At 43.9% G+C, this 71,567-nt stretch overlaps 3 protein-coding genes across 7 annotated transcripts in view; 2 read left to right on the top strand and 1 right to left on the bottom strand.

Moving 5' to 3' along the window:
* Window positions 1–12,234, bottom strand: part of LOC117733930 (fibulin-2-like) — a 21,850-nt gene extending 9,616 nt beyond the window's left edge. The window contains exons 1-6 of the mRNA XM_034537880.1: window positions 10,884–12,234; window positions 4,157–4,271; window positions 3,627–3,756; window positions 2,013–2,208; window positions 918–1,147; window positions 3–102 (exon numbers count right to left, since the gene is read on the bottom strand). Of these exons, the coding sequence (XP_034393771.1) occupies window positions 3–102; window positions 918–1,147; window positions 2,013–2,208; window positions 3,627–3,756; window positions 4,157–4,271; window positions 10,884–12,234 (2,122 nt within the window). The remainder of the gene's footprint in view (window positions 1–2; window positions 103–917; window positions 1,148–2,012; window positions 2,209–3,626; window positions 3,757–4,156; window positions 4,272–10,883) is intronic.
* Window positions 12,235–19,661: 7,427 nt separating this feature from the next.
* Window positions 19,662–44,066, top strand: nup210 (nucleoporin 210). Its single transcript, XM_034537868.1, has 40 exons — window positions 19,662–20,304; window positions 20,691–20,830; window positions 21,885–22,016; window positions 22,687–22,783; window positions 22,922–23,072; window positions 23,455–23,587; window positions 23,719–23,877; window positions 24,170–24,238; window positions 24,341–24,447; window positions 24,841–24,981; window positions 25,108–25,245; window positions 25,436–25,591; window positions 26,634–26,832; window positions 27,697–27,842; window positions 28,744–28,962; window positions 29,633–29,806; window positions 30,485–30,677; window positions 30,907–31,013; window positions 31,311–31,415; window positions 31,948–32,049; window positions 32,488–32,616; window positions 32,777–32,904; window positions 32,987–33,122; window positions 33,226–33,288; window positions 33,759–33,938; window positions 34,049–34,129; window positions 34,222–34,353; window positions 34,653–34,811; window positions 35,171–35,262; window positions 35,387–35,561; window positions 36,156–36,331; window positions 37,421–37,641; window positions 37,913–38,049; window positions 38,719–38,833; window positions 39,529–39,675; window positions 40,423–40,673; window positions 40,771–40,975; window positions 41,501–41,608; window positions 41,959–42,036; window positions 42,933–44,066. The coding sequence occupies exons 1-40, from the start codon at window positions 20,141–20,143 to the stop codon at window positions 43,034–43,036; spliced, it is 5,649 nt and encodes a 1,882-aa protein (XP_034393759.1). The 5' UTR covers window positions 19,662–20,140; the 3' UTR covers window positions 43,037–44,066.
* Window positions 44,067–51,530: 7,464 nt separating this feature from the next.
* The window catches only part of LOC117733928 (IQ motif and SEC7 domain-containing protein 1-like), a 71,071-nt gene continuing 51,034 nt past the window's right edge, over window positions 51,531–71,567 (top strand). The window contains exons 1-2 of one of the 5 annotated variants that reach the window (XM_034537878.1): window positions 51,531–51,821; window positions 68,685–68,798. In XM_034537878.1, coding sequence (XP_034393769.1) covers window positions 51,562–51,821; window positions 68,685–68,798 — 374 coding nt within the window. In that variant the 5' untranslated portion in view covers window positions 51,531–51,561. Of the gene's footprint in view, window positions 51,822–68,684; window positions 68,804–71,567 lie in introns of all 5 variants that reach the window. The other 4 variants (XM_034537872.1, XM_034537877.1, XM_034537871.1 and 1 more) reach the window with 4 other exon arrangements.

Raw genomic sequence — 71,567 nt, 5'->3', positions numbered from 1 at the left:
ACCTTCACAGGGGTTGGGCGGGACGGCGGGCTGGGTGGGTGGCGGGAGCAGCGAGGTGGGCTCCACCGCCGCTCTGTCGTCCTCCCTCAGTCTGTCGTCCTCCTCCCTCAGTCTGTCGTCCTCCCTCAGTCTGTCGTCCTCCCTCAGTCTGTCGTCCTCCCTCAGTCTGTTGTCCTCCTCCACCGTCTCTGCGGAAGAAGAAGAAAGAATAATCCTGTCACTCACGATTTGAGAAGTGCGACTCTCAGTCGTCTGCCGGTCTTAGTTAGAGGGCCTGAGCCGACGGTGTGTGTGTGTGTGTGTGTGTGTGTGTGTGTGTGTGTGTGAGGCCCAGTGGCTACAGATGAGAGATGTAATATCAGAGAAGGCGAGACGGGAAAAACAAATTGCCTGCAGACAAACATTTGCTTTTTTATTAGTGAGCCCCCATCCCTCACTGTAATCTTGCTGAGAGCTCTGGCATTAGTGTCCTGTTGAGACAGGCTGTTGATTAAAGTGTGGTACACAACATTACCTGAAAAAACGCCTTAAAGCGTACACCTGAGCTGACCTTCGGTGTGTGCAAAAGAGTGATTTTTTTGCCCACCACCCTTTTAGCTGAAAATGCTTTTTTTTTTTTTTTTTTTAAGCAACAACAGCAGCGATGTGATCGGTCCAGGAAAGGGATGTTAGTGTGTGATTAAAATAACTACTATTAGGCAGTATCAGGGCTGGCAGACAGGAAGGAACTCGGAGAGACCCCGGAAAATAATACACGGTGAATGTGCAGACAAATTACGACAAATGGGGCTTCCTGACAGGAACGCCTGGGCACCCGTAAATCATATTCGGAGGAAGCAAATGGCACATAGAGAGAGTACCGCTTTCCCTAACGGTCCCTAGAAAATGTCTGCCAGCGCCATATACGAGCGGCCGGCGTTCACTTTACCTCGCGCGCAAGTGAAAGCGTCCTCTTGCAGCGCGTATCCGGGGAGGCACTCGCACCGGTAAGAGCCCGGCGTGTTGACACATCTGTGGAGGCAGAGTCTGCCCTCGTACACCAGGCACTCATCCACGTCCTCCGCCTCATTAGGGACCTCCACTGCGTTCTCCCCATCCCGCTCCTCACCGATGGAGAAGGCCTCTTTCGGGTACGGGCTGTCGGATACTACGGCACACACACAGAGAGAGAGAGAGAGTGGCAATGAAACTTTATGATATGAATAAATGCATAATGCGGTTTAACATAGTTTTATAACTTTCCCGAAAAAGGATAACACCACAACAATGGAGGTGGATTTATTTTTTCTTGTTTGCTGCAAACACACACGGAGCATCAACCACATTACCACATTACTCATATCATAAATGAGTTTGCGACGCCCTTTCTTGGACGTGCTCCTAAAAAAAAAAATACAAAATGCAGCGCGGCAATATGCACAAAACAAGTAACAATGAGATGCACAATGTTCTGATTAACAACCTATAACGGAGGATGTCTTGCTGCATTTGTCATCTTTTCATCGGCAGCTGTTTCGAATCCCAAATGGGCCAGGCAAAAAATGTTTGTCGTGAGGTGGAAAAAGAAACATAAAAGAGAAGGAAAAAGAAACATCCTAATGAAAAGCAGCCGATCACAAGGCAAAAAAGTTTTCCCACCTTGTAGTCCTCAAAACAAATCAATACAGCACTACTAACACCAACATGGTGGCTTACTGAAAAGGGATTAAATGCAATGCCAGGCAGACAGGCATTAGGTCTCTGGGGATTAAAGCACAGGGGTGAACTGGGCTACTATACTTTGTTCAGGGAGGCCAATGAGGCGCAGCCTTTTTCACCAGGGTTGGGGGATCGCACTACAAAAGCTTCCTTTCAACCAAAAAATGGATTGTCTCCATTAAAATCTGTGCTTTTTCCTGGCCGTGCACTGATGTGTATCACATTCCCTTCACCCAACAACATCCCCTCCCTTGGCATGGTGCAATGCAATGTGTGTGTGTGTGTGCGTGTCTGTGCAGATGACAGTAGCCTACTTTTCTTTGGTAGCGGAGTGGACTCGAGAGCGGGCCTCTCTCTGACGGAGTGCCAGCCGTCTTGGTTGGTGCTCTCCTCCTTCCCGCAGCACGTTAGAAAGACGTGTCTGCAGTGGAAGCCCAGGTGCTGGTGGGCTTCACAGCGATGCCCCTCGCGGAGGAACTGCAGCCCCAGAGAGCAGCAGTCGCAGCACTCCTGCGGGGTCACAGAGTCACTCTTTTCACACGTATTTCGTGCATCACGTATACTGTTTGCAAGGTTTGGTTTTTAGCGTCAGGTCCCTTAACCTTGCTGAACGTTTAAGCCACAGAGCGTTCTGCAATAATCCAAAACCCAATGAAAAAATATGATTTGCTTTATTTGACAGAACCCATGCGATGCTAACTTCGGGGGGTCGGCCGACAAATACGCCCCTGCATCGCTATATTAGCAAATGGTAGCATGCTAACACGCTAAACTAAGACGGTGAACGTGCTCAGCATTGCTTGAATCTGCATGTTAGCATTGGCATTGTGGGCCTGTTAGCATGCTGACGTTAGCATTTAGCTCACTGTGTCTAAAAGGCCTCACGGAGCAGCCGGGGGTTGGCCGACAAATACGTCACTGCATCGCTCTATTAGCAAATAGTAGCATGCTAACATGCTAAACGAAGACAGTGAACGTGCTCAACATTGCTTGAATCTGTGTGTTAGCATGCTGACGTTAGCATTTAGCTCACTGTGTCTAAATAGGCCTCACGGAGCAGCCAGCGTGGTTTCAGACTCCTAATCCTTTGAAAAGTTACAAGCAAGAATTTGGAGCGACTCTCTTCTTGCTCACAGTCTCTCACTCTGTTTTCCTGTAGCTCTCAGCAATATTGCCTCTTAAAAGTGCATGGGGGGGCATAGTGAAACATAAAATGTCGGTAATGGCCGCTGTGATGTACTGTGGTTGTAGATGGCCTGATATTACCTAATCTACAGAGGTCCCACAAAAAGGCGATGAAAACCAATATTTAACAGCCGCACTGCAGGACAGAGTCGATAATGGCCCCGTGCTGCGCGAGGGCCTCCGAGCAGGTGAGTGAGTGTCCCTCAACAAACAGGTCACATGGCAAATAAGTGGCTCTGGGAGTCTGGGCGACCACAATAAAGTTACATAGTCTTTTGTGACTTCATGCTCACTGTCCGCCACAATAGACTTGCTGCTGTTCGACAAGATTAAATTATCAGTCCACGTTTCCACAATTTTGGAAAGGCCAAACAATTGACATCTGACATTTCCAATTGCGGAGGTCTGCTTTGAAGCTAGTGAAGCTTTAGGACTTTCAATTGTAATTGGACCTAAATTATCTTACCTAAATTAAATAAGGTAATCGAATAACAGGGAATTGGCACAGCAGCAGCAATGCTCAGGCACCTTGAATAAAGTTGCTCAAACAGAGAGACTCTCACTGTCTGGCTACACTACCATCTACATGGGGTTTTCAATTCTCCAGTGACTAACGCATTCATCAATCGCTAAGTCATCCTCTATTAGGCTTCAATTTAAAATGAAAACATCATTGTGTTTGACAGAGAACCCAGTGAACTGCGTTTGCCCTCCGCGGGGGGCATCTGATCACAGATGCTTGCCTCGTAGGAATCAATCCCACATTTGTCGCTGGCATCCTCTCGACACATAGTTCCGGCTCTGGCTGCGTTCATTCCAGCCAAACACCGGCCTTCTCCGAGGGAACCGCGGCAGCACTGTTGTTGGGCAGTCCTGGCAGAGAGAGAAAAACACAAAAGGAGGAAGGACCGCCTGAGTGTTTGGACTGCAACAGAAACAGTGACTCGGTTAGCTGCTACAGAGCTGACTTGTGCATTAAAATCAGAAGAAATTAAAATCAAAATGGTGATAATTTACCAGTCAAAAGCTCCGAGGACCAAAGAGAAATGTACTTAAATGTGACTGATCTTGTAATAATAACAAAAGAAAAATATTTCATTGCACATTTTAGTTATGTCACTTTACTAAATCAATATTGTTAATGAGTCAAATTAAGTGGAATAAAAAAAGTCTTTCCACAGAGGACTATTTAAGATGATTTACGCTGTGCTGTATTTAATTATAAGAATTAAAGCTGAAAAGATCTGAGTGGGCATTTTAATAAGGGCCTTACCAGCAGATGGAGTGCCTATCTTTTGTGGGTGGCTCCATGTTGTTGCAGTGACCATTAGCTGAAGCCCACTTCTCCCCTGTCTCGCAGCAGGTCTTCAACAGCTCCTTGGCAGGAACTATAATGAAACGCAAACGCTGAGTTACAGCTTTATCCCACTTAGTGCAGCCATGTGTTTCAGAGGAATGGCACAAAAATAATGGTAACAGTGTGAGTTCAGCTGGAAGAGGAGGGTTTAACATTTCCCATGGTAGATTCCCATCATCGAGATGCTGTAAAATGTGGTTAGTGTGAATGCATTTCATCTTTGGTGTCTAAGACTTAAGACTTGGAGCGGATTTTGGTGTCGCTACACGCCGAGAATAGCACGTACAGTGTGTGTTATTCTTTTCAGACTCCCCGACTCGGCTCTCACTTACGTTGGCAGGTAAAAAAAAAATCGTGGAACCCAAAAAACTCAAATAAATCCACGTTGAAAGTTTAAATTGTCCTCTTTTTTCTTTTTTTTGTTGTTACATCCTGAAAGAGTGACACATTAGCACTTCATGTCAAACTGCATATCGGGGGGGGGGGGGGGGGGGGGGGAAGAGACGAAAGAAAGAAAAAAGAAAACACATTATCCAGGTCACAGGAAAAATGTATGCGTGTCCCTTCAATAACAGGGCAACGCATTCCAGCGTTGATTTGTGGCTCCTGCGCTACCGTATAGAAGACGCAACTCATCGTTGACGTGCGTGTCTTAAAAAAACAAAAACGTGGGTTTGTCCTCACTGGGTCACCGTGGAAACACGGCAAGAGGGACCCCCTCCGTATGTTAGATAAAAAAACGGCTCATTCTCAGGCAAGGAAAACACGACGATTATTATTTTCAGGTGATCATACACTAAATAAGACATACATAAGGGTATTGTCACAAGGGTGCTTTAACTTTTAAAATAACAATCAGAAGTAGACTTAACCCTCTTAAACGAATGGATCTGATGTTCACGGTTATTCAACATCATGTGTGATGTGGATAAAATGTGAAAACAGTAACAGAGAACCGTTCAGGCTAATGGGAATGCCATTAGTTTTGGGGTCGGTCTGGATGATGCGATCACATTTCACCCTGTGGAGAACATAAATGTGTCGACCGATTGGACGTCAATGCATCCAGTGTGTTTGTTCAAGGTCGTGGAATCACACAAGTCGGTATAGGGTTCATCCTACGGGGACCATGAATACACGACAATCCATCATATTACTTGCTGGGATAGTTTCAGTCTGGACCCGAAGCTGTAATTGGTCTCTCTCAGCAGGGTATGTGTGTGTGTGTGTGTGTGTGTGTGTGTGTGTGTGTGTGTGTGTGTGTAGGGGGGGGGGGGGGGGGGGGGGGGGGGGGGGGGTCACTCAGAGGACAGCCAAGTCCTCTCATTGCAATTAATACATGAAAATATATCGTGGACATCTGCAAAGTGCCTAAGGTCATTCTAACATTTCAACTTCCGCATCCACTTTATTTTTTTTTGTTGAAATAACTCTCTTTGATTATTACCTATACACTACAAGACCATGGCAATTACTCAGAGTCGAGCAAAGTGTGCGTAATTTATAGCTTTAGACAGGAGAAATTCTAAACCTTGAAAGGCACGACGACTCTTTGATACATAACTACAGTTTCTGTGCCAACCCGAGCAGTTAAACGAGCCCCTTTGAACCCGAGTGAATGTACATTAAAAGACAGAGGACGTAATTACTCATTCTCCTCCTCCTTTCGCCTCCTATTCATTTTCTCCAGGTGGAATCAGTTCCCCCCCGAACACGGCACATATATGTGTCCATTCAGAATGTGGGATGTATAAGATGCATGCAGTTTGTCGCCATGTTCACGAAGGAGTTAGTGGACGAAATGGTTTTGAGTTTGGCATTTTTAGGCCGTCGCCATCTTTGTTTTTGGTCCGTCTGCGCTCTTGGCTTTTCGCAATCGGAAGTGACACGAGAGGGTGGCGCTAAAAAAAATAAAGTTACGAATCATTTTCAATGAACTGAAGAAAAAAAAACATATCGTGAAAGATTTAAAGTTGTGAGACTCCCAGACACCGTGGTGGAGACCTGTCAATCACAGGGTAGCCCCGCCCTATAAAGCATACCCTGAGTTATGGTCTATTGTACTCTAAATGGGAGCATCATAAATGAAGATCATGCTCCTCATAGAGCCTTCTTTGTACAACAAGAGGAGTCGTTGAAGCCAACCTTCTCATTGTTTTCACTTCTCAGAACCGAAAGTTGCCGCCTGGATAAACTATTTTGAGTCTCTCTTCCTGTCTCTTTGACGGACCTTCCAATTAAGACTTTATCGCAACTTGTTCCATTCAGATCAACTTGATTTATCGCGCTCGCACAATGAGCATCTAAAACATACACTTGAAGGGTGGCTGAAGAGCATCTCTCTGTCATTACACATTTCCACTTGACTATACCGTCAACGCCAGATGCTTCGCTCTCGTCTGAATCCAAGAACTGGTGACATCTCACCCTTTGAAAATATGGAAGCCAGAATAACAACTCCCCCCCCCCCCTCCCCTGAAAAAAAAGGGGGCAACTCCAGACATGTCTGGGAGGTGTCGTAAAAGCAGCGCGCGGCCACTAATCAGCGCTCGTGTGTGTGTGTGTGTGTGTGTGTGTGTCTCTTTTCTTTTGTGGCCTTGGCAGCGATGTGTAATACAGGTGGGCCTGAAGAGAACACGACCAACAACGTGAATAACAGGTCCGTGACACACAAACCCACGTGGTTGAACATGTCGGATGATTGATGCCGAAAGCCTTTAAAGCATTTGCGCGATAATAGCCTCCGTGTGTGTGTGTGTGTGTGTGTGTGTCTGCAGTCCCGTCTTAAGCTCAGGTGGGAGTTGCACGATATCCTCCCCACCTTCAACGTGAGAGATATTGTGTCTTTTGAAACACATAATCACTGTCGAAGAACAGCTGGATATGACCTAACAGGGAGGGCTCTCCTATCATCGTGACTTCATCTCTGAAAAAGGCCAATTCAGGTTTCAATTATTGACACTTTATGCCTTAAGCTCCCCGAGATTAAGAGCCAACGTTTTGCGCGATCCGTCTTTTTGTAGTCTTAATCGCGGTTAAGGTCAGTCGACGTTTCAGCCTTTGATGGTTTCATCCACAATCCTCCAATCCAATTACACCTCCTTGTGGTAAGAAAACCCCTGAATGAAACACTCACACACACACACACTGTCAGGAGGACTTATCACTAATGGTGCATTGAATTACTGTGATTTGTAGCTCGCATTTCCTTAGGATGCCACACATGTCTTGGACACATCGGGACACGCACACCCACCCACCCAACCACCCACCCACCCAACCCTCCAACCACCCACCCGTGGCGTTTTTTCTGATGCTGCCGAGTTCCTGCTCGGCAACATCAGCGTCGGAGATTCTTTTTGCATGTTAAATTGGTTAAGTATATTCCGCCGCACGCCTCTGGACAAATATCCCCCCCCCACGGTAATCTTGTAATCTCAATGGGCCTCCCCCCATTGCGTTGTATATCTAAAGGTGTGTTCACAAACCAGAACACAGGAAATCTGCTCGTTTCTTGCACAAAAAGGAAATCCTGACTTTGGAGCCGATGGACGAAAATAACACAGCAGGATAATATAATTTACAACTGGTTGCTTTCTCAAGCCCCATTTATGAGCAACTATTTCCTGCATTGGAAATAATATTACCAAACGAAGCATGGATGTGAATGTTAGATGTTTTCAACAGGTGTGACTGCATTGTGAGATCTAAAAAAGCATCTGTATACGGCTGCACTTTGCCTGCATGTTAATGACAGATCTGGTATTGTGCTAATTCATCCCCCAATCGCTCTCTACTTATACATGTTGGTCTTTTTTTATGAGTGGCTTTCTGCATCTGGCGCAGATGTTTTTTTTTATTTTTATTTATAAGCAACGGTGACATGTGGGTATGGCGGGTTTTTTCAGCAAGGACATAAAAATTCCTGGAAACGACCTGGAAAGTCACGCTAGATTAACCAGAGCTCGCTATCTTCTTCAAACTAATCTACTCAGTCGTGGTTTAGCAGGAATGAACTCTCACACGGGGAAGTCCACCCTCCTTTTAATCCTATAAAGAAAATTACACATCGGCTCACTTTCACCAATTTATCCACGTCTAAGATTCTCCTAGGTTTAATGTTATAGTCGGTGCTGGTTGGGGGGGGGGATGTGTGCTTCAGATGAGATGATTACTGGGAAGATTGGGAAACCAGCAGCCTCACGAGAGACGGGGTAATCACACAAGGCTCTTGAGGGAGCAGTGAGTAGTGTCTGGCAATCAAGCCCCACAACAGTGGTCTCATTCATCACACGGGCATTATGCCGCTCACAGGTACAACCCCCCCCCCCCCCAAAAGAAATCCTATACCAGGTCCAGCCCAGCATCAAAAAGCCTGAACAAACCCCATCCCCCTCTTTTCTGAGCACACACACTGGTTGGAAAAGAGCGATAATAGGGCCACTACAAAGGCGGTCCCAGAAAAAGGGGGGGTTGCGATCTAGTTATTAATGCGTTCTCTGTTCCTCTCCGAAATGACTTTGGCATGTTCTGATAATGACGTTGATAACATGAATTAATTAGCCGAGGCCCTTATCGGGCTGTGTTTTTCCCGTCTCTGTTTTAACATGTCGCCACTCTGGAAAGTCTCCAATTGTCCAACGACCTTCCCCCGGTGAACCAGCGCCGTGTCATTCCATCCGACAAGTTCAAACTCCTTATCCCAGGAGGAACAACACAACATCCCCCGACTTTCAACTCCAAACTCTCCTCCAGGAAAGCGATAATTCCCAAAGGAATGGCTTGGACTTTATCCTCATCGCAGTTGTGGACGTTGTGTGTCAAACTTGAGTTCCTATAAAATCGGCTCACACAGAGTTTCACTATTTTACCCAGACTTGACCTCCTCGACAAAATGTGTCAAACGGCAACAAACAAGCCAATTTATAACCTGTGTTCTCCCGACGTGTGTGCTTGGTAAACGAACTTGACAAGCAACCTCTGGAGTTCACACAGAAACACCTCACCCATGCATTCAGCATACACCAGACATACCTATGGAGGCCCGGTGCTGAAAGGAAAGAAACGGCCCGACAGGTCCCAACAGAAATCACAGTGTTGTAAAGAAGGGTTAACGACGCACCTCCAGATTTTGTTTTTTCTGGACAAAACACCAATAGTGATACACTCTTTCATAATGTAGATATACTCACTTCATAAGGGAGTGTGTTAATATAGAGAGATATTAAAGCTAAAGCAATTATTATATGGCATTATGACATTTTTAGATCTATTGTATATAAGTAACTTTTTCTACTATTTTACGGTGCAGTGCAACTCATCTTCTAGACATCCTAGTCTGCAGTAGGTTGTCCCGATCTGTTGGAGAACATGCTGGTGATCACATGAGGGATACTGGATGGAGCTCTCACCAGAGCAAAGTGGGGGAGAGAACATGCAATTTCAGCTGCTCTTAAAGGATTTATCAGATATATTAGAAGCGCACTAACGTAAAAATAGCACAGGTCTTAGTATTATTTGCTTCTTACAAACCTCGAGAGAAATATAACATCCTCTCAAGTTGAGTGCATGAAAGTGAGCATGTGTCTAGTATTGTTATTTTCTCTTCAGAGTAAGGAAGATAAATGCTATGCAGGGGAAAACAGACTTTCCACGAACAATTGTTTTTTCCTGCGCCTTGAAGATAGTGATTATGAATTCCCTCTTCAAAAGACGAGAGAAAGAAAGGGAAGATGAAATAGTAACAGCCTAACCTCGTCATTACGAGGCTGTAAATCCTCACACTGGGATGTATTTCGGTGTCGGCGTTGAACGCATCAAAACATGTCGCGTTTCAGATTTTCCTTTTTTTTCGATTCTGCTGTTTTGAACTTTTATTCAAAACACTTTATTCAAGAAGAGACGTTAGGATCTTTAGACCATCCTAGACCTAGAAGAGGAGCGGAACTCACATTGAACTGTGATCGTTTGACGAGTGCAAAAGAAAATGACGATTATTGTTAGTTGTCATGGTGACAATACACGTCCGTTGAGATGTAAAGTGTTGTTGCAGACTGGCTAGTTGGCTAGGTAGCTAGGTAGCTTGTCCTTCTCTGCCAGTGTAGATTGAAAGCATGGTGGAATTAGCACGCTAACTAGCCAGCTGTTCGCTTGTTAGCTTGCTAAGTCCACCATGGTTTAATGCTACACTGGTGTCACTCATCTGGCGTTAGCAATGTGCTTTCCTGCGCAGTGACGAGAGTGTGTGGATGAAGCATTAAGTTGGTCAATGTTACTCATTTACTTCGGCTCTCTGCGCTTTTTAACGATACTAAACCTTAAGGGAGCGCAAGACCTTTTGTAAGACAAATACGGAGGCCGACGCGACGCGTAAAAACGTGAATTTAGAGCCAGCGTTTGGTTTGTCGGTCCTGTGCTACTGTAGTAACATGGCGGCTGGCTCGGGGAGGAGGACCCGCTCCGTAAATCGATATCAACTCATTCTAAAGAAACAAAAACACAACTAATCATATTTTCAAGTGATTATACGCTAAAGAAAACATACATATTTATATTATATTCCATTTCTGCCAATGGGTATCCATAAATGCTACCCACTGTTCTTTTGAAACTCTTTAAAATATAATGTTGTGCAGTAACGTACCTTCGGTTTCTCCCAGCACGTCTTGGGAGTCGTAGTTGAAGAGGCTTTGGGGTTGTCTTTGAGGCTGCTCTCTATCCTCCCTCATCCTGACTGGAGCTCTGCTGGTGGGACTGAACTGTATCGTGGGGTTCAAGGTCTGCTCTTCTTTACCAAGTGGCGGCCTGTACTCCGCTGACACTCTTTCTTCTTCTTTATGGCTGCTGTAATGGGAGCCGCCATGACTCCCGGTGCGACCGCCTTGACCGTGTTTATGATGGCCAGAGGGCCTGTTCCCCTCGTTTGCACGGGCGGCTTGTGCCGCTTCTTTTAAAGCGTCCTGTGCCACTCTGTTTCTGCCGCTGTCGGGTCTAATAGTCCTTTCCCCGAGTTCCTGTTGCGGCCCGCGGTGCTCCGCGGTCACTCTCTGTGTCGGCGTCGACGTTTCGCTCCGATCCCCCGTCGTGGTTGGATCCACGTTCTGTGTGACCTCGGCCTCGCTGCTGGTCTCTGGATCAGAACTCCCTTGTGTCTCCCTGAGCTCTTGTCTCCGGTCATCGAGGGAGATGCTGATGGAAGTGGAGCTTGCCTCGGGGTAAGTCGGTGATGCTGTAGTAGATTCCAGTGGCGGGGCCAGGTTTTTGACAGTGGAAGACGTTGGCCCCTCCAGTGCGTAGTCGTAACGCCCTGTGCCAAGACTGGGTGGGTCCTGCTTATACAGCGGTAAAGCGTTTCCCAGTGCCAGCTTGGGAAACGGTTCTCCGGGACTCGTTTGTTGGCTGTGGCGACGGCTGCTAATGTCTGTCAAAGGGTGGTTGTTCTCAGTGGTCGCAACCCACACGGGGTTATTAGAACTACGAAGGTCACAGCCGGGGATAGGTGAACACATTAAGCGCCCACCGTCATTTGGACAGTGGCAAACGTGACAGCGGTCCTTTTGGAAGGAGTGTCCCGCATCGTACTTCTTGTTGCCTTGGGTGCAGCCAATTTTCCCACATTGTGGACATCCGTCTGCAGGCTGTAAAATATCAACGCAGTTGGGGGGAATTTCAGGGCACGGGATGAAATGACAGCTTATCTTCCCGCCGCCCAGAGGACAGGTGCATTCAGTGCTTCCGAAATCCACAAAGTAAGCTTCCCCCTCTGGGACTTTCCCTTTCCGGAAGCCCGCTTGGATGCAGTCATAGTACTGGTAGCCCTCACAGGTGCAGCCCCTTTGAGTACAGGTGGGACAGCAGGCGGCCTTCTCCAACACCGTTTCGATGCAGCTCTGCAGACTGGGACAATCAACACCTGTGCAGTCTTTCTGGCTTAGGCAGGTGTCCAAGCACAGGATCAGCCAACTTAAAAACAATTTTGCCCACTGAATGTTCATTTTGCATCAAAAAAAGTATTTTTTTTTTTTTTTTTAAAGAAAGAAAAGTAGGCGTCTCTTTAGGCTAGATTTTTATTCCAGATGAGAAAGAATTTGTTGTCTTTTAGCCTGCGAAAGTAAACAGTGGTTAATATATTTACAGTACAAACGTTCCCTGGCATTCTCCTTGATAACAATCCTATTATTTTTGGTTTGTTTTCAAAGTCGCTATCAAAAACACACTGTTTAACTAAATAATCGGTCTGCTTTCATTTGGCCTCCTGCCAAATGCAAAATTGTTGTTTCCATGCCCACTCCTTTGGCATCACAGCAGGGGATGAAAGCTGTGGTTTATATTTGATTGCACAAGAACATTTGGCCAAAGGTAAGACTGACTGAGAGAAATATGTACAACCCCCCCCCCCACCCCCCCAAAAAGAAACAAGGCTGAAACTACAAAACTTCCCTTCTATGACAATGTTATAGTTTATATACAAAAACAATGTGCTCCAACTGCTTATCTGAGTTATCTGTTTGCACCATATGTTAGTGTATTACAATAAAATGTTTTGCTTCCCAGGAATATGGTGGGGACGTTGTGCAAAATACAGTCATTTGAGTCCATTTCTGCCTGAGGAGCTTTGGCAAGGACAACACGACTAGAGAACTGTTGTAAGAAAAACGGCATATTGTACTTAATAAAGTCCTGTAAAGTATAGAAATGTATGGATTTGATGAGTTTTCTGGAGCTTCTTCGTTGAGCGTCGAGCTGCACAGGGACGGACTATTGAGAACTCCGATGTCTTTCTAATTTCATTTTCTTGTTTTTCCTTCGCTGTAAAAAGTGTGACATTTACTGCTATAAAAAAAAAAAGAGGTCTGGTTGAAAATGAGAGATTAACTCAAAATCGTTCTGCATGACAAACTTGTCTCAAGACATTTTGCTCCTGAAATGTTTCTCCCCCGATTTCAGCCGAGCTCACACATTCTCCGTTCACATTTGTCCTTGGAATAGATTCCCACCAAAAGAGGAGCAGCAAGAGAAATAAACAAAACAAAAAGGATAAGAGGTGTTTACAGATTACTTGTTCCTTTTTTTTCTTCTATCCGACTGAAGCAGCCTATATACACTCTTTGAAGTCCTGAGCTTCCGATGCGAGTACACGACTTATAAACTCCTGATCTTTTCAGAATATAAGACATGTGGGAACCTGGTGGTTCTTTCATTCACCTGACACACTGCACTGATACTGAGGGATCAAACATCTGTATACCCCCCCCCCCCCCCCCCCCCCCCCCCCCCCCCACACCTGAATACCAAGTGCACTGCAGCTCTGTTTGGAGCATCAATGACCGCCTTTGTGTTGTGCAGGTATAACATCTTTTTACCAGATCTTGAGGTCTTTAACAGGCACATGGCCCACTGCCATGCAGAGTGGAGCTCCACTGAGTGGAGCTGTGCATAGAGGGTGAAAAAAAAGCTCCAAAGAATGAAAGCCATCTTCCTCTAAACACCGGGGTGGGTCTGTGTTGTGAATGGGAAGCAGTGTGTTGGGTTGTTTGTTCAGCCATCAGCGCTCAGCTCAGGCAACGTCCCACATGAGCCTGTCAAACAAAGCGTGTATATCCCCCCCCCCAAAAAATGACCTTTTTTTTTTTTTTTTTTTTTGTGCTCGCTGTGACAATCGCGCGCACACGCACGTGCAAACACTGTTTTTGTTGTTGTTGTGAGAGGACAATATTATATAATATATATTATAGTGAAGTTTAATCAATAACAAACTTTCTTTTCTTCTTTTTTTTTTTTATAATGACTCGCGTGTTTGAAAGTGCACGAGCTCGCGGTCGAATCGGATCCTCTCCAGCACCGTTTGAGGTGATCAAACCATCTGTTTCCCATCGCCTTCTACATTCGGACTTCAACAGTCGTAAATAAGGCGCACAATAAATAAAAGCGTGTATTAAATCTGTCGGGTTATAATATTAAACCAGGACCATCACGTTGGCCACAAGAAAGTATACCTCTTAAGTAAATATCAAACAAAATAGCACCGTATTGATCACATATCTAAATATTCGTCTCCTTACGTGCACATGTTGTCCAGTGGAATATACATAAAATCATGCATTAATATCGATTGCCTACCTCGCGTCTCTGCAGCGCTTCTGGGCTCCTAAAGGAAACTTGTGCCTAAAGTTTATGTCTTGACTCCCACTCTGGAGGCTGGAAGCGCCCTTTTGGGGGGGGGGGGGGGGGGGGGGGCGGGACAAACCTTCCATATAATTATTTCCAACTCTCTTTTTTTTTTCCTGCATCAACACTCATCCGAAATACGATAAATGACTTAACGCGGAGGGACTTCAGTGGAAATTTGTGTCATCACTGCATGTGTTCCACCCCCCCCCAAAAAAGTTAATAAGCCTGATCAGAAGAAATAATGGAGCCTCTCTGGTGACATAATCATTTGAGAATTGTCCCTTTTTATGTGCATTTGTGTTCACAACTATTGTTGTTTAACCTGAGCATATTTACAGCTGCATATCTTCCACATTAAGTGCCCCATTATTGACTGATATATGCAGTTTACTGCACACTGATAAATGAATCAAGCAGCTTCAGACATCACATGATGTTTCTGTTCTTTGTCAGCAGAGCTTTTTGGATCGGCAAATTGTATTGAATTACTGGAATGTAATAAACTGCAAGGGTCTGTCCCAAACAGACCGCAGTGATTGTTTTTTTTTTTGGGGGGTGATTTTCTCATCCAGTTCTCTCTTAATCTGATCTTCAGGATCATTGAATCACCAGTGAGAATAAATACAGACAAAAGCATGCCTCGGGAATTGACTGATCGGGCACACGAGGTACTGGGGGGTACTGGGGCCATTGATCGCTTTGTTTCAGGGGTAATCAGAGACAGAGATGAGTCAGTGGCCCTATTATTACTCCAAGTCTATGTTATGTAATGTTTTACATGCTCAATCATAACCTGGACACATGAGCTGCAGTGTCCTTGAGCTGGCTCAACCCTCAGAATAGTATAGGCTAAATACGGCATCATAAACCTAATTTTACTTTATTCCACAGATGTCGTACGAGGTTACATAAAACGTGGCCCGCGGGGCCACCTGCGGTGACGCGTCGCAATGCACTGTGTGGTTTTCTGCCAAATACAGGCTTCAGAAGTCAATTATCCCGCGTGCCATTTCAACACACACACGATCGTAACTGGACACTTTCAACAGTTAACGACACGAAAATAAATGAACGGGAACGACTCCCTAAATGCGATTGTGTCTTTTATATATATATATATATATATATATATATATATATATATATATATATATACATGAGGCCCTCCCCTCCCCCTGGACTCCAGAGAGATGTCCTCATGTCGCAGCCAGGGACCAAATGACCTGTTCCTCCCACAGTAGTTTGACCTCTCCTCACTCTCCTGGGGGCCCGGAAAGCCTCCGTCCAGTAATGTCATCTGACACCCCACTGGTTCGGGAGAGGTAATTGCACCCCACACCGTTGTAATTTCTCATTCATGCATGTTTGAATGGTGACTTATGCCACTACTAATTGCCAAAGGCCCACTGACTTGCAACCCTGCCTCGTAATGATGTAGCCTAATGGGCACTTTTACCCTTTCACACCAATATTGAATTAAAGCCGAACATTTTTGAATACGCCGTGTTTATTATTTGTTCTCCGAGGAGAGTGAGGTCACAGTTCTTCTGACGATGTAGCTTTAATATTCTTCGGGGGTTTTCATTGAAGCCGATGCCCAGTGACGGTGACATCATCGTCTACTGGGGGGGGGGGGGGGGGGGGGCGTTAATGTTATCTGTCCATTGTGTGAGACATTGTCCTGATCTTCTGCTTTTGTTTAAACAGGTGGGTAGAGCCTCGTAGTGTTTGTCCTAACCTTTGTCAGGCCAGAGAGCTTTTTAGTGTGTGGTGGTGAGCCGAATTGATGGATCATAGTGTTGCAGAATCAGGTAGGATTTAATGCAAGAATTAGGAGCTAAATGCAATGTGGCCGAAAGTGCCTCCCCACCTGTGTCTTGTAAAGACTTTTGCAGGCTGCAGTTAAATGGCATGTCCGCAGACCACATGCATCCAACCGCGCGTGGCTCAGCTCCGTTTTATCCCTTCTTCATTGAACATTTAACACATTTAAAACGTGCTGCGATATCAACGGCGTGCATGTGAAGAGGAAGTTCATAAACTAGTCCCGCATGGGCTATTTCCTAATATAATTTGGCTTGATGTCAATTTAAATGAGAAATAAATCTATTCAGGTTGTGAATGAAAAAAAGTATGTAGTTTGTGCATTAAAATGTGGGGCACGTGGAAGCACTTGGGGCCATTGTCCCTGATCATGAATGCATAAAGAGCTGCAAATGCAAACCCACTCGGCTGTAGCTTTGCAGCTATCCCCCTACAGCATACACCGATGGGAATTTACAGCACGCAGTAAAGACTGGGTAAACTGGGATTTTGACACTAAAAGCACAGCTCTGTAGAACTGTTCTAGACCCGGAGGATCTGAACGTGAAAAAGGTGTTAATATGTATTATTTCCTTTATAATTGAAAACACACAGACTTGTACGGTGGTTATCATTTGAGCTAGTCCCGCTCCCAGAGGCAAAAGCTGATTTCACTGGATAGCAACACCTTATATTATGCCTCCCCCGCAGGCTGTTTTTTACATGCACCTACAGACCTACAGTTGGAGAAGCTGTGCACCCCACCCCACAACCACCCACCCACAGCCAAGTACATTTCAGGGGCCACCATGCTGAGAACACCAGCTTTGAGTACGAGTTAAACAAAGTGCCATTGCCTCTCTGCACCCACTTGTTTGGACCGAGCGAAGCACGGTGGCCGAGGAAGAGTTCCCGACTTCAACACCAGGACGGATGTGACCACTGATGCATGCCAGATGACGACACACCTGAGCGAACATTTTATTAAAGCAGCTGCAGCCATTTGTGACAGAGGAAAACATATTTTTAGAGGTGAAAAGGCTTTGATGGTTTCAGGTGTGGTGTATTGTGCAGCAGCCTTGCCCAATATAAAAGTGGGTGGCCAAGCATTGGAAACTATCGGTAAGCTTTAAAGCCTTTTGACTGTTGAACTCACCGAAACACATTCGGACAATTTAAAGGTAATTATTTCCAGCCATTTGAGAACTTACCCAGATATAGTTAACGATCGCTGAACTCTTAAGACAGTCAGATTTAGAATTTGGAAATCACATTAAAATACCATCCAAGGCCCAGAAAAAGCCCTCTCTCCATTACAAAGACTCTTTTCTTTGAATGAGCTCAGGCTGCATGCTGCACTTTGTGTCGTCTAGACATGGGCCGGAGACTCACAGAGCGTGACGTTCAGGTATTGTTTTCCATGTTCTCAGACATTACATCATTCACTCCTGACATCAATTGTCCGCGCGCGCTGGATCGAGTGCTAAAGATGAAACTGAACGGAGGACCGAAGCCCTCACGAAAAGCGGCTCTGCCAAAATCAATGAAAGTTGCGCCTTCTTCTCAGGTTTCATTTTCAACATGCCATCATTGTACTGAGGAAAGAGACGTCATTTTTCTTCTTTTTTTTTTTACTTCAACCCAAAATAGACCAAGAAAGTCGAAGCAGCTGTCCCTTTTAGACCATGCTTTCTTACAGTTTGAACATACAGTTCGGTATATCATATGTTTAAGGTTGCCGTGGTTGCAAAGATGCGGTTGCCATTAAAAGACAATTGGAACAAAGCACCAGTTAGTGACGGGCTTGCACGGCTAACGCACTCTGACTCAAACAATATGTCATCTTTGGCACGGCGCAGCATTTCCACGTTTTGCTCCTCAAGCCGTGCATCTCTCCGTCTTAAGGAGGGGAACTGCTGCAGTAGCTTCAAAAGCCGATGAGAGGACGCATCAGAAATAATGCGGCCGATTGAACTCAGAATGTATAATTAAGATTAACAATTCATGTTCCATCAGAGGACCAACTTCAACGCCAGAAAATGATCTCACACACACAAAACAGACGAAAGGGGGATTTTGGTTTTTAGATGTTCTTTGGCTCTTGAGCACACTGTTGCGCAACTAAATGTTGTTTTAAGGACACTAATGGTATTTCCCTTTTTCACCCACATCTCACATAATAAACTGTTGTCCCCTACTCATTGCTGTCATCCATGCCCGGTAGAAATACATATACTAGTATAGCTGTCAGTGACACCTAGAGGTGAAAAGGTGCACATTGCATGTTCTTGACTGAATGCTGAAGACCCAAACAGCCAAACAGTGTCTGAAGAATGCAATGCAAGAATGACTGGCAGCCAGACGTCCATGATGGTCTGCTTTGTCTGCTTATTCAGATTGACAAATAGTTTAATATAAAGCGACACGAAAATCAATTGCGCAAAAACTATTCAAATACTTTTACGACACTTCTAAATGACATGCTTATTATTCATTCACCTTGCAGAGCAGACGTTTCTTGTGTAGAAGGGCAGGCTAATGTTTGATTTCCTAATGGCTTTCATTTATCTTACGTGGGGTCGATGGACAGGCGGCTCTATTGGCTGAGGTTTGCCAAACAGTTAAAGTTATTACTTTTAAAAACGTTTGTCTTACACTGTGTCAGTGAAGTGCTAGTCCAACTCTTTGGCCATCTGTCAATCATTGATGCCAGTGTCATATTTGATTGCATTATAGTGTTAAAAATCCACCACTCCGGGCAATAAATGAAAGGAACAAAATAGTAGCAATAACTCTTAATATACAACACGACAACAAGAAACTTAAACTTTACATTAAAAATTAACGCATATCTCTTTGACATAGAGTCAATAAAGACTTCACATTAAGCTGATTGGATGAATTTAAAAAGAGCTTTTGGGTTGGATTGGATTAACTGGCATTGCTTCGACGAGGCTGTAATGTAATTTAAAGTTGTTCATGTAAGTGGTGGCCTCGGGGTTTCCCAGGAGGAGCTAGAAAACGTTGCAGGAGAGAAAGACGTCTGGAATATCCTGCTAACAAAATAATGGATGAATAAATCGATGATCTTGGTTGGTGTGGCAACAGATGCTGCTGGACAGTATACGGTATCCATAATCACGTCATGTAGGCATGCATATCTTGTCACCGTCATGTAAACGAAAGCCCAAACATTGATTTAAATAATGAAAAATATCAATTTAATGTTGTAAATGTTGTAGTTTTATTTACAAAAAGACAAACACATGTGCAATGAATTACATCCACTACAAACCAAACACACTCCAAGTTTTGCAGTATGGGGTGCTTCCATTAATTTAATTTTAAATTTCCATTCAATTCAATTCAATTGTTGAAAAAAAAAACAAAAAAAAAAAACACTGTACCTTTAAGAAAGAGCGTCATCCTTCAGCGTTGCCCACTCGTGTCTATGACGTAGGCTCGCTCACTCCCGGCATGCACGCTGAAAAGTCCAATTATTGTTAATGGCGGGTATTTGTATGTATCACCGTATTAAGTTATTGTTGAGCTAACAGTTTACAGTAATATTAAACCGGGGACTTTGTTTTAAAGTTAAAAGATAAAAAAAAAATAAAAAAAAATAAGCGAAGGAGCCGAACCGGAGGAGTCATTTTTAACATTAGCTTAACCGTTACCGACATGTGCCCGTTATCAACTGACTCAAACTGAAAGCGGGGCGCGTGAGGAGGGTGTTTTTGTTTTTTACGGCTCTTCAGGGGCCGATGTCGGCTCACTCAAACGTCGGTCTCGGAGCCCCCCCGCGACCCCCGCACAGCCTCCGCGCACACATAGCGTTAGCTCAATGGGACGGAGGGGAAGAAGTTTAGCTAGTCGGGACAGAAACTTAGCGTCCATTCATTCTTCTTCACGTCTCCTGAAACGGAAATGATTTCCCCGAAGCTCTGCGCGTCGGCTTTGCTGTTATTTATAACCGCCGTCGGTCAAGTTAACGGCTCCCCGAAACTAAACATCCCCAAAGTGTTGCTGCCGCTCACCAAGAATACGAGAATTAACTACACGTTGGAAGCTACGGAAGGTTGCTACAGATGGTGAGTGGAAGGGAAACCGGGGAGTCTCTGCCCCCGGTAGACCCGGGGTGTGTAGGGGGGGGGGGGGGGGTGAGCTCAGGGCACGCTTTGCGCGTGAGGGTCAGATTGCATTGAAGCCACATGGCCGGCTTAGTAGTTAAAGTGTGTGCGTGTGTGTGTGTGTGAGAGAGATCCTTTTTGAAGTGAACATTTCTAAATATCCGTCCCAAGTTTACGGTAAAGCTGCAAACTCCCCCCAAAAAAGTATAAACATGTTATATTCAACCTCAAATCTGTTAGTGATGAATATACGGTCAATGTTGTTGTTTTTTGGGATTAATAAATGGCTACTCCACTTGTGAACATTACCTATTTATTTTGTATTTGTTATGGTCATATTCATGTAGGTCTTCCACCAGACCGGAAGTAGCTCGCATCCAGGCTGTTGATGAAGAGGGCGGCAGAAGCTGCTCCCGGAGAGCTGTTCTCCAGGCTCTCTCCACCCATCCCTCCAGACTGACCAGCATCATCCTGGCCGAAGATGTTGGTAAATACATGGTTGCTTTAAAAAATTTTTTAAAGCAACAGGAACAGCAGGAACTACCAGTACTTTTATGTGTCTTTAGACAGATTTTGTCATTACATTTGATTTAGCTGACACTTTTATCCAAAGCGACTTACAATCATGTTACATTCCTACACCGTAGACACAGCTACAGGGAACAATTCAGGGTTAATTGTCTTGCTCAACGACACATTGACTAGGGCGGGGATTGAACCGGACCTGCTAATTAGAGTCACAACCGTGTAGTCGTGATGAAAGTGAAGGCCATGAGGGAAGCATGCTTAGCAGCATCATCTTTTTGAGAAAACATAGTAGTACTAGTAGATGAAGCCAACGGACACGGTACAGTATGCCGGTTATAGTATGTATGCCGTGCTCTATTCCCTTCAGAGTAGCACATCTAATGGTCATTCAGTTGCACAACACTTTGTTTTTTGTTCATGTTTCCTTCCTGTCTATTGTGTAATGCTGAATGTCATCGGTTGGCCAGTCATCGATGATTGGCGGTTGTGAGCATTTGCTTTTGTAATCAGGAAAATCAGACACATCGGCCACAGATATACCTGTTAAACGTCTATTTATTAACAACAAAAAACTAAACAAAGTCAGACTTGTCTGTTCAGACCACAACCTCTGACTTTGAATGTGGTCTGACTCGCTCCGCCCGTTTACCAACAATTTATTTGATATGATCTATCGCTCATTGCAACAGCCCAGTCAGCAGACCAGAAAAGCCACAACATTAGACTTTGACTTTGTGCGTGAAGCACAGGATGCTTTAAATCTCTCCGCTGAGTATGTGTTTTAGTTAGGAGGTACATTTTTATGCTTTGTGCCTCAACAATAATATAGATATTTTATATCTTTATTTATTTATTTATTATTATTATTATTATAGATATTTTTTTGAACCAAGACATTTTGGCGGATTTCTCGGTTTGGTTAAAGTGCAATATTGTAGTACAGTATATGCTCTGTATATGATGCTTTGTGTGCGTGTGTCCCCCCACCCCCCCCCCCCTGCATTCATTTGCAGTTACAGGACATGTACTGCGGTGTGATGCCATTGTCGACATCATCAGTGATATCCAGATCGTGTCGACCACCAGAGAGCTACATCTTGAAGACTCACCACTGGCACTCAAAATTCATGCACTGGACTCTGAAGGTGACACGTACTGACTCATCACAGGACGAAGTGATTGTCATTATCTTCTGCTGGTGTTATTGATAGATATCACCTTAAGGCTATTAAGAATAATGTACATCAATACCTGCTATATTACTCAATTTTCCTATTGTAACAAGTTCATGCCGTATTGTTTATTTTCTGCGTTCAAGACTTCTCAGAGACGGAGACTGATTTGTCTCTAGGCTGCTTTTTTTCCTCAGGCTGCTACTGTGAGGTGGCTGCGTTTGTTCTGTTCGACTGGTTCCATTTAAGGCAGACACACTTAGTTTAATGAGCTGCAGCCACAGCCTGATTCTTTCTGATGATGGCTCCGGGGGCCTGGGGTTTTTGTTTGCTTTGGCCCAAAAGTGCATTTGGGATTCTTCAGATGAAGTAGATTGTAGAAGGACGGCTAGTATCCTGTAATGAAATGCCTCTTGGTTTTGTAGCAACTAATTCGACTGCCGGGAACTCTCAGACTATTGTGCTCTCGATCCATTATACATTCAAGTACGGTGACCTCGGTCGTATAACACAAGTGGAAAGGTCTAGGCAAATACCTTCTGCTCCTCACCCAAAAACTCGCATAGCCATGTGTTTTGGATTAAAAGTTGTGAATTAAAGAAATGGAGCATCTGACTCGTAACCTTTTTATTTTATATTGCAGGAAACACCTTCAGCACTCTCGCTGGTCTGGTGTTCGACTGGACCTTAGTGAAGGATGTCGATGTGACTGGATTCTCTGACTCTTATAAATCATTACGGTAGGCTCCCCATTCAAAATCTGATAGTAAACCAAAGTGTGATGATACATTAAATAATTTTTTTACGTCAGATGCTTGGCGATGCACGAAGTTGAGTCTCAAACATATTTTCTGACGTGTCTCTTTTCTCTACTCAAGGGTACTTAAATTCTCAGAGTCCACCTACAAACCCCCTGGATACATATCTGAAATGGAGCGTGTCGGGAAGCAAGGTGATATTATCTTGGTATCGGGACAGAAAACGGGACATGCTAAATTGAAGGCCAAAATAGAAGAGTCGTTGTATAAGGTAAGCAAAAGATACATGTCTTGACTGTTGATGCGATGGTTAAGTAATCCACTTTATGTTCAGTCTCAGACGATCTCATAAGAGAAGAATAGGTTAGCTTGAGTCCTTCCTGCCCCTAATGTATGATGTCACGGCAGTAGGTACGGTCATCAAGCTAACCTTTTAGCTAACATAAGTAATTATCAGTGATAATATATAGAATATCAAAAACATAACCAAGAGCCACTTGCCATTTTATTTTATTTTTTAAATGTATAGGTTTGATTTGTATATACTGTATATACACATACATTTGAACACTGCAACCAGTGTGATCTGGTTTTTGTTTAGGGGGGGGAAGCTGAAGCTGTGGTGTTCTGTAACTATGGTAACTGTGCCACAGGATGTGGGTGCTGCAGAAGTCAGACTCTTGATTTTAGAGAACATCCTGCTGAGTCCTGCGTACGACGTCTACTTGCTGGCGGGAACTTCCATCCGATACAAAGTCCTGAAGATACGACAGGGCACCATGACAGGTCTGACTCTGGTTCACTGAGGAGTTAAAACCTTTTTTTTTTTTTTTTTTTTTGTGTGTGTGTGTCAAAAAAAGTGTGTCGCGTTCAAGCGTCAAGTTTAATTCCTGTGTTAATTCTTGTGTTCGTTCCAGAGCTCTCGATGCCTTGTGATCAGTATGAGCTGCACGTTCAGAACAGTGCGGTTGGCACGAACGGAAACCCAGATGCTGCCGTGGCCAGACTGGATCAAAGCATCTCCACCATTACAGCCGTTCAACTGGGACACATCAACGTGGTGCTGGATCACAAGAGTATCCTTCTGACGAGTCGTTCTCTGCGGCTGTTGTTGTAACGGTGTTCACCTTGTTCTTGTTCTTGTTCTGAACCAGGAGGCTTGCCCATTGCGTCATTTTGTAATTTGGTTAATTAGTTTATCCAATTAACGCCTATTTGGAAACGTACACCGATGTCCTGTACTTTGCCTTCACAGCTTCAGCTGATGATATTGAATCTTGAGTATTCTGCGTTTGGCAAACATCAAGAAGTTTCGAGCCGTCATTGTCGATGTTCCTATGTCACCTTTCCTTAACGGCGTCTACTTAGGCCTTCGAATGCAAGGAGTGTCTCGCCTGCCCAACAGCACGCTGCATGTGGTTGAACCAGGCTACCTAGGTCTGTTCCTTTCTCTCACTATTGAGATTTTTTTAAAAAGTATCTTTAGAGCATATATAAAAAAAAGATATGCCTAACCTTTTTGATTTTAATTTGTTTTAGGTTTTAAAATTCACCCAGGAGACAGCTGGGTTCTGGAGACGGGCAGAGTTTATGATGTCCTCATCGAAGTCTTTGATAAATCCGGCAACAAAATATACCTCTCTGATGTAAGTGTGCTTCAGTTAAGTCACTGTCTCTGTTGCAACTGTTCTTCTTGCTTGTTTTTATCAGTGGTACGGCTAACGGACCGGAGTCTTTTTATTTATTAGGATTTTCTTAGTTCCTCCCGGAGAAAACCAAAAAAAGGTCATCTTTTGAAACCCAAACGCATCTGATAGACATTAGCAAAAGAGATATTCGCTGCCCTTTGAGCCTTCCTCCCAACGCATGAGTTTTATGAGCTAATATTTCACACCAGTGATGAGAGAACTGTCACCATGGAAGTATTAAAAAATAACTCCCTGAGTCTGTAAAAGGTTTTAAAACCCTGCTACGTGGAGTCGTACAAAGGCAGTTTAAAAAAAAAATCTGCGTGTGGTGGAATTTTTTTTATTTTGCAGAACGTGCGTATCGACACCGGTTTCCCCTCCGAGTACCTGGAGCTCCTGCAGTCTTCTCTGAATGGATCGTATCATCGTGTCAAAGCGCTCAGAGAAGGCCTAACTCTGATTGATGCAACCCTCAAAGCTGTCGTGGATGAAGTGAGTTCACCCGTCTGAATTAGCCGGAGCGCCATATTTGCATTTATCTCCTGGCATCTATCTTTTTTTTGTTCTACTTCAGTAGACGAGCTCGATCATTTCCTCTTGGCCTCTGTTCTGTTTCAGACTGGAAGGATCCATGAACTCGCCAACCCAGTCCACAATGAACAGGACGTAGAAATCTATAACCCTATAGTTCTTAGTCCCAGTATTCTGACGTTTCCATGGCAACCCAAGGTCGGAGCTTACCAGTACACAATACAGGTAATTATTCCTTTTGCAGAATGAAAAACTTGACCATTTCGCACCTTTTTTTTTATTTTGTAATGTTTTTTTTAATCTGTTCTTATTTATACTTTGCCATAAAGCTCTAAATTAATGTTGTTGTTGTTGTTGTTAAAGAGGTTTAATTCTGGCGCACGTGATGACCTCTATTTCCCGTTGCTTGTGGCAGGCGACAGGAGGGAGTGGAAACTTCAGCTGGTCTTCCTCCAACACGGCTGTGGCCACTGTGACCGTGAAGGGAGTCATGACGACCGCTCACGACGTCGGCGTCGGCGTCGTTTACGCCCACGACCTGCGCAACTCGCTGCACTTTGGCCAGATGAAGGTGAGTTGACCTGGAAAAACACACGTTCTGTAAACGACACACCCGTTACAAATGTATACAGCAGTTATGGCACATTGAGTATCATCCTGATTATGGTTTTATCAGTTTAATGGTTAACTTTCAGGAAACAAAAAATACTTCAGCACCTTAACGTGCAGCATTTCTTACTTTCTTTGAGTTGTTTACGTCAAAAGTAGAAGCAGATGATGTCATATTTTCACGGGATTTAAGGAGATTACGTCTAGGTTATTTGTTTTGCTATTGACGTGCATATTGTGGCAACTTAAGCTTCTGTCGGATGTTGTTTTTTTTTTCATTTAAAATCAATTTCCTTAATCATTTTCTCACTATAAACACTATTTTTCACATAAGATATTTTGTCTGCGGCGTTGTGTATGTGCTCTTCTAGCTGGTTTAATGCGGACGGGAAGAAGTTGGAAAAGATGGCTGACAACCGGCAATATTTGAAAACGGGATGATGTTTATATGATAAGTCATGTTGCCAGGTTAATCAAATCTGATCCAACAACACCACCTAGACAATCTTTCTTTTATTTGTTTTGAGTGTTGCACTTGGGAGATATGGGACTACGCCTCCACTCTAGATGCACATTTTACACAGCATCTACTTACATGTTTTGCATGTCAAAGCAACAATTTTAATGTTAAAATTCAGGAAAGCCTGAACAACTATACACCTTTTTGGACTTTTTTTTTTTTTTCTCTTCCCAAAGCTGATTGCTTCCTTCTTCCATCGTTAATTTTTATTAAAGGCTGTGATTTGTCATATCTAATGTAAGTCATTCAAGCAAATTTAAATCACAGTGTATAATACATTATCTCTGGAGTGCATTATTATTATAATTATTAATCATTTAAACATAAAAATGTGACAAGTAATTATCTAACTTAATTGTGCCGCCATAAAGGTACACCACACACAGTCTGAGAGCTTGAATCACTTCTTACGATGATTCCCAGCCCTGAATCTAGAACTCTTTTATACCTTCTCGCCCCCCCCCCCCCTACTTTTCTCCCTCAGGTCTATGTGGTTGAGCCCGTGGCCATGGACTTCGCTCCTTGCCCAGTAGAGGCCAGGGTGGGCCTGGTTCTGGATCTGCCCCTCAGGATCTTCGGCCTCCTGGAGGAGGTGGAGAACGAGCGGGTCATGTTGAGCGACTGCTCCCACTTTGACCTGCAGGTCGAGGAGGAGAACCACGGCGTCTTCCAGCTACTCGACGGTGAGTCCCCCCCCGGGGGGGAGGGGGGGGTCTGACGGGGTCATGTTGTGACGCGGCACCTCGTGTAGCAGCTGGTCTACTGTCATCGCACATCGTGGGTGAATTCACTCGTGGATTCTAATCGTGGAATTGCATTTAATTTACGGTCGCTAACCACGGCCGCTCATTCAAGGGACTCGTTCATTGATCCCTCTGAGTGTTAATCAATGTTGAGTTATGGCTCATCGCGACTCTTGGTAGGTAAATGGCTAATTGAACATGCACGTGTTGTGGGGCTTATGCGAGGAAGGTAATTATGTTGCTGGTTTCCTTCCACTGAACATGTTTACTGCCCTACTCATTGATTTTGTCATTTAGGTAGGATACCCCTTTGTATTCGTTACGGTTGTCGCAGTAATAACTTGGAACAATTACTGTACAATTTCCCATGAAAGCACAAAAGAATCAGTGCGGACCTTCAACTGCAGTTTCACACTATGGAAGAAATACTGAATCCAAAAATATTTTCCCCTTGTAGACAAATCTGTATTCATCGGTTACCCATTTAAAAAAAAAAAGAAAAAGAAAAAGAATTGTCTGTGTGCACAATCCTCTTCAACTGCCTGTGAGTTTTAATATGTTTATGGCTTTTCAGATGGTCTCTGCAACGTTTCATCTCTTTCAAAAGTTATTTGGTTGTACAGTTTTTAATTTGGGAGTTCTTGTATTATTTATCAGAGACCTCTCTGTACTCCAGTGTGGTTTTAGGAAGGGGAAGATAAATGAGAACACCTTGGGTGAACAATTGGAACTATCTGTCCCGTTGTCACAATGCGGTCGCGCTTTACTCTCTGGCTTCCTCCAACCCTCATTGTTGTGATCCAGGGAGGCTGGCGCCGGGCCAGGAGCACTGCAGTGGGGTGAGAGCCAAGGCCCTGGCCCCTGGCTACACCATCCTCACTGTGAGCTACACCCACGGCAACGTCCACCTCAGTGTCAAGATCACCATTGCTGCCTATCTTCCCCTCAGAGTGAGTTTTCCAACAGTTTATTGCTTCTTTGCTCATCTTTAAACTTTTGAGACACTTTTTTTTTTTTTTTGCCTGCTTAATGCGTATTTTTCGAGGCCCCCAGAATGAATTTCCTTTGTGGATCGTTTTTAGTTTGTTTGTTCAATATTATACTTCTATACACTTTTCTTTCTCAATCTGCAGGGTTTAATTATCTAAAACTTTACCTGAAGACTTTGTTGTGATTTGCTTTTTTAAAAAATATATATATTCTTTCAACTCGCCTCAAAGCACTAATTATCTTTTAGTTTTTGTCTTCTCCTCCTGGGTTTCCGCTTTGCATTTTAATTAAGCATTATACACTTGCTACATTTTTTTATTTATTTATTTTTTTACACCTGTATATTATGATGTGACCAAATCTTCTGTCACTCCTGATCCACTCGTATCTGTGGTTTGCTTGCGTATTATATTCAGGTTATCAGTACAGTAACATGCGGTTTGATGCACCACTTTTGAGGTCATGTTTTTTAAGTAATATTCTTCAAAATAGTGCAGACATTTTAGTTTCTTCACTTTGTTATTCCTCGGTAACTCAAGGTTGACCCAATTTTGTTTATTTTCTGTGAAATACTGTGGATTTTAACTTGGCATTTCCCCAGTTAGTTAAGTTCCTTTTCACACTAGAATGGCCAAGCTGATGTACTTAATTACTTACTTTTTTTTTTGTTTTTTTCATTATGATATCGTCCTCCTTTTTGTTTTTCAAAAGGTCCCCTCTGCATGTAATTTTGCACACTTATTTTCCGCGTCTTTACATTTTGGTCCCCCAAATCTGTCGGCATTTTCTAAAGTATTTCTTTTCTGAAAGTGCCCCCGCTGTGACGTTCATAATTTTAAAAAAAACAATGTCGTTCGGCAGGCGATCGACCCCGTGTCTGTTGCCGTGGTGACTCTGGGATCATCTAAAGACATGCTGTTTGAGGGCGGGCCCCGGCCTTGGGTTCTAGAGCCCTCGAAGTTCTTCTGCAACTTGAGCGCCGAGGACGAGGCCAGCGTGAGCCTCGCTCTGACCGGCCCTTCGTCTCACAACTACAACCAGCACTGGGTCCGAGCAACCTGCCGCGCTCTGGGGGAGCAGGTGAGATCTACCCAAACCCTTTTTATCGGGCCTCATTCACCAAAACCTTTCCGAAGTTTGGTCCTAACGACATTATCTTAAACCACTGGATTGTTAAAATGTGTGTCATGATGATGAACACCGTCGTTCTTGTAAATTGTAGTGTGATCCTAATTAGCAGAAGTAAACGCCCTGCCAATCCCCATAACTGGGCACATGTGCACACAAAGAGAAATTTAAAAAGAGAAGTCTGAAGAGGGTGCGTCACCCGTCCAAAGTTTGTAATGTTTCGTTATTGGCACATTAATAATAATAATAATAAAGTACAAAATTATGATAAATGATGTTGAAATTATTTTCTGGGCATGATACTTGAACACACGTTATTTTGGAAACCACACACACATTATTTAAAAACAAATGTCTAAAACCTTTTGCAATATTACATCAAACACAGTACTGCCTAAGTACTGTTTACTATATTCTCTCATAGTCAGTATATTAACTACTGTGTGGAGGGAAACTTGCATGTTTTTTTTTTTAAATTCAAATATTACCACTAGTTATTCATGTTGGTGCCCTCGCTTGTATCACTGCGATGGCTCCCAACAGTTCCGACTAGTATTTATTTTATTTTTTATTATTGTCTGCTTCAGTTGTCGTTTTTGTTGTTGTTGTTGTTGTTGTTCAGGTGCTGGAGGTGATGTTGGGGAACAAGGCCAGTGTGACCAATCCTTATCCTGCCGTGGAGCTGGCGGTGGTCAAGTTTGTGTGCGCCCGGCCGTCTCGCCTCACCCTGGTCCCAGTTTATTCCAACCCACAGCTGGACCTGAGCTGCCCACTGCTACAGCAGAACAAACAAGTGGTGTGTGTGTGTGTGTGTGTGTGTGTGTGTGTGTGTGTGTGTGTGTGTGTGTGGGAGGGGGAGAGAGAGGAGGGGTCAACCAGCTTCACCTCGCTGCCTTAAGGCCTTTTACGCACTAGGGGTGCGACGAATAAAAAACACGATAATGCAAACTACTCGCCTGCAAATATTTTTGCATCAAAACTATTCATACCGGCACAAAAAAAATAAACATTTCAATAAAGAATAAATTGAGTAGCACATGAGAGGACCAACTACCAGAATCCTGTGGTATGAAGCCTAAACTACGGTTGGCTATTTTATTGAGTTTCCTCTGGTAAACGGTTACGCAGAGTCAACGTGCAGGGCTTTTATTGTGAAAGGTAATTACGGAATGAGTGTGGATGCTGCCTTTGTCGATGTTGAAATGAGTAACAACATTTATTAATTAATTAATTAATAGTAGTCTTTGGCTGCTTGCACTGAAATTATTGAAGAAATTTAATTTTGTTGTTTGTAAAATGCTTTTTTTTAATATCATTTTTGTTTTCTCAAAAAGAGATGCCGTACATTTAACGATGTTACAAAAATAACTTAATTAGGAAGTATCCCTAACTCAATGATAATGATTATTAATGTTCTTCTTTTTTTTATATAATGGAAGCATAATGTTTTGACCTTTTTTTTTCTCTCTTCTAGGTGCCCGTTTCAAATTACCGTAATCCCATTTTGGATTTGGCTGCTTTCGACCAACAAGGAAGGAAGTTTGACAACTTCAGCTCTCTGAGCGTCTTGTGGGAATCGACCGTGGTGTCGCTGGCCAGCATCGAACCCGCGTTGCCCATGGAGCTCCAGCTGGTCGAGGACGACAACAAGCAGATGAAACTTCACGGTGAGCCGTTGATGACTTGCCTTAAACTCTTTTTTGTTTTCGACATTTGGGAAAATAATGAGGCAAAGGCGTGAGAGAAAGCTGTGGCAGGATTTAATTCTAAGACGGCGGAAGCTTTTTTTTTTTTTTTTGTTGCAGTCTGTTTCTAAAGATTAGTGATGACAAACGGTTTGGATTGTCGTTTTGTTTTAATTGCCGTTTTTTTTGTTGTTTCTGTTTTCTGCGGCAGGGCGACAGACGGTTCTCGTCCATCATCAAACGGGCATTGCTGCCATCGCGGTGACGGCTCTGGGTTACCAGGTTTCACATCTCGCAGCAGCCAAAGTACCCAGACCAGTGAGTGACTCGACCACCAAGTGTTCATTTCCTCTATAAATATCTGCGTAATGTTGTTGGATCTGTGAACATTTTGCTTTCAGTCAGTTTTGAGGTTTGGAGTCAGTTATTCTCTACTCCGCTTTGTTGTTTTCTAATAAAGTGATAGTTAAGCTTCTTTTAATCTGTTCCGGCTTTAGCTTACTTCCCTTTATTATTTTTTTCATTCGCACACATGATTTGACGATACCAGCACACACTGTGTTATATGATGTGTAGATGTGTAACCATAACACAACTCCTCCTCCCTCTGTGCAGTATGGCACCTTGACCCCTGTCTCGGCCACTCTGGAGCTGCTGTTGGTTGAAGATGTGAAGGTTTCTCCTGCCATAGTTACCATATACAACCACCCAGATGTGCGGGTAAGAGAGACGGATTGATCAATGCCGCGGCATCTCGTACATATCATCCCTTTCCCCCTGAAAGCGTTAAAAAAAGACAAACAGGCTTTTTTGTGGCTTGTTTTACTAAATGTAAAACTGCTGCTATTTAATTATAAAGTGTATTATTTATTCTTTTAATCGAGCAGAAGTGAAACGCAAATTAATTTAATCGCCCTGGTAACAACCGGATGAATTCAAACATTAGCAGTGGGCTTGTATCCCTCCTCCCTCAGTGGGCCCCCCCCCCCCCTCTCCTAATCCCGTGTGATATAGGAGAGGGGGGGCCCACTGAGGGAGGAGGGATGTTGGTAGGTGTGGGGTTTAAATAACAGCTAGTGACCTGCGTAAGGATTTTAAAGAGCGAGTTTAGTTTTGGGGGGTGGGGGGGTCTCTCCTTTGATGTCTCAAGTCCAGCTTGTGTTTCCTGACTCTCCACAACAGTAATGTAATCATTTTCATTTTCAAGGTCTGCTTTGTCACACAAGGCATTTATTGTATTTTTGTTTTGCAGGCGAACTTGGCCCTGCGAGAAGGCTCCGGGCACTTCTTTGTCAATACCAGCGTGAGAGGGGTAGCCAACGTGGTGTTCCAGGAGGCCCAAGGAACCGCTCAGGTAAGAGGGAACATCTGGACGGCGGTTGTGAGATTTCTGCTCAATTTCCGGGACGTCAAGCTTGTGAATTTCTGAGGTTTTTTTTTTGTTTTTTTCATAGTTTCAATAAAAACTCTTACCTTTTTTTTTTTTTATATATATAGTGAACTTATTGAGGTGGAAATATTGCGAGGGCTAGTTTTTGCTAGCTAGCTGTTGTCATGTGGGATGTGGCTGGATGCTAATTTAGCAGTTTTAAAAAAAAAAATTCTAAAACGTTAAACATTTTTTAAGGTGGTTTGCACACAGCCCAACCCTGTAGCCTGTAGCCCTAACCTTTCCAAAGTACCTTTACCCCAGTCGTTAGCTAGCTAACTACTCAAACATTCCCTGTTGATTGCAGGTAATTGAGATTCTGACGTTAGATTATCACTTTTTGATTTTGCCATGTGTGTCCAGGTCGCTCCCGTCCACCCGGGGGAGGTGACGGTGATGGTTCATGACATTTGTCTGGCATTTCCAGCACCTGCCAAAGCCACGGTGCACGTCTCTGACATCCTGGAGGTTTACGTGAGAGTCGTTGACAAGGTGAGTTTCCACAGCGTGACTAGATGAGCACATCCCTTCCCAATTTTCATAAGAGTCTGTCTTTTTTTTTTTTTTTTAATTGCCGTCGTTAGCTTTGCCCGGCCTGTGAACCACAATGACTGTTTCCCAAAACGGACGACGCCATTCGTCTGTATTACAGGTGGAGATTGGCAAATCTGTGAAAGCTTATGTGAGAGTCTTGGACGATAATAAGAAGCCCTTCCCAGCCAGCTCGTTCCGTTTCATGAATCTTAAACTCAAGGCGGCTTCTGCAATCGTCTCTCTAAAGTAAGTATTTTAGAAACTCGTTGTTTGGGATGTGGGAACTTCCAACGCTTCACGTACAATCCTAAATCTTTTTTCGTTGCAGACATTTAGTGGAGCCCACGGAAATTGATTCGGCTGTCTTCGTGGTGAAAGGTGCTTCTATTAGTCAGACCACTCTATCGGCTGTGGTGGTGGATAAAAATGGGAGAAAAATTGCGTCTGCACCTCAGCCAATTGAGGTATAATAATTTAGTGTGAACTTCTAAAATGTCAGTTCAAAGTGCCATGTGTGTTGCACGTGTTGTATAACTTTTTTTTTTAAAAACATGTTTTTACTTCTAGGTGTTTCCACCGTTTAAACTCATCCCGAGGAAAATTACCCTGCTAATTGGAGCAATGATGCAAGTATGTATAATATCCACGCTTAAGCTTTATCTGGAAACAGCTGGCCCTCGGTTCGTCGTGCCAGACGACTTCATCTGGTCCTCGGTTCATCTTCCAAAAGAGCCCCCTGCCAAGAATCTTCTGGAAGATAATTTTGGCCTAATGGCTCCGGGTTTAAACAGCCAAGCTCGCCTTTTCATTTCCATCCAAACGCGTGTGTTTTTAATTCGAGAGCGTTTACCCATCCGTCCAAGAGGCCTACCGATTGGCTGAACATTTAAACTCTTAATACACACGCTCTGCACATTATTCGTGTCGGATATCCATTTTCTAAATCTTGAGTACTTTTTAATACATAAAGGATACCCGTCTGTCAGCAAATTATGCGTTGATGAAAGCTGTTGTCTTAACTGTCAGTGAGTCGTGCTCGTTTCCTGTTTCTTTCTCACAAACTCTCCCTTTTTTTCTTTTCTTTTTTTTTTTATAAATAGATCACATCTGAGGGTGGCCCTCAGCCTCAGTCCAATATCCTGTTCTCTATTTCCAATGAGGAAGTAGCTTCCGTTAACGGCATTGGCCACGTCAGGGGAGCTACCGTTGGGAACGTCACCGTGACCGGACTGGTCCAAGCTGTTGATGCGGAAACCGGGAAACTGGTCGTTGTGTCTCAGGTGAAATATGTATAAATATAGTAATGTGCACTAATAATATATCACTCCATTTAGATTTTTACAATTTTTAAAAAGAAGGAGAAAAAAAAGCTCATCGCGTGTGTTCACAGGATCAAGTAGAAGTTGAGGTTGTGCGATTGACAGGCATTCGAATCCGAGCACCTATCACAAGAATGAAGACGAAGACACAGGTATGATTTTAACTGGAGAACGATATAACAATGACTCCAACTCTTAAGCATTACTTACTGGTTGCCTTCATTCCTCTGCTCTCCTCTCCTAGATGCCTGTATATGTGATGGGTCTGACTAATAGTCAAACACCCTTCTCCTTTGGCAACGCTGTGCCTGGCCTCACCTTCACCTGGTCCACCACCAAGAGAGACATTCTGGATGTCCAGCCAAGACACTCTGAGGTACCCTGCACCGGATTGTTTCATTTGACATCGCACGCAGTTTCTGCCACTGGACCGTTTCTATTTTTGTCTCCCGTTGTCCCTTTTGATCCTTTTTATCAGATTAATGTGAGATGTGCTGTCCCAGCATTGCATTATGATTTAAAAATAAACAGAATCTGCCAGGTCTCTACTTCCCTTGTCAGCCTGTGCCATGTCCTTTGCTTCCTCATCACTGCTGCCTTTTTTTTCATTTTTAAATTTGATTTACCGTTGCTGCTATTTTTGCCATCGTCTTAATGACCCCCCCCCCCCTCCAGGCTAACGTGGAGCTGCAGTCGGAGCACAACTTTGGCATGACGGTGACGGGAAGAACGAGAGGACGCACGGGGCTGAAGGTGGTGCTCAGAGTTACTGACCCCCGTGCCGGGCAGCTGGTGGGGAGTCTGCTGGAGCTCATGGATGAGATCCAGATCCAGGTACAGCACTGTGGCCTACAAGTGTCCTGAGCACCAGAAGCATAAATACAGTATTTGCAGATGTTTTTATAAAGACCCCTTTTTATCGACTATGTTAACATGACCATGTCCCTCCTGCTGCTTTTCCCCAATAGAGGAAAGCTGGCACTTAAAGCAGCAGAGCACTCAAGCTGCGGAGTGTTGGAATATCTGAAGCCGTTAACTCTGTGAAGTGATAAGACTGCAGATTAGCCGGGAGCTGAATGCATCCAGCTTTCAAACTGCATTACACTATGACATGTCTCGTGTCCCTAAACACCAACGCATGATTAAAGCCCTCTTTTTAATTGAAGTTTAAAAAAAAATGTGCTTTGATCAAGGTCTATGACAAGCTACACATGGTTAATCCTGAAGTTGAGGCCGGGGAGTTGCTGATGGCTCCAAACTCAGCCCTCAAGCTCCAAACCAGCAGGTGAGTAACAACGAGTGCCTGCACAGTAATGTTGTGTGTACTCTCAAAGCATTGTGGATTTTCTCCAACAGAAACCCATAAATGCATAACTGATGATAAACATGATGCCGCTGTGTCTTAACAGGGACGGCGTAGGTGCACTCTCTTACCGGATGCTGGATTTCCCCGACCAGGCTGTTATCGCTGAAGTGGATGATAAGGGCTTCCTCTTCTCTGGCTCTCTTACCGGCATCTCCTCCCTGCTGATCACCTCGCAAGAGACCTTTGGTTTCAATCAAACTCTCATCCTCGCTTTGAAGGTCGGTTTGAGAGCCGCCGCCTGGGTATTCAATGTGAAAAGTTTTGAGAATATTGGCTCAAGAAACCTGTCTTTAATATAGGAGACATGCGCATCCATTGTATGTCTAGGATTTATTTAGGCTTTTTTTTGCGGTTTTATATCAAAATCTTACATTTTCTGTTTTTCAATTTCATCTATAGTACACTTATTTTATTAAGTAATGGTTAAATGCGAAAAGACCATTTTTTTTTTCTCCCTATATGTTCTCCCCGAGCAGAAATATAGGAGCTCTATAGAAGGAGTCTGCCAACGTCGGGGAGTGAGGCTGAGGGATAACGAGTGCTCTATTTGTGGTCTGAGAAACAGTTAATTGGATCATCTTTGCACCGTACTTATTACCACATTGTAAAGACACAAGATGGCAGACGACAAATAAAGATGAGCTTTATTCATATAGACACTGGTTAACAATAGTTATCTTGTTTAGGCTTTGTGAGAACATTATTACATGAAACGCATCAATGGAAGGTTGAATTGCTTTGTTGAGATTTAGTTGACCCTTGAAAAAGACCGTTGAACGAGTGCGACTCTGGTTCTTCCCTTCATCCCTCAGGTGGTCCCTGTTTCCTATGTGCGCTTCAGTACCAGTCCCGTGCTCTACACGCACACCAGGGAGAGCCTGAAAGCCTTGCCCCTGGGCATAGTGCTCACCTTCACCGTCCACTTTCATGCCGGCACGGGCGAAGCCCTACACAGCGCCAACTCCCACCTGACGTTTTCCACAAACAGGTCTGTTAACACGCACTCTGATCGGTTCTTTAACATTTCTCACACTACGTTTCTGTCATTAACCTCCATAATTCATCCATTCATAAATGGGCAGACTCAAATGAGTGAGGATATGTTAGCAGTTTGCTTAGTGCTCCTAAGTTGAAAGCTTTTTAAGCTATATATATATATATATATATATATATATATTTTATTTTTTTATTTTTTATTATTTATATATATATTTTTATTTATATATATATTTTTTAAATTATTTATATATATATATATATATATATATATATATATATTAAAAAATAATAATAAAAATATATATATATATATATATTAAAAAAAATAATAAAAATATATATATATAATTTTTTTTTAATTTGAGACATCTACGTTGGTTATCTTGTAATTGTTACAATGCGAAAACATAAAATACATAAACATGTAAATAATAATATTATATCTCTAGCTCTATATCTATATCTGTTGAGCTCACAGCAGGCTGCACCAGGAGTTCACTACATTAACTTACTGGGCTGTTCCTTCAACCTCATTTCAGATGGAGTTGTTTCCACCTCAGTGGGCGCTAAATTAATGGGAAGTGTGTTATAAGGTGGAGCATTGCTGCCCCCCTCCTGATGAGAAACTCCCTCATCTGTCTGCACAGTAAATTGATTTTACTACCCAGTTCTCCAGGTGCTGACAGACAATTTTGGGGGTAAAAAAAGTCTAAAAGAGTGGTAAAGAGCCGGTTGTCCTGGGACTAAAGATGCCGGTCTGTGATTAGATCCCAGTCTTCAAGGAGTCTTTTGGACTTTACTGCTGAGGTGGAAGCAGTCTCAGATTCTTTGGAGACGGAGGCTAAACATTCCTTTTTGAGGGAAAAAAGATAAATATATTGGATGTTTTCTTTTACAAAGCTTTTCTCTGTTTTATTTTTTTAAGCATATCAAATAAGCAGGGTATCGGAGAGAAATTCGGTGTAGTCTTTGTTCCTGGAACTACAATAACTTCCTTTTAGCCCAATCTTGCCTTCTGTTATTAAAGGCGAGGTTGATGAACAGTAATTCAACCTGTACCCTCTGTTCCGTCCTGCAGAGATGACTTGCTGCAGGTGGGGGTCGGGCCCGGTAACCACACTCTGACGGTGAGGACGATCAACGTCGGCCTCACTCTTCTGGCCGTGTGGGACGGTGACAACGTGGGCGTGGCGGACTACGTTCCACTTCCTGTCGGCCACGCCATTCACCCGGATGAGGCCCACAGGCTGGTGGTGGGGGACGTGGTCTGCTTCAGCGCCCAGTTAACCAGCCCGGAGGGTGAGACGGCGACGTGTTCTTTTTAACTTTTGGAAAGTTAATGGTTTTAATGATTATCTGCTTTTGTGTTCCTTCACAGTCTTAATGCCGTTAAATGTTGTTTTATTTGTTTGCCGTGATGAAGTGAAATTACAATATTTCTGGTGGCAAATCTTTTTGGATTTTAGTAGAGATCTTGACATTTATTTTAGCTTACATATTATATTATTATATCTAATATAAATATAAATCCTTTATATCAAAATATGGACATATCTTCCCTTCTCTGCAGGTGGTCATGGGACTTGGAGCTCCTCGGCTAACGGCGTTCTTCAGGTGGACCCTAAAAGTGGTGCGGCAGTAGCCAGAGACTCTGGGACCGTTTCTGTGTACTACGAGATACCTGGTGTATTGAAGACCTACAGAGAGGTATGTTATACCTGGTGTATTGAAGACCTACAGAGAGGTATGTTATACCTGGTGTATTGAAGACGTACAGAGAGGTATGTTATACCTGGTGTATTGAAGACCTACAGAGAGGTATGTTATACCTGGTGTATTGAAGACCTACAGAGAGGTGTGTTATACCTGGTGTATTGAAGACCTACAGAGAGGTATGTTATACCTGGTGTATTGAAGACCTACAGAGAGGTATGTTATACCTGGTGTATTGAAGACCTACAGAGAGGTATGTTATACCTGGTGTATTGAAGACCTACAGAGAGGTATGTTATACCTGGTGTATTGAAGACCTACAGAGAGGTATGTTATACCTGGTGTATTGAAGACGTACAGAGAGGTGTGTTATACCTGGTGTATTGAAGACGTACAGAGAGGTGTGTTATACCTGGTGTATTGAAGACGTACAGAGAGGTGTGTTATACCTGGTGTATTGAAGACGTACAGAGAGGTGTGTTATACCTGGTGTATTGAAGACCTACAGAGAGGTGTGTTATACCTGGTGTATTGAAGACCTACAGAGAGGTGTGTTATACCTGGTGTATTGAAGATGTTGTGGATGTACATTTAATTGTGATTTTAATTAAAAGCGCACACCTAAAATCTTCTCCGTTTTCTTCCTCCTGTGCGGCGCCGTAGGTCGTCGTAGAAGCCACGACGTGGACGGCCGCCACGGCGCAGGCTGCACCCGTCAGGATCGGCAAGGAAACTAAAGTCCTCCTCACGACCAGAGGGACGGGAACCAACCTCATCGGTACGGCACCGCCTCCGTTTTAGGGGAAAGTTAACTTAGAAGAACAGTTTGGAGCGTTTTGGGGAAACTCGGCTAATTTGCTTTTTCTAGCTTGAGAGTAAGAGGAGAAGACTCTTCCCACTCTTATGTCTGTAACTGTAAATAAGAAGCTGCCGCCTGTTAGCTTAGCTTAGCACAAAGACTAAGAGAAGGAGAGCCAACGGTGACAAAATCCTCCTCCCAGCCGCTCCAGAGATCTGTATTTAACGTCTCATATCTTGTTTGTTTGATCTGGACAAGTGGAAAATTGACCGTTTTTATGGATGGTTATGCTCTGGATTATTTTTTCAACGCCGACCGGCATGTCCTCTGGTTGCTGGGCAACTGCTCAGAGCCAATAAATAGTCCTGCACATAAGATTAAACAAACAAGATAGAAGGTGTTAATTAGTGTGATTTGCAAAGGTATCGAAGGAGCATTTAGTTATTGTTTGCCAGGCTAGCAGTTTCCACCCGTCTCCAGTCTTTGTGCTAAGCTAACCGGCTGGCTAGCTCCATGTTTTTGACAGACGGATATGAGGGTGGTATCCCATCTTTTCATCTCACTCTTTGTTTGTAATAAAGCAGAGGGGGGGGAGGTTTGTATCTCATGCCAGTGTGTGTGTGTGTGTGTGTGTGTGTGTGTGTGTGTGTGTGTGTGTGTGCTCTCCCATGCAGGAACCTGTTCCTCTGCCCAGACTGAAGCTATCTCACAGCTGCAGCCCGAAACCTCCGTCAGCTGCCATCTCAGCTTCACCAGTGATGAGATCGACTTCCCCGCTAATGACGTCTTCAAAACACACACCAGCTTTGACTCCGGCGTTGGTAAGGCTCGTGGTCAGAGGAGCGGCGAGGCGTTCATGTTTGTGTGGAGTCTGTGAGCATCTACACGTCGTTTGGCAGTTTTTAATCATGCCATCTTATTCAGATTCAGTGCCGTTAGGCTTTATTTATTACTGCAGTCCTGATTTAGATCATCTGCTTTTATTTTGGCGGTGTCTTTTTTATTTTATTTTTTACATTTAGATCACAAACCTTTAAGGTATTCTTTGAAAGATACATCTTATCATCTCTTAACAAGCCATACTAAAATGTATTTTTTTTTTTTTTTTTGTCATTCGCATCATTTTCTACCTCCTTTTTTTTTTTTTTTTTTAGAAGCTTTTCCAAAAATAAAAAACGACTTTGAAATCTAACCGAGGCGCACAGTTTATGTACGCTCTGCATTACTGGCAGGAAAATCACTATTCACAAGGGGCAAAATCAATATCTGCATTGCCCAAGGAATGAGTTTAGCAGGGGGACTATAAAAGGTGTCCAGGTGATGTATTGAACTGAGGAGACTCCCTGTTGCCTGGAAGCACTCCTCTAATTGGGTTTGGGGGTTTGGGGACTTCACCCCAGGTGTTAGCTTATGTATGATGGGATTCACAAGGCAGGAGCCCCACTGAGGTCCTAATGGGAGTGATTGAATTATTTTTACTCGTTCTGTTCATCGTAGTGCACGATGTGACCGTAAACCTACCATTTCTAAACGCACGCATCAATAATGAATCTGAATTCTCGCCCCAGGCTCCTACGCGTGCTCCATAACCTTGCAGCCGATGGCGGACCAGCGGACCCGTGCGCTCAGCATGTCCAGGTCCAACCTGCTGGTGAGGGGCGGCCTGGAGGGCGGCGCCTTCTCCGGGGAACAAGTCGGCGCCAGCCTGCCCATCGAGCCGGGCCTCTACTCGGACCAGACGGAGCTGCTGCTCTCGAACCTCCACCCGTCGGCTGAACTCACCGTCTACGGCCCCGCCGCCGCCCTGTCCAACATGGAGGTCGGGGCCAAACTCTTCCAGTAGAGCATCTGACACAATTGTTAGAACAGAAGTATGTATGTAAATATTTTCCACACCTTTTTTTTTTTTTTTTTAGGTGACGTCTGCTTCTCCCAACATTGCTGTCCAAGAGAAGGAAGTGCACCAAGGCTTCCCGAGTTTCTCAAAGTACACGATCAGCGCCGTGGACCCTCATGCGGCGGTCTCCACCTCCGTTTCCATCGGCAGCGCCTCCTGCAGCCAGAGCATCGCCATCTCGGTCACTTTGATTCAAGTGGCCGATCCCAGCGCCGCCAGGCTAGGTGAGAGACCTCGAGCCACAAGGTGGTCATGTAGGCTTTAGGTTGGGTCAAATGGAAAGGTAGTGGGGCTGTCTCCGTTTACAATAATAAGTTCAACATTTGTTTTTAATGCTAGCCCCGTAGCCTAATCCTAATATCATTCATACCTGGGGACGAGCTAATGTTACTGTACGGCGGTTACATCACCAGCAACGCAGCCTCACTGGAGCTAATTCTCTCATATTACTTGTCGTCCGGATTAATCGTTCAGCATCGCTCTCTAGTTTAAAAAATAATAATAATTTCACGTTGGCAAAGTTATCGACATTAGCAGTTGTTTAACATCCTTTTTAGGCATTTTAGTCCCGGCCCACTGAACGTTGAACAGATGATTGCAGATCATATATTAGAATTTCCCCGTGTTTGTTACAATAGTTTTAATTTAAGAATTAAAAAAAAAGTAGTCATGAAATAGACAAGAGACTTTTTTCTGCGTCAAATTTGACAGCTCGTTATCTCATCCTCCTCTTCTCTCCCTCCCCCCAGATGTTCACACTGAGGGGGGCCACTCCCTGCACAGTTTTATAAACTGCTACCAGATGATGTTCTTCACCCTGTTTGCTCTGCTGGCCGCGACAGCCATCATCATCATCGGTGGGTCCCCTCACTACCGTACAGTAATACTAATACATTAGCTTTGTGCAACTTGAAGTGTATACAGCTGCTGGGTTTTTACTTTATTTATGTGTTTTTTTTTTTAAAATATTGTTTTCCCTGATTTTGAAACAAATGCTGTAATTTATTTTATGTGTATTTCAAAATGAATGTCATTGCACGGTCAGCTGGAAATATTGTCATAACGTGACAAATCTGTGTCACAATTTGAAGCACCCAGAAGTTGTGAGGAGATCGTGTGACTCCCGAGAGTTTTTAAACTGAGACAGTTTGTATAATTTGTTTTTAAATTGTGTGTGTGTTTTTTTTTGTTGTTGTCTCCCCTGCAGTCCTCCACACAGTGTTCAGCCCACGGGACCAAGCGTTCCAACCTGCCTTCCTGCAGAGGACATCGCCACTCATGCCAGGTAGGACGCCGTCGCCGTGACGATGCGGCTGTCGAGCACCCAAAGACAAATTTGCTAGAGAACCAACAAGCAGGTTCTGATTGACCCCGGGCGGCGTCTGGCAGGTCGAACTACCGTGAGCTCTTTTTTTGACTTTCCTTTTAGGGAAGTGCTCCGACTTTCACAGTGTATATGTTTAGGGCTTTTATTGTGAAAGGTAGGAATAGAATTATTAGATCTGGTCTGCACTAAAGGAGTAATAACGTTTGCCATCAAGGAGCATCCATGTTGACGTTTTGAATGCGTCTTTTATTCGCGGTGCGAAAGCTCTGAAAAATCAACCTCACTCTAAAAAAACAAAAAAAAACACTTCTTTTGTCATATTTTGTGTTTTCTTTGAACGTACTCGTGACAAAATTAATAACATCTCGTTTCCCCCGCCGTGGAAAGGCTTGAATTCTACATTTCAAAAGGATAAACAACCTAAATGGGAGTTCAGTTGTTGATCTCCATCTCGCTTGGTTCTCAAAGCGGTAAATGAAGTTTACTCCATCCCTTAAATCTGCGACGCCACTCGGCCGCAACGCTCCGACGAGAATTAATTATAAAAGATAATAGAGACAAAATCCAGTTAAATTTCTGTCAGAATAGATTTTCTGTTTCGATGAAGTTATTTAAAGCTCATTTGGATGTGAAAACGACACAATAAGGCGTCTCTTGGGTAAATCGTGAATGTGTTTTTGATGTCACGGTTTACAGAGATCGATGTTGCCGACTCCAAATTAGGATGCGCAAGCGTTTGTAAAAAGGGTTTTACGTGAAGTGGCATTCATATTTAAATGGAGCCTTTAACCGCCCCTCTTGTTTTTAATATTATGTTCTGTTGTTTATTATACGTGGCTCTTTTTTTTTTTCAGGTTTGGGCTCTCCGGGAATGAACTCCTTCAACCACACGATACCGAGGACGCCCCCCGGCAGCAGCCCCAGGTCGCGTCTCTATTCGCCAGACTACAAGTCCTGATAAAGCTCAGCCTGTCTGGTCTCTATTCCCCAAAGACAGACCGCCACAGACCACAACAGACCACCACAGACCATCGGTGCATAACGAATGTGCCTCTGTGGGACGTGACGGCAAAACCACTCGCACGTTGGTGCAGATGCTGCGAAGGAACTCAGAATATCGTTTAAGAAGGGGCCTTTCTTTTCCTCGTGTGTGTGTGTGTGTGTGTGTGTGTGTGTGTGTAAACCGATTTATACAGATGTATGTCTTTTTGTTTGTGGTTTTATACTCGAAACTGCTCTGTTTATTAACTGACATATTTTTGGAGAAAGGCGGAAGAAGAACCCCCCCTCCCCCCCCCACTAGTTTGTGCGTCACATGATTGAGCTTTTGTGTGTTTGTTCATCACTCGTGTGCTACTTAATGCGTGGTGATGTCGGGTACCTCAGGGGGAACCTCGTCTATACGACACAAAACATTCACTTGAAAGTGTTTAATTTTTACGAGCAGAAAAACACACTTTTTGTTTTTGTTGTAGCCGATTGGGTGAAAAAAAAAAAAAAGATAAATCCGTCCTCGTCGATGATGATACGCCCTTCAAATGTGCAGAATGCTAACTGAGGAAAAAAGGTTGGTTCTTTTTTGTTGTTGTTGTTGTTCCGGGCATTTAATTACTTAACATTACTGTTTATTATTTTTTATTTTTGAGCCATAACAGCATGCAGGTCTAATTCATTAATGTGAAACCCATCGTTCGGCTTTTATCTCAGCGATCACCCGGTGTCCTTTTCTGAAATGAAACGTTTTTACCCGAAAGAATCGTATTTATGTTCACGAGTGAAATTCAGTTTTCCTGTAAGATGAGAATGTGAATCAAATGATTTCAGTGTGCTTTTAGGTTGTTTTTTTTTCGTCATGCCTTTTACAATCATATCTGAACAGCTTTCAGCACACGCTGCACACACACACACACACACACGCGTGTGTGTTTGTAGTGTGTGAATGTGATTTTTGCCTTTTTGCCAATTAAAGTTTGTACTTTTCACGTTCAGAGCCCGGTCTTGTAATTTTTCATCGGACACATTTTATAAAAAAAATAAATAAATAAATAATGTATCTTGACAAACAACGAGCATCTTTTCCCCCAAAAACACAGACAGACAGGAAGCATCTGAGTAACTTGAAATACAGATTCATATCCAGTCTGAATTCAACGCCGTTGGCTTCAACGTGCAACACAGAATCTGTCACTCGCTCGACCTGCAATTTTCTCTCCACCAAAAGTCCCCATGAATTAATTTTCCGCTTCGGCGCCGTTTCATTTATCTCGTCTTTATTGATACGCTTTATTTTCCTCCCCGTTGTCATTTTGTTGACATCTAGTCCATCTCCAATTTAAATATTCCATTCTCACACATTACATTGACTTTCTGACCCTGGTTTATTGTGATGATGTGGGGGGGGGGGGGGGGGGGGGGGGGGATGAGAAGAAAAAAAACACACTTAACAGCTCAGTTGAGGCATCTTAAGAAAACGGAGCACGAGAGATCAAATTAATAATGCAAGCAAAAGTTTCTCTTCATAGAAACGGTGTGTGTGTGTGTGTGTGTGTGTGTGTAAAATGTCCCGAGTTCCCATTTAAAGCCAGTACTCTCCTCCCAGTGTGACGCGGTGCACACAAACCGAGGTTATTAGCACAGTGTCTGTCTCGCCGGCTCCCCCGAGGACGCGTAAAGGTCTGCGACATCTGATCAAATATCTCTGGCCGGCCCCCGGTGGGTCTCGGGCCCCCGGCTCATTGGTATGCCCCTCGGCAGCCAGGCTGCATGTCAGCGAACCCTCCATGGTCCCAGAGAGGCGAGCGCACTGCAATGAGGTGTGGAGCACTTCTGGCATTGTGTTGCTGGGGCTCGACGTCATTTAGGGCTGCAGATGATGCTCATTTAGTATTTATTTTACAAATATACATTCTTATACACGTGTACAGAGACCCAACTGAACAACAATGTAAACAGTGCAGAGCAGTCTTTACAGCACGTTGCATTTCAACACAACTATGATTCTTCTTAGTTTTTAAAGGGCAAAACCTGGACGTGAGACTTTTTTTTTTTGTTGCCTTTTTAGAAATGTAAAAAATTGTGCAATATGCCAACCGCAATTTATTTTGTTCAAAAATATTTTAAAAATCTGCACATTTTGATGAATCTAGAGAGTAGTTGACATATTTGCTTGGAAAGGTTACAGCAATGATTCATTAATTACTAAAGAAAATAATAATAATACCCACAAACGTACACGGCTGCATGTGAAAAAGCAGCGATAGCCTTTGCAGTATTTCCCACATGCTCCTCATCTCTCAGAGGGGGGGGGGGGGGGGGGGGTCTGGAGGGGGGTCGTTAGACTGACAGACGGAGCCTCATGCCCTGCAGGAGAGGTGTTATTGCCAGGTAGCCCCCCCCCCCCCCTCTCAGGCCACAGAGGGCTCCACACACACACACAGGTTTAGATTTACGTCCCGCTTCGGTTAAAATGTGATGGAAAATGACCGTTTTGAAATCGCTCCGGTCAAACGATCGTGCCACGTGACCGTCTACAGCTCATCAAGGCAGTCGTCCATGTTGAGCTAAAATGACACTTAATTTATTCTCTCCTATAAGGTGCATAACACCCCCCCCCCCCCTACACACACACACACACACCTGTCAGCCTGGCGAGCTTGGGAGCCGTCTCCAGTGAGGTGGGCACTGAATGAGGCCTGACCAGAATGGGAAGGAGGCCTCTCTCTTTGGGACGGGGTGAGAAGGTCCCTTCTGGGGAGCTCAACTCTTCGTGGTGAGGCCGTACAAAAGCGCCACACTTTTAGGTCACGTGTAACGTAGAGCAACTGGTTTTAATGGTGGATATTGAGGCGGTTTCCTTTTGATTATGGAAGTGTGAGGCGGTGTAATGAGAATCCATCACCAGAGAAATGACACAAAAGCCAATGCAAACCTAATCAAGCTCCCGATCTATACTCCTGATGTGTTTCCTGGAGGAAACTAAATTTCCTCCAGGAAATTATGCATCCTAGGAAAAGGTAAAAATACTTAGTTGTCGGTTCCAGCGGAGGGTATCTTGGCATCCCCTGAAAACGGAAAGTCAGTTGCTCCACTCATGAGTCGGTTCCCTCTTCCCTCTCTTGTAAGAGCGCTTCCGAGTGGGTTTTGCAAATATACATGAGCGATTCCTCCAAAATAAATCTCTGTGGCTTGGCCCCCGGTCAGCCAAAGGAAGAAAGGGAAAGAACCCCAAAGGGTATAATAATGACAAACTGCATTGTTTTTGAAGTGGTTAATATCCCGAGGATGCTGGCACGCCCTCATCCACGAGTCCCAGCGCTTCCCAAACTCCCACGACTCTACTGTGACTTGATCATTCATCACTTCGTTGAATATGGACACTTCAGTGCCTTCAACCACCCCCCCCCCTGGAGCTGGGCTTCAACACGTCTTCATCTCCAACCCACATCTTGGACTTGAACCGGCTAAACGTGCGTTTCTCTTTAAGAAGTGCCGCGCCGTTAGCCTGGCTAGCTAAACCGAGACAGCTAACGCTAAGAACGGGCACACTCACAGTCGCTGACATGTAAAATATGTGTAGCGGTCCATAAGAAACACAGCAGAGTTCTGGGTTTGTGTGTGAGGTTACACTTATAACGGTTAATAAACATTACATTACATTTAGCTAACGTACGTTATGTAATCATGTTACATTCACACAAGTGTCCTGCTCAAGGACATATGGGCTAGGGCGGGGATCGAACCGCCAACCCTACTGATTGAAAGTCAGTACCTCTGACCCACAGTCACCTTACGGATCATCAGAAGATCAGACATGTCGTTCAGCCCACGGCTTCCCTGTTCTCTACGGCAATCCCAAATGGACATATCATCTACATTCAATATATATATATATATATATATATATATATATATATATATATATATATATATATAGTAAGTATAGTATCGTAGTAAAATATACTATGCTATTTGCGTTGAACAATTTTAAAAAGTAGTGTATATATATAATATATATATAGTAAGAATAGAATCATAGTAAAATATACTATACTATTTACCTTGAACAATGTTAAAAAGTTGTAGTATATATTATATATATATATATATATATATATATAGTGAGTATAGTATCGTAGTAAAATATACTATACTATTTGCGTTGAACAATGTTAAAAAGTAGTATATATATATATATAATATATATAGTAAGTATAGTATCGTAGTAAAATATACTATACTATTTGCCTTGAACAATGTTAAAATGTATATATATATTATATAGTAAGTATAGCATCGTAGTGAAATATACTGTACTATAAAGTTCAAAAATAGGACGATGGCCATCGGGTTCGAACGTTCGTCAGCACCGCGCGAGCCGCAGCGAAGAGATGCAGTACCGTTTTCAGCCGCAACTAAGTACCATTGGGCTGGTGGCGCTGTTTCAACATTTTTGGCTGCCGGCGAGGGAGACCGGCTGCCTTCTATGTCCCCGATTCAGAAAAATAGCATGTTTGTAGGGAATTTTTTTCTATGGAAGACAATTTTCACCCGTAATAGAGAAATTAAATTAAAATATTGATTCATAATTATGAGATAATTATTACATTGTTATATACACAGTCAGTCAGGAGGACTTTTTGGATGCTGTGATCAATGCTGGTGGAGAAGAGAACTGCAAATGCAAACTTGACTTCTGATAGCAATTGTCAACATTACAGTTACAGCCTGTTATGGGTGCAAATATAATTGTAGCTAATATATATGTACACACAAGTACTTTGTTGTCCTTACTTTGACTATTCAATAAAATGCAAAGTCCACACATGTATTAACTGAATTATTTATTCAGATATTTAAACAATCACAGCATACACAACTGCACATGTTTTCATTTTAACTGCATGACTTCAAAATAAACCCATCAATAGGGTTATGGATGGTTGACAATGCCAATCTGTCTTTTGGTAAATAATAAGAGCACATGAATATAAAACAGCGCTTGCAAAAAAACAACAAGGACGCCTTTTCAATCAAGTTCTGTTTTATACTCTCCTTCGGGACTCTTTTCTGGTTCCCCCACTCTTTTTGGTGCGTACCTGAACAAATTCCCCCTACTCTGAAATAAATCCATAATAAATCCTTTGATTCTTCTGAGCATTCTTTGGAGGGGTTTGATGCTTTCTCTGAGACGCACGGCCATCTTTGTTTCTTCTTTTTTATTGTTATGTTGTATGTCTGAAACTTTGTTAAATGTGCTTTTGCTGTCTTGGCCAGGACACTCTTGTAAAGGAGATTTTTAATCTCAATGAGGCTTTTCCTGGTTTAATTAAATTAAATTAAAAAAATACAGTTTCATAAAATCTTTTTGTTTGTTTGTAGTTTTGGAAATCAAGCTTCTTCACACCCATTTCATGTTTAAATAAGACAAACCCCTTTACTGTGCTCTAAATGATTTGTTATAATGAATGCAATACTTGAAATTGATTATGGAGCGTAATCACTCTATTTGATTGTATCCGTCTTCAAAGGCTTGTGTCTGAGTCAAGTCACCAACAAGTGTACTGAACAAGAAGCACCACATGGCAGTGTAGAGACACAATAGAATAGTGACTCAGTGAGGTGACATGCATACAGAATTCGTACTAATGTGGAATTATTCATTTTGCAAGCCACATTAAAGCGGCACCGTCTTCCAAGTCATTAAATTGCTTTTAAGGGTCCAGCAGTTACATATTACATTTCTTGTGGACTATAGAACATATGAAAATGGAGGATTTAGGTGTAAAGAATAGTAGGTTTTCTTTTTTTATTGTCTTCCAAACTTCCAAGGTCAGATGAGAAACAGCAGCTTCAGAGCTGTAAGTGATTTTCTCTACCTGCCCATCTACCTGCTCGTCTACCTGCCCGTCTACCTGCCCGACTACCTGCCCGTCTACCTGCCCGACTACCAGCCCGTCTACCTGCCCGTCTACCTGCCCGTCTACCTGCCCGACTACCTGCCCGTCTACCTGCCCGACTACCTGCCCGTCTACCTGCCCGTCTACCTGCCCGTCTACCTGCCCGTCTACCTGCCCGTCTACCTGCCCGACTACCAGCCCGTCTACCTGCCCGACTACCTGCCCGACTACCTGCCCGACTACCTGCCTGCTCTCATTGTTGGCCATACAGTCTTCCACACACATGCTAATTGCAACCTTTGGGGAGTGGCTCTGGAGGAAGGCCTGACACGACAAACTCTCAATGTTGCCGACTGTAGACTGTATATAAGAAGTGGGCGGAGTCACGTTGACGTCGTCTATTGGCTGGCGGACTTGAGTCTTGAGTTTACCGATTTGGTCGTTTTTTGCAACCAGTGAATAGAAGTGACCACATTTGGACAGTTGAGGAGTGACGTAGTGACCTCATATACGGCTCCATCTATCACAGTAAGCCACGCCCTAAAGCGTGCTTTATGGTCTATTTGACTGTAAATGGGACCATAATTTAGTAAATGAACATCCTGCTGGATTGAAACTAGAGATTGAGAATATAAACTCACGTTTACAATGTTTTACTGAGGTAGTAAATCAAGAGAGTAGTCATTTTCTTATAGACTACTATAGAATCAGACTTCTTTTTGCAACTAGAGGAGTCGCCCCCTGCTGGTCAGTAGTGAGAATGCAGGTTTCGGACACTTGCGCATTGGCCTCACTCTTCAGATCCGGAGGTTCTTTCTTTGTAAAAGACTACCGCACTTTTACTTCTAAAGATGACCAACCCTGGCTTTAAGAAGGCCATTTAGCAGGGTTGATGTGCGACACCGGCCTGGGACTAGTTTCTGTTAATGGCTGTGTACTGGGCTGTGGAAGTTATAGTGTCCTTGGGCAAGATTCTGAAACCCCCGAATTGCTCCCGATGGCTGTGCCATTGGTGTGCCATTGTGAATCCGTTTAGCTTGCATGGCGTCCTGGCCCATCAGTGCACGTACACGTGTGAGTTTTGACATGCAGCGCTTTGAGTGGTCAGAAGACCGGAAAGGTGTGAATTCAACTCCCTTTCCGGCACATCCTTCTAGGTGGCATGTCGAGGCTCTTGCAGCCGCTCTTGGCCTCCTGCCATGTGGATTATGGAGCCGCAGAGAGAGAGAGAGAGAGAGAGGCTAATGTACTCCTTGCTTCCCACTGCAGCTCTGCCTCCACATTAAGTTATCTCCAGTCGTCCAAGTGCAGCCTTCAGGTGGTGTAAAGCCTGCCGGAGAGCTAAAGCCCTTCAATGTGCACAAAGCATTCACCCCTCTGCGTCTGCACGGAAAACTGCACTCAGGGACGCCAATGAGGGAAATGATGAAAAGGAAAAGTCTGAAGTGGGATGTGAAAGAAATGTCGTGAGTTGTTCTTTTTGTTGTTGTTGTTGACAACCGTTCTGTCGTGAGTGAGTGTGTTTGCTGCTCGGATAACAAAGAAGGCCATCGCTCAGCGCACTCCTCCTGCAAGGGCTATGATTTGGAAAACAGGGTTTCTTATTGCCTCGCGCGCACACGCACACGGACACACAGTGTTGGCGTTCAAACTTTCCAGTTGTTGTTTTTTTGTGCCTCTTTTTAAGTGCAACCCGTGACAATTTAGCATCACCCTCTTTCCATCACAGGGCGGTGCTGCAGTTTGCTCTCTCACACACACGTGGGACCGACAACACACACACACACACACACACACCGCGCTACAGCGCATTACGCACAGGCGGACTACAATGCAATGCAACAAAGTTGTGCGCACACGCGCACGGGAATAAATCGACGATGCCTCTGAATTGACGGGAGAGAAAAAAAGAAAAAGAAACAGCTTTCACCGACGGACTCTAAATGCGTCTCCCCCCCCCCCTGTGCGCGCGATGCATCGGCCGCAGAGCCGCGACCTGCGGATTCATACAACTTACAAACCACGCCCACTTTGTCAGCCAGCGTCTGTTTACGAAAAGTCACGCGAGCAGCATGGAGCCGAAGGTGAGCCGCGGAGCGGAGTGTCACGCCGCGCCGCCAGCAGACCGGACTTCACCGAGAGAGAGCGCGTGCGCGCGCGCGACGGCCCCCTCACAACGTAGTCGAGTCGCTCACATTTTGAGTGGTATTGTTTTTTTGACGCACGCGGACATTTAAATATTTATATACGTGGTTTATTTCATTTTTTTCCTCATTTTTATTTTGTTTTGCGGGCAGCGGGACTTCTGAACGCGCGTGCACGGGGAGTATTTCTGCCTGTGGATGATCACCCGCACAGCGACTTAAAACAAACAATGGCGAGGCGTAAGAGGCGCAACCCACCGAGTTGTTGCGCGTGAAACCCTCCAGACCCCCGGAACCAGCCTTCCGCGCGACACGACAGGGGGGGGGGGGCGAAACAACCGCGGCGCGCGCCCTACCTCCACCTCCACCTCCACCTCCACCACCTCCACCTCCACCTCCACCTCCACCACCTCCACCTCCACCTCCTCTTCCCCGGGACCGACATGGAAAGCCTCGCCAAGAACCCGAACAGGGCTGTGGAGTATTTGAAGGAGCTCAACAGGATCATCGAGACCCAGCAGGAGTTGCTGGAGAGGCAGAGGGGCAGGATCGAGGAGCTGGAGCAGCAAGTGGCCCAGTTGTGCGCGGAGAACGCCCGTCTGAAGGAGCAGCACCAGCGGCACCTGGCGACCTGCGGGCTGCTGCAGGGCAGCAACAGCCTGGTCACGCTGGGAGCCATAAAGGAGCACATCGCACGGGAAAAGTAAGACGTCACATCTTTATCAAATAAGCTCTTTTTTGACTACGTATCCATCGTAAATATTTAAAGTAATAATAATAATAAAGAATGAACTAATTATTGCTAGACAGTTGGCATATCGGACCACAATATCTTTCATTTATTGATGTTTGCTGGGTGGATTTTACGCACGGGTCAATTACTGTACACAATCTTTTCTGACCATATCTGTAAAACACGCAGACCATTTCCCCAGAGCACCCAGCAATATTGTACCCAAAGCAGTTGTTTTCCCAACAGATGAATCTCCATTCAAGTTAAATGTGGCCTTTTGAGAGTACACACTGACACGAACATGTCCACGGTTTCCATACACCTTTTATTTATTTTTAATTTTTATGTAGACTTTTAAATAGTTTCTGCTCATTCTGCTATGTCACCGCCGTTCGTTGTCAGCTTCTATGACCTCAGAAGATTGAAGTGTGAAATATGCCTGTGCTGTTGTGGTCATAAAAGAGGATTTCATGTGCGTGGTGGACAGGCCCATTAATCTAAGATATATATATATATATATATATATATATATATGGCATGCAATAGGCTACAACTCCTGGGGGAGGGAGAAAAAAATAAAACTGGCATATCGGGATGGATCCATTATGCAAGTATGTTTTTAGGGCCTGCCCTATCTGCAGGCAGCGGCGGGGGTTAAGCCCCGAGCAGTGCGAAGCAGATGCAGTGGAGCGTTATATCAGGAAGGCTAAAGACCCCCTGATATGGGGAGGATTACCCTCCCTGCATAGTTGTGTGGTGAAGTTCACACCGCTGGCTCCGGCTTGCAGGACTCAGCTGTAGACAGTCTGCAGATTCATGTGCTCACGCTTGACCTTTTTGTGTCGAAGGGCGTGTTGGTGTCACGAAGATCAGTGGCAGCAAATCAATACTGATGAGTCATGGGCTGTATGTCTTTGCTGGCTGCTCAAACCAGACTGGTGGGATTAGGACATGCTGTAACAGCGACCTTTAGTATTTTTTTTTTTCTCTCTCTCTTTCATAAATCTCTCCTGGGCACTGCGGAGTATTCTGTGTAATTTCCCTGAAAAATCGGTCCGTCGCCGTCTCTCATCCTGGATACGGTCACGGTGCGTGAGCACAGTTTCAGTCCAGCTCTCTGGTAGACTGGATCAGAGGTTACAGCGAGGCGGGCCCGGCAGGCGAGTCCCAGTTCACGTGATGAAATATGACAGCTGTTAATAATGTAAAGTGGGCTTTATGGAGGATACGGGATTTTTAAAAAAAATGGCGGTTTAGAAAACCAGAGTGGTTTTAGAATCGAGGACGATTCGAAGATCCGCTCGGGGTCTTTTTAGATTGGAGAAAACAGGATGTAAAAATAGTCTGTGCTTGGAAATGAAACCGTCTAGCCTTCCATTTTCTTTTTTTTGTGTTGGTTATTGAGGTCAGGGACACAGTGTCAATAGCCGACCAGAGCGACTCGGATGTCTGTCTACTAGCTTTACTTCTGGTTTTCCCAGGAGTTCATATGGGCCTCAGCCTCACCTGTACTTTGTTTTAGTTAGTTAGCCAATGTTAACATGCTAAACTATGATGCTCTACACGGTAAACACTAATACCTGCTGAGCAATGCTAGCGTTGCTTTTTTTTTAGGACAAATTAGCCTACCTGGCATCAGCATTTGGCCCCAAAGCTCTGCTGTATCTAAATGGAGCCTCAGTGGCTTCAGGTTATCTGATAAAACTAAACTTTGCATACAAAAAGGAACTTGTAATTCAGATAGAAATGAAAACATGACCAGTTTCAGTAGTGCGAGTCACCTGAAACCATTGTCCACTTCCTCTCTCCGTCACCTCGGCTACAGGACTCGAATGTTTGGGCCCAGAAACGTTGACGCTCGCTTGGTGAGAACACCGTTCACAACATGCAAATGGAGAGATCACCAGCCTGAATATCAACACCTTCTGCAAACAGCAGCAGCAGCTGATGTTTATCCAGACACACTTTTCAGACCTCGGGCTTAGTCACCATATTCTCAATGAGAAGTCTTTTGTTAGTAGATGTATTTTGCATTTCGCCGAGAATGTTGACACGGCAACGCTCGTCCTCTCGAGGGTGTCCGTCTCGGTGAATGTTTTTATTGTCCGTCCGTCCGAGTGGCGAGTGGGGGACCAGAACGTGTCGTCTGGGGCCTCGTGGGGGGGAACGCGAGTGCTTTTTTTCGCTTCTCGTCTCGGTGCTGGCGGATGCATCTTGTCCCGTGGCCCGGCTATCCAACCGAGGGTAAACAGTATTCGGTGACGCCGATGTGATCGCCGGAGAGAGATAGAGAGATAGAGAGATAACTTCCTCGGCTGCAGATGACAAAAGAGCTGATGTGACGGTTCTTTTCTGCACGGTTTTGTTTGGAGTTTTCTAAATATATTAAAACGGCATCCAAACATAGATCTTCAAAGTCAAAGTCTTATTTGCCCCCGATCACATGAGACAGTTGGAGTCTTGTATTCAGAGGAGTGTTGCGTCTCAAATGAGCTCTGGTGTTGGATTCAGAGGACGATGAGTTGATTTAGATTTGAGTGTGTAGGATTGTTTGTGTGTGTGTGTGTGTTTTTACAGGCAGTTATTTAAATTCAGTGTGAATCTCAGTCAGTGAAGAAGCATAAGTATACTTGAGTGATGGAATATTGAACGAGAAAAAAATCATTGGTAATTCCAACTCTCTCCATGTTAATGCCGTTATGGAGCCGATACGAATGTTTCAATGTTGTTGTTGGTTCTGTGCCAGATCTCGGGCCGGATGTGAGCAAGAAGGTGACACAAACAAACAAACAAACAAACAAATAAACAAACAAACATTTAAAGATAATCCACGAGCGCTGCATCCAGTTTATCTTATTCAGTAGAAGTGTTTTCATTCACTGCTTCTAAACTGTAACTGCGTTGATGCTCCAGACCTGCAGTTAAGCGTTTTGACAAGTTTAAGCAGCTGCAGGATTATGCAAATAAGAGATTTTGATGGAAGATGAGTGTTAGGGGGGCAGGGGGGGGGCGGCGGGGCAACATCTGTTTAGATTTTATTTCTAAGCGGTGATCTGATAAAGTGTGTTTGTGTTATTTATGCCAGTTTTTCTGCTGTTTTTGGTTTCTCTTCCATCAACAGTGGAATACATTGTGTTGGAGGGACACTGATTTAGTTTTAAAGTGGGGGGGGTTAAAAAATAAATTTTTGTATTTCATTATTTAAACAACTTTTTTTGTTTGTTTCCAGCTTCTCAAATGTGCGGATTTGTTGATTTCCTTTGTCATACATTGCAGTAAACTGTGTGTGTGTGTATATACATGCAGACCAACAGACCAAAACCCAAATAAATAAACCCGGCTGAGGGTGAGAGACTTGGCGTCATTATTATAATATATATATAATGAAAGTTGCATCCCTCCTTTAAAAGTTGAAAAAATACTGCTGAATTTTGATGGGGGAAAAATCCAAAACACACAATATTTCAAATGGCGTTTTGCAATATGAAACCTCTGAATGTTCCGTGCCCGTTTGTGTCAATATGATATTTCTGGTATTTCAGGTTATTTAATTACAACATTGATTACACAGCACGCCTCCGATGAGCTTGGATTCGAGCCCGAGGAGTTAGTCGTTAGCGGAGCGAATCAATACGTATTGAAGTATTTGATAAAGGCTCTTTTAGGTCGTCGATGTCGTCTCACAGCTGAATTATCTCTCCGAAGTCACCGGTGGTTTTAAATCGCTTTCGCTTTGGGTCGTGTTCTTGGCTCCTTTTTACTGTCATTTGCTCGGCGGCCCTTAAAGTCCCCTGAAGACTGGCCTTTTTTTTTTATTTTTGCAAGTTCATAAATAGTCACGCCTCTAGCATATGTTCGGGGGGGCCCCTCGGCAGAAAAAAAATAATAAATAAATTCTCGTGGCTGGCGGCGTCCCCCTCGTTTAGCCGGCGACCTGCTGAACAATCAAGTGTGCCAAGCCGAATTTACGAGCGCATGAACTCCCCCTCTCTCCACGCAAAAAAAGCCCGCTCTAATGAAATACCCCCAGCTAGATTAATGTCCACCCCGGGGATGATTTGCATTCAGGCCCACCTATAAATCTCAAAGCAACGGCCAAAGATAATTTGCGACTCGCACTCATAATCAACTGCAGGCTGCATTCATCTGTTATTGAACCCGCCCCCCTTTCTTGGCATCTTGGAGCGGCCACAGTAATGCCGGAGGAAAAAGCCGGGCACCTCTTGACCTTTAACCCCCTCTCCCCTCACATCAGGCCCATTAAAACGGAGTTACGGTTGGTTTCTGTCCCTTTTTGATGTAGCTGGTTGTCCCGTGAGAGACGATGACTCTAGCAAGCACCGTTTCCTCTATCTGTGTGTGTGTGTGTGTGTGTGTGTGTGTGTGTGTGTGTGTGTGTGTGTGTGTGTGTGTGTGTGTGTGTGTGTGTGTGTGTGTGTGTGTGTGTGTGTGTGTGTGTGTGTGTGTGTGTGTGTGTGTGTGTGTGTGTGTGTGTGTGTGTGTGTGTGTGTGTGTGTGTGTGTGTGTGTGTGTGTGTGTGTGTGTGTGTGTGTGTGTGTGTGTGTGTGTGTGTGTGTGTGTGTGTGTGTGTGTGTGTGTGTGTGTGTGTGTGTGTGTGTGTGTGTGTGTGTGTGTGTGTGTGTGTGTAATTGCACACGCACTAATGTTACAATACATGCAAAACCTTGCTTCTGATTCTACTCTCTGCTCCACAGACGGTGGTAGTCAAAGCGCCACAATTGCGACTATTGATCGAATTGACCTTCAAAGTCAAAAGCAGAATAGGCCTTCTAGTATTTCTCTGTCATCACAGACTGTGATCGACATTAAATCTGCTCACTTTGAGCTCGACCACGAGGCCAAAAGCACGGACGCCTGGTCATTCTTTATTTCTTCACAGTCGAACCAATTATCCGCCTCGCAGCTGTCAAAACCAGCTGACGCAGCAGCTGAACCAAAGCAATTTGTAGCATAGTACCTGTGGAGAGCTGTTTGAAAGGCTGGCACACTGTGTGTGTGTGTGTGTGTGCCAAGCACAGCTGACTGCTGAAAATAAAATGTTAAAATGGTTACAATTAACTTTTAATGAACTGAAAAGAAACTTTCGAAAGGGTTAATCAAGGTTCTAAGACGGAAACACAGACAACCGGACAACAGCACGGTAGAGACCCTGTCAATCACAATGTAGCCCCGCCCTAAAGGATGTTTTATGGTCTATTTGACTCTAGATGTACTAAATGAACATCACGCTGTGTTGAAGAAGGATTTAAACTAGAAATTGAGACCATAAACTCATGTTTACAATGTTTGCTGAGGTAATACATCAAGAGAGAAGGAGAGTCATTTTCTATAGACTTCTATACAACCAGATTTCTTTAGAATAGTCGCTCCCTGATTAGAAATAATGCAAGTTTAAGGCCGAGGTCAACGTTTTCTTGTACCCACCTTTCTGTGCTTGAGGTTGGAAGGATGTGTCAAGGACCTTTTATTAAAATCAGAATATTGAGACCGAGCAGAGCGTATTGTTACTCGAACGTCCACCCCGTGACACGAGGATCCTAAATGCAGCCAAGGCCGAGGAAATGTCTTCCATCCGCTCATCAACAACAACAACAACAATACTGATGAGTGACAGACGGTATGAATTCTTAAAGGTCCAGTTCCCCCCCAGTTCTGTCATGCTCCTTGGTGTTTGTCTAAATAATAAATTGACTATTAGGGCAACGTCAGATGAGAAATGACAGTGTGTGTGTGTGTGTGTGTGTGTGTGTGTGTGTGTGTGTGTGTATGTATGTGTGTGTGACTGCTGGGCCAGACAGCCAGTGGGGGTCACGCACCACTACCTCCTTTTAGAGATACATAATTTGACAGCACCAGACTGGACCGACTCATTAGATCTGCTTAGCCAGACATATTTCTGCCTGTAATTAGTTGCTGATTAATACAGATCATTTAGTAATATGAAAGCCACAAGTATGTGCGCCGCGGAGCCTGACGCGTGATGATATGAATGCCCTTCATTTACCAGTCCTAAAGTGAGGGAATGCCAACATAACGATCTCGACCGCAGTGTTACACACACACACACACACACACGCGCGTGCAATGGATCCAATAAAATACTGACAATAACTATGAAATACGAACGTCGAGCCTCACAGCCTGCCACCTGGAATGAGCCGTCATAGCGGACCTCGGGGTCGGGTCCTCGCTCACCCGGTTGACATTGTTGTAAATTGAAGCGGAAGCCGCTCGATTTGCGAGATGTGCTTCTTCTGTTATTGGTTATAAAAAGGTCTTGTAACCGGTCGCGATTAATATAGTTTTCATCAGCTTTCACAGGCGTAAACCTGACACCTGTTGTAGATATCTCTGGTCTAAGCGGTAACGTTCATAATGTAATTCCTGAGCGTCGGCGTAGTCAAAGATGGAAGTTAGAGTTGATGGTCTCAGGATGCATACTTGTAGGCAACAGGAACGTAAGATATCAAGAGAAGTGTGTAATATAGCAATGTCTTGCATGCAATATGATCTCCAGTACACACTTTTTAAAAAAAAGTAACTTGGAAAAACATCAATCACACACCTTGGACACATTGTAATTAGTTCCAGATTTCTCTTCTGAATACAGCAAAGGAAATGGCCCCACATGCTTTTCCTTTATTGCCTTAGCACTTGCTTTTCTCATTGCTATAATAAATGTGATGAAGTGCCGGAAGCCATTTCTTTCAAGGCTTAAATTTTCAATATTTTACAGCGAAAAACAACCAAATAATGGGTTCATAATTACATTAGAGCTGCTCTTTCTTTTGTAAGAAACTAAAAAAACGGCTTTAGGGGAAACTGCGCTGTGTTTTTGAAAGTACAGAAATGCGTATTCTAACAAAAGAATAAATAAAATAAATAGGCCACGGACACAAGATTCGCTGCAGCTGTGCGGCCTCCAGTATGTGTAGTTCATTGGACAGGGAGCTATGATTAAATGAGCAGACTTGTGCACTTCTGCAGCCGTGTCCAGTTGCACTTACTCTTGCAGAAAAGGCAGATTGATAAACCCCCGAGTCAGCATTTTTCTGTTCTTTGCGCCGGGCGTGCCCTCTGTCCGTTTTCCTCCCTCACAAACAGGAAACAGGCTGTCCTCATTGCAACAGAGCCGCGGCAACAAAAAGAATAAGGGCACAAACGAGGGAGTTAAAACACCGCGAGTTAGAGAGCAGCAGGTCGGAGACGCTGACATGTTCGGTAAAAGTCGTAAAATTTAGTTTTTCAAGGGAGCAGCCGGGGTTGAAGTCTTAATTCTGCCAACTGGAGAGTTGGCTCGTGGGAGAAACTAATCTCACAGCTTTTGGAGGCCTTCCCCTGGAATGATGCCTCCAATGGGATTTGGCATTTTCTGCATTATTTAAGAGGCTTCGGGAACCCACCTGCAAGAACCTTAGTTCTGCGCAGTGCAGAAGAAACACACAAAAAAAAACTTTTTATTTTCATTCATCATCAGAATGATAGATCCTGCTTTACATGTGGAATGTACTCATTCATGACTAGACAAATTATCTTTGTCTAGTCTGAAGGCAGAATTAATTTATACTCGATCAGTGTGCCAGTCCCCCTTATAACCATCCAGTCTGTGAGAGCTGTTTCACTTCGTCTTGACCTTCGTTTCAAGGTCACGCCAAAAGTATGGCAATTTACCGCAAATCCAATCAGCGCTACTCCTTGTGGTTCAGACCGAACTCTATTGATTCTGTTTCACTCAAGGAGGCAACTCGTGCAAACTGCAGTCCTGCAGGTATTACACATTTGTCTGAAAAGGGGTAAGATAAATGAAGTACGCCATCTTTTTCTTCTCCACCTGAAGCCTTAACTTAACAAGGCAGCGGCTCAGGAATCAAGTGAATGGATGAAGTTCCACTTGAATACCAATGAATGATGTCGACTCAAAGTCCCCTCTGGTTTCTCTACAGGGTCTTAAAGAATATGCCAAACAATCTGCGCATGACCCAGATCAGGATTTGTGTAATAGTGGTAGTAGTAGTGGTGGTAGTAGTACTGGTAGTAGTAGTAGTGGTGGTAGTAGTACTGGTAGTGGTAGTAGTAGTAGTAGTAGTGGTGGTAGTAGTACTGGTAGTAGTAGTAGTAGTGGTGGTAGTAGTGGTAGTCGTGGAGGTAGTAGTGGTGGTAGTAGTAGTAGTAGTAGTAGTGGTGGTGGTAGTACTAGTAGTGGAGTAGTGGAGGTAGTAGTAGTACCTGTAGTAGTAGTAATAGTAGTAGTAGTAGTACTGGTGGTGGTAGTAGTTTTGTCGTGGTCTTTCTGCAGGACACAGGAGCTGTCCAGGGTTCCCAGCTTCCTCGCTCCGGTCTCCTCTGGGGATGTTCGGTCTGCATGGCTCGGTGGGTGCGAGCCGCATAACGAAAACGGAAATATCACTCAGCGAAGCATTTATGAAATATCGTTTTGGTCTGATAATTTTCCCCCCCTCGTGATGCATTGTATACACTGTAATCAATAGTTTCTATAATTGGCATTGGATCAGGACTGCGGCGTGCGAGTGTCAATGAATCTCATCCTCCCGCTGCGTTGTATTGACCCGTCTCTAGTTTTCACCTCGCTCGTATCCCATAATGGGTTTCGCTCTAATGAAAACACCGGCCCTCTCAATTTCCTTCCCGTGTTTTATGGAATAATTAAAGGATGCTTGGACGTCTCTGCCGATGCCAAGATAAAAGGAAAGCAGATGTTTGGGTAATGCAACAGAGATCAGAAGGATCGGAGTGAAGAGAGAGAGGTGCCCGGCTAACGGAAAAAAAACCAACAAGTAAGAGTGATGAGATGGAAGGAAAGAAATCACTCAGCCCAACGGAGAATTAGACGCAGCATTATACGGCAGGGATCATTATTCCTTCAAGCTGAACCGTACATCCCTTTTTTAGGAAGGCACTTTGCAGCTACGCCACCTAATGATCGTCGGTCTCTGTACTGTCTTTTCACTCCCGACTACCGCGTTGTTTTCTCCATGTTGAAATAAGGTGACATGAGCTGCATCAGGGCTCATACATTTGCCCTGATGCAGCCATGCAGTAGCTTTATTGCCTCCTTTTAGTGCTATGGTTCACAGTGCCGGCTACATTTTATTTCTCTGGTGTGTAAAGAGCACTTTCCTGTTGTCGGGAGTGCCATTTTATACAGCCTCCTCTCCGAAAAGTGCCCACGAAATGTTCACGACGTAAATGGAGAGCACGGTAGCGTATGACATGATAACACACAGGGTTTTATGTTGAACTTATGGGTTTTACTCGGTTTGGTATATTATAGAACAAAGTATTCAAACAGGAAACATGTCTTGTTTCACTTGTCCTCAAACACGGGAGTCTCGTACACGTTTGTTATGACTACGAGTTTCGATTATTTCAACTTCTTTTCTGCTACAGGCAACGGCAAACGGCTCTAATGCTGCGTTCACACCAAAAACGTTGAATGATGCGAATGGCGTGTTGCTGTCAATCAGCGTTGAGACGCTCCGCCCCCCTGGCTGCTGCTGCTCTAGTAGCGCTGGAAGCGGAAATTATCGGGACGTAGTCGGTGAAATTCACCGAGCTGTGTGAGCCTAGGGATGATGTTATAAACCCCAAAACGAGGGCGTTAGATGTTCCAACAATTATAGGATGTCCACAAGAAGTATGAAGCAGAACTAGTGGTTATTTCTTCCGTGGTGGATGGCGGAAATTATAACCGTTTTTACGGGGACAAGCCACGGAGATAAGCCACGTCCCCTTTTCGTGAATGGTTGCGAATGAACACAACTTGTCGGGCGAGTAAACTGACGCGAGTAAAGTGGTGTGAACGCAGCATCAATACTACGATACCCATGAGCCTCGGCTGCCATTGACGTGGAGAAAAAGCCCAGCGCCGTAGTTGATGCACGCATCCAAAATGTACCCCCCCAAAAGAGTTGTGTTGATTATAAATTGAAGATTGTTGTCATCACTTTTCCCCAACATCGTAATCTGTAGGTTCACCCGTCGTTGAAATGTTGAAATGCACTTTTCACCTTCAACTACCTTCAAAGAACTAGATATTTTCTGTTGTAGCAATTAATTCAATCTGAGAGTTTTTAAACTGTAAGTGCTCCTGTGCAACTATGAATCACCTAAAATGTCAAAGTAATTCTTGAGTTTCACTTCCAGAACAAAGTTTGCCTCCCCACTTACTGAAACACTATACCTGGACACGTCAACGGAAGCATCTGCAAGGAATTCAGCCATCATTGATTTTGTGAACAACACCTGTAATAATGTCCTTACCGTGAGAATCCCCCATGAAAAAGACCAATTTGTTAGTAATATATGAGACCATGAGGGGTTGAGTTGTTTCTAAGGGTTTGGCCACCCTGGTTTTCTTACATAAGAGATGCACAAAGATAGAAACTTCAGTCCAATACAAACCACTAACTCAAAGGCCTCGAAAAGAACCAAAGAGTTTAATCAACACATCTGCAAAGGCAAGCTGCTGCCTTTAATAACAAGTGCTGCATTGACAGAGGATGCATTTATTGCACACCCGGGGGAATACCAATGTCATTTTGAGAATGTCACTCAGTTGTAGCCGGAATTTAATGTGCAAACCATATCTTAGGATGCTCTATAGATCGCTGCCAGATAGTTAAGCTTGGCTGCTGTAATGAAGTTGCTGAATCAAGTGATGGTGGTCACTGGGGTGTTTTGTTACCGTGGGTGTCTTTTAGCTGCATTACTCGCATCCTGCAGCATTCTCCTTTCTACCTGCTCGACACAAATCGGTGAAGCAGTGTTTTTATTTCCGTCTCCCAGGCCAGAATTTGACTCCTCCAGAATGCTCAGGTATGTCCAACTGGTCAGGTATGTCCAACTGGTTAGGTATGTCCAACTGGTTAGGTATGTCCAACTGGTCAGGTATGTCCAACTGTTTAGGTATGTCCAACTGGTCAGGTATGTTGATTTGTAGAGCTGAATATCCTGGGGTCAGGGTGCTAGCCAGAGAGAGTTCTCCTCCTTCTGAAGGATGGAAGCAGGCCTGATGTGGTGCCTGTTCCTGTTGTTAACACAGTGTGGAGGAAGTGATGAGATGTTACGTCAAGTGCAGTCCAAGGTCACATTCCATTGTTGTTAGCGCCTGGAGATTTGCACATTCTTAGAAATAAAGGTCTTCAAAGTCTCCGGCTTGTCCCAATCCGAGAACCCCCATTTTGGTTCCTGATGGAACCGTTTTATAAAGGTTTCACCTGGATGCATTTAACGACAACAAGGGTTCTACCTAGAGCCATACAGAGAACCCTTCTGTGGTGTCATGGTTCCTCCCAAAACCCTCTCTGCAGGGTTTATTCCAGAATATTTCCTCTTTTTTTAAAGGCCGATAATGAGAACTCCCCCAGGGGGTTCTACCGAGAACCCTTTTTATAGTCCACGTGTCTCATCTCGAACCCACCAAGGGTTCCTCATGAGGCTCCTAAAGGATCGGGGCTCTTTGTGTGTTACTTGGGATATTTTTAACGTTGATGTTTTCCAGAACCCTTGAGGAACTCTTTCATCCAGGAACGGTTCTTTGCAGCCTATGGGTTCTTAAGGGAACCCATAGGCTGCGTGCACACTACGAGCAACAAAACGGCAAAACGTGGCTCGCTACGTTGTCGGCGTTGAAGTGCCGCGTCGTTTTTGATAGCGCCGGGGAACTGGCTAATGGCATTTTTTTCCCGGTGCTTCTGAATGATGTCATCCCTACTGCGATCCCCCCCTCCCCCCACCGTTGTCTCTGCCGGGTTAAAATGTGGCCTGGTTTCAATCCGTGGCGTGAATCTCATCATCGCTGTGAACACGGCTCGCGTGTGGAGAGTAGATGGGCCTCTCTCGCTGGTGAACACACTCCTTATCCTCTCCTCCCTCTCTTTTAGAGACGCCTCGCTGTGGGATCCAAGCGGGCCGCTGTGGCGTCTAGACGAATCGCGCGGCGAGCAGCGAAGCCTCTCCCGCGTTTCAGTAACTGTTTTCCAGGCCCGTGCCTGTTCTTTCCCGCGGCGCTCCCCAGGCCGCCTTTTTTTTTTTTTTTTTTTTCTTTCTTTCTTTCTCCGCTCCAAATGTCCTTTTCACAAATGCGAAGCGAATCCAGTGGGTCACAGGCCTGGAGAAGTGTGCCGGTCTTTTGTCTTTTGCACGGCCGATGTAATTTGTGCACGCGAGAGAGGCGTGCGCGGCGAAATCAATCATCAGTGTCTAAATACTTTTTTGACGTTGAGGTGTTTTATAGAGATTGCCTCATATTAATCAGACTCAAACCTTCTTATATGTCTGTAATAAACGTCAGCCGAAGGTTTTTAGTGTTGCAACACTTTTGCTCGGGGGGCAAATAGATAAAAGGGGGATTTCCTGAAGTAATAAACAAGGCCGTGTTCAGTTATGTAAGTCATGACTCATGTTGTTACACAGTGGAGAATTTTGTTCTTTAAGCACACACACACACACACACACGTGCATCTCGGGAACCAGCAAGCAATCAGTTGCACTGCCTCCGCTGGCATTCAGCCTTCCGACGCAGCACTATTTACTAAATAAAACACGAAAAACTAAAAGTTAGCTCTTTTTTTCTTCTTCGTCGTGTGCAGTGGTAGTGATATACTTGATAATACTCCCTTATCCCCCAGTGTTATGAACATTACTTTGTGAAATGTGTAATACCCTACATACAGTATATTGATTGCTCCTCTTATCTTTTTTTCTCTCCATATCTCGCTGGTTTTATTTTTTTAATTTAAACCTTTATTTAACCACGTGAGTCCCATTGAGATTAAAAATCTCTTTTTTTCGAGGGTGACCTGGCCAAGACCTGGTGCTGCTGCTGTTAGTAGCACGACACATTTTGGGGGTCCCGTGACCCCCAAAATTAATTAGTGAAGCGCTTCAAGAGCAGTTTATCTTCCGTGATGCCGGGGATGTTATACGCTGTCTATCTCTGTCACGTTAGCAACGCTGGACATGTAAATTAGATGAGATGTACAAGTGTTTTTATGCAGGACTGACAGTTTATTCAATTATATGTAAATGAGCAATAAGAGGGGGGATACCACATCAGGCCTTGATTTTCACTGCAATATACCAGTCATGCACTTGGAAACAGCACCATCAAGTTGAATTTCTTTCATTTCTTTAAAAGAAATTTGCAAACAATGAAACGTTTGAATCCAACATTGTTCTAAGTGCCCACAAGTATTACCAATGTTGGGGGGGGGGAAAAAAGAATTTAACGCAGAATTTAATGCTATTTACAGGATCTGGTTACTTTTTAAACGGTTTTATTTGGGGGGAAAGATTCTAAATGAGACGCTTAGAATGAACTGTTTGATGAAATATCTCAAACAGACGGAAGCCTTTCGTCAGACAATGATGTGTTCAAGGACCGTCGGAAAGATGACAATCTGAAGATTATGACGGCTCCTACAGCTTCTGACTGTGATGAACGTAGTTTTTGTCTATTGCGTAATTAATGACTTCAGTCTGACTTGCGTGACCTTGAGTTGACCTCCTTTTCATAGAACTTCTTTAGCCTCGCCTGATTTCTTAGCCCCACTCAAGTCATCTAGAGCTGTTGTCTCAATGCAGATCAGCAGAGTGGCTCCACTATACAAAGCCACATTCATTCATTCACTCATTAACAAACGATAGAAGACGGGCTCATCGGTAATGAGTAATCAATAACCAGATGAGTGCTGCTCGTCCTACACGCATGAATACATTGAGCCGTGTTTCGTAGTTTGATTTAGGAAGCAGGGAAATGTCTTACGGACACCTAACGCTGCTGAAAATGAAACGCCGCAGAATTTATAGCATTAAAATATTTGACTTTTTGTTTTCTTTGAAGTTGCGCAATTCCAAAAACGTGATATTCTTTTTGCCTCCCATATTTAATAGAGCCCCACTACTCTCCACGGCGAAGACACTGCCGCCTCTGATGCTCTCCCGCTGGATACAGTATAAGTGTAATTATTCAGTGGCGTCTCCTTTTTTAAAAGTGAAGCCAGTTTCAAATGGCATGATTTGTGTCACATGACTTATCTTCTTGGCTCTCCCGGGGGGGGGGGGGGGGGGGGGGGGGGTGCCTGCCTTTTTGTAGTAGAGCTTGTTTAAAATCACCCAGAAGACGGGACAGTCGCTTACATCTCCCACCCCGAATATGAATTATATGGCTGTTTTCTAAAAAATGTTGTGTGTTACACGGCCCGGGTAGGTTTCATTATCATTCATAATTGAAAAGCCACTGAACTTGGCACTGGCGCTATGAATAAATAAGCCTTTGCTCTCAGAAGTGTGTGTGGAGATTGGCCCTGTTGGTGCTGAGGGGGCCTCATTCTCACAACGGCTAATGAGAGAGCAATAACAACATGGCGGCGTTTAATTGCTCCGCTGTTCTGTAATCAGAATGGATGATTTCATTCAGACGTGATTAGGACCCGCAGTGAGGGAGGCGGCCTCGGTGACCCCCGCTTCTCTTCTGGATCGTTCTTTGTGTGTGTGTGTGTGTGTGTGTGTGAGTGTGAACGTCTGATGATGATGATGATGAGATGTTCCTCCGCTCATAAACCCGGGCCCGAGGAGCAAGCCGACCCTCCCCGTCGCGATTTAATTCCGCCCGAAAGCGTTCGCCGGAGTCTTCCGGTGAACTCCTTTTTATAGGAAAGTCCATTCGTGCCGTCGTAATTTATGCCTGTTTGCTTGTGTGCCCTCGAGTATTGTGATGGATGGCAGCTGCTTAATTGGGAGTGTCTCGGGCTAATTGAAATCTGAAATTGCTTTGCTGGGGATGATGAATCCACAACTGTCGGTCTTTTTATATATATATATATATATATATATATATATATATATATATATATATATATATATATATATATTTGTTTCTCTTCTTGAACGTGTTGGTTCGGCCAGAGGACTGCAGTATTCTGGAGGAGAGCCTCGGCTTTTATTTCCCCTTTTTATATTTCCACAGACTCGGGGGGGTAGAAACGGAGGCATGGATTATAAAGGCTCCCTCCCCCTTATTGCAGAGATGACAATGAAGAGAATAAAGCTTGTCTTGGTTGTTGTTGTTGTTGTTGTTGTTGTGGTGGAGGTCACAACCTCTCTCTCTCTCAAAGTGTGTCTCAAAAACAACACCAGCAGGAGACCGTTGGAACACTAATCCAGGCCCAAATGTGTTGTTGTATTTGATGTAAAAAAGCATTTTCACATTAATGGCCTCCGCAACTTCTTTGGCTTCCAACAGACGAGCAGCGATGGAGACGCTGCAGTTTTCTGTCTGCAGGCGGGGGGGCTTTCAAAACGGCTTTTTTACACAATGTGTGGACTGAACTGTGCTTTAATTCACACAGAAATATGACCTGAAAGAAAAAAAAAAAAATATATATATATATTATAATAATGACGCCAAGTCTCTCACCCTCAGCCGGGACCACACCGACCTATCCTCGTCTCCTCCTCTCGTTGCCATGTAGAGAGATGTGTGTGTGTGTGTGTGTGTGTGTGTGTGTGTTAAGTAACATAAAGCAAAGACAATGAAGAACATGGTTTAAGTCTTAAAAACACATCATCTGCAGTGAAAAAAAAAAGAAAAAAAAAAGCCTTTTTATTTATTGATATGAATCTCAGCGCTGTGACCTCGATCACGGGAACTAATGGAAGACGGGAGGAGAAGTCTGACTTTATTCAAGGTTCACAGCTTGCAAAACTCGAGACACATTAGCATTTCTTAAAAATTAATAATTAAGTATGCCGAAACGGAAGCAAATGGCAGCCACGACGACGACATCAGCCGTTCGTAACACAAAATTATTCTTTTGCTTTTAAAACAAATGCGTGACTGAGTTAAAAAGGGAAAACAAGCCTCATGGAATATGGTTTTCTTCTCCTTCCGAGAGCTTCATGTTCACTTTTTTTTTTCTTTCCTTTTGATCAAGTTGAGGCCTTTTTTTTTGTTTCACGAGCTAAATTTACAACACGTCTGTTTCTATATTTGTCCAGTGAGGAAATAGATAAACGGATATTTTTGGCAGCAAAATGTGACAAACTGAAGTGTACGTGCTATTTAATATTGATCGATAGTATGGTCCAAAAGATATTTCGTAATCTGACTCACAAAGTCCGATGTACGCCATTTATACAAATAAAAAACAACAACAACTTAATAGCACTGAAGCGTCAAGAATACAATATAACATGTATTACATTAAGTAAAAAAAAAATAGCAGGCTTTTAAGTACATTAATAATAATGAGAAAATTGGACTCATGCTATGATTTGAGTTCAGGTTGGTGTACTTTGTGTACAAGGATTTCGTGAGAAGGGTCAGAGAAACCTGTTAAAACGCATAATAAGTCATTTATTTAACAAAATCAACAAAGCAGTCTTCAATAATTTGAACCGTATGGCACATCAGCTGCAGTTAATGGGCCAAAGCACCCTTTTAAAGTGGAATATTAATATATATATATATATATAATATTTTAATAGTTCACGAGCTCCACTCACAAGCTTCACATGGGTTATTGTTGTGTGGTGATGTGTACTTCAGTGTCACGTTTTAATGCCATTGTATCCTCTCCTGCTACCAAGAGGAAGCTACAATACATAATTCCATATGATCTAATTTGCTGCGTAACAGAAGAAGCACACAGAGGTAAAAAAACAACAACAACAACATGCAAGTCACAACCCCCACGCGGGGGAACCCTCTGAGGGAACGCCGCCCGACAGCAAGTAACTGTGTTTCTGTGTTTGCCCCCCCCCCCCCCCCCCCCCCCCCCCCCCCCTTAGCAGGAGACATGCCCCCCTCCCCGTCGACGCCCCGGAGGCTCCCAGGAGGTCGGTGCAGACCGCCGGCTGCAGAAGACCCGTCCCCTGTTGCAAGTGGAAGTCGGCTTCCTTTGGGTACAGTAAGATGTTTTTTTTTTTTTTATGACCATGTGCTTTTAATGTTTGTCCCACGAGTATCTCCGTGGCAACGCAGTCTTTCCTCTCACTCTCTCCGCCTCGTTAATGTCTAAAAGCCACCGCGTCGATGCCCTCGTAATCAGCCTCTCGGTGGCGGATACATCGGTCCTTTGAGTCTTTGCAGCTGTTCTCCAGTCATCTGGGTTTTTTTTTAATATATTTTTTTAAATATATGTTTTTTCATGACTCAGCAGTTTCAGTGCTGCAACGTCGTCTTCCCGACGTGCACGATGAACGTCGGATGGAGATCGTCAGGCTTTGCCTTCATTAATCATCCCCGCCTCTATGAGTCTCCATCGCTGCTCACCCATTGGCCGGTCGGTGGTACAGATTTAAGGAAGGGGGGAGGGGGGGCTTCAAAAAGCTGGAGGGGAGTTTTCAAAGACTCCAGCGCTGCGTGCATCATCATCATCATCATCATCATAATAAAAAAAAAAGAAGCAATGTGCGCCTATAATCCATAACCCAGTTTTTTTTTTTTTTTTTTTGTGCTCATGTGCAGCAGCCCCCAAAATAAATCCCAGTGCATCGTGGGAACTCGTTCTATTTTCAAATTGCAGCGTTCAGAAGTTTCTGATTAGCAGGAACATCTGTGGGTTGTTTTTAGACTCCCGCAACGCTGCAGAAATGAGGAATCTGGCCGCTCGCTCATTTGTGTTCTGCTCACACAGACCGGACGGGTTAAATGTGTTGTGACCGTAAACAGAAGGAGGCTCACACGCACACACACACGCACACACACACACACACACACACACACACACACACACACACACACACACACACACACACACTGTGTCACATGATCACGGTCAAATAGATGATTATTTTGACCATTTCAACACTGTTCCCCACGGGGAAGTATCAAGATTTATGAAATGTATCGTCCACACACACACACACACACACACACACACACACACACACACACACACACACACACACTCACACGTGCAAGAAAAGTGAAATGGACGGAATTTGCTGCATAAATCAAACTGAAAGCAACATTTATCATAAAGTCCAAACTCTCTTGGCATTTTTTTTTTACCTTTGAGCAAAAGAAAAAGGGACATTTTTTAATTTGTTTATACATGAAGTGAAGGGCGCCGCAGTTATTTGGTGTGTGTGTGTGTGTGTGTGTGTGTGTGTGTGTGTGCTGTAAATCACTGAGTCGCAGGAAAACAACATTTCTCACATCGTATATATAAAAGTGGAATATTCCGTAATCTGACTCACAAAGTCCGATGTACGCCATTTATACAAATAAAAAACTACAACAACTTAATAGCACTGAAGCGTCAAGAATACAATATAACATGTATTACTTTAAGTAAAAAAAAATAGCAGGCTTTTAAGTACATTAATAATAATGAGAACATTGGACTTATGCTATGATTTGAGTTCAGGTTGGTGTACTTTGTGTACAAGGATTTGGTGAGAAGGGTCAGAGAAACCTGTTAAAACGCATAATAAGTCATTTATTTAACAAAATCAACAAAGCAGTCTTCAATAATTTGAACCGTATGGCACATCAGCTGCAGTTAATGGGCCAAAGCACCCTTTTAAAGTGGAATATTAATATATATATATAATATTTTAATAGTTCACGAGCTCCACTCACAAGCTTCACATGGGTTATTGGTATTGTTGTGTGGTGATGTGTACTTCAGTGTCACATTTCAGACCCCTTTTTTTTTTTAAATGCCATTGTGTCCTCTCCTGCTACCAAAAGGAAGCTACAATACATAATTCCATATGACCTAATTTTCTGCGTAACAGAAGAAGCACACAGAGGTTAAAAAAACAACAACAACAACAACATGCAAGTCACAACCCCCACGCGGGGGAACCCTCTGAGGGAACGCCCTCCCGACAAAAAAAAAAAAAACTAAATAAAAAGTTGCCAGCGTGGCTTAAGAAGGAAGGAAAGAAGGGTGAAATATGAATCATTATGCCACGTGGCCTCTGCAGTGTCCCTCCGCTTGTTTCTGATACTTTTTGAGGGCGAGCGTCGTTGGGGAAGAGTTAAAAGACGACTGTGATCCGTGTGCAGTCGCGGTGTCATTCAGCAGAATAATGTCGCATTTGTATCGCATGCACCAGCGAATTGAAAGTGAGTTATTAAAGAAAATCTCAATCCTACGCCGTCTCCGTGACCTCGTGTTAATCTGCGCCTCTTCTTCCCGTCCCCGTCTCTTTTCTCCTCTCGGTCCGTTGAGATGATCAGCGGACCGAGAGGAGAACAAATGACTCCAGAAATACAACAATGAGAAGCCGGCTCGTCCGAAGGCTCCGGAGCACAAAGGTTTTTGGGAGTGGAAATAATAAGGCGGTCGTGTTTTATTGATCTGCTTCTGTTGAGTATTTTTTTTTTTTACCCAACATGCATTTGCAAAAGAAGAATACGCTTTCATTCAGGGCAACAACTAATTATCATTTTAATTCCAGATAATCTTTAGATGATTTTTTTTTTTTTCATCTACGAAACGTTTACGAAAAGGGAAAACGTGTCCACCGACAGTCCAAAAGCCAAAGATATTACACACAAGATAGAAAATACACAGAAAAGCAACCGGCCTTCATATTTGATAAAGCGGAGGATATTACTTTACTGGATTAAAACATCATATCAATTAATACACACATTTTAGTGCTTATTTAATAACATAGAATCTTCTGTTGAAGAAATGTATCTAAATCTTAAAA

The sequence above is a fragment of the Cyclopterus lumpus genome, chromosome 7 (genome assembly GCF_009769545.1).
Source record: "Cyclopterus lumpus isolate fCycLum1 chromosome 7, fCycLum1.pri, whole genome shotgun sequence".
NCBI classification, from domain to species: Eukaryota; Metazoa; Chordata; class Actinopteri; order Perciformes; family Cyclopteridae; genus Cyclopterus; species Cyclopterus lumpus.
This window is presented reverse-complemented; position numbering and strand designations above follow the sequence as displayed.

Coding starts and splice junctions, on each gene's coding strand:
- nup210 (XM_034537868.1), top strand. CDS start 20,141: ATGATTTCCCCGAAGCTCTGCGCGTCGGCTTTGCTGTTATTTATAACC. Junction 22,784..22,921: donor GACTCTTATAAATCATTACG/GTAGGCTCCCCA, acceptor TCTCTACTCAAG/GGTACTTAAATTCTCAGAGT. Junction 24,982..25,107: donor TCAAAGCTGTCGTGGATGAA/GTGAGTTCACCC, acceptor GTTCTGTTTCAG/ACTGGAAGGATCCATGAACT.